The following is a 72,089-nucleotide window of genomic DNA, read 5'->3' as shown; positions in this document are numbered from 1 at the left end:
AATGTCCCACAAGCAATATGGCTCACTTGGAAGTCACCTATACAATACAACCAGCACAATGTCCCCCATGCAATATGGCTGAATTGGAAGTCACCTATACAATACAACCAGCACAATGTCCCCCATGCAATATGGTTGACTTGGAAGTCACCTATACAACACAACCAGCACAATGTCCCCCATGCAATATGGCTCACTTGGAAGTCACCTATACAACACAACCAGCACAATGTCCCCCATGCAATATGGCTCACTTGGAAGTCACCTATACAACATGGCATCCAGCACAATGTCCCCCATGCAATATGGCTGACTTGGAAGTCACCTATACAACATGGCAACCAGCACAATGTCCCCCATGCAATATGGTTGACTTGGAAGTCACCTATACAACATGGCAACCAGCACAATGTCCCTAATGCAATATGGTTGACTTGGAAGTCACCTATACAAGAAACCAGCACAATGTCCCCCATGCAATGTGGCTGACTTGGAAGTCACCTATAGAACATGGCACCAGCACAATGTCCCCCATGCAATATGGCTGACTTGGAAGTCACCTATACAACATGGCAACCAGCACAATGTCCCCCAAGCAATATGGCTGACTTGGAAGTCACCTATACAACATGGCAACCAGCGCAATGTCTACCAAGCAATATGGCTGACTTGGAAGTCACCTATAGAACATGGCAACCAGCACAATGTCCCCCAAGCAATGTGGCTGACTTAAAAGTCACCTATACAAGACAACCAGCACAATTTCCCCCATGCAATATGGCTGACTTGGAAGTCACCTATAGGACATGGCAACCAGCACAATGTCCCCCATGCAATATGGCTGACTTGTAAGTCACCTATACAACATGGCAACCAGCACAATGTCCCCCATGCAATATGGCTGACTTGGAAGTCACCTATACAACATGGCAAAGAGCACAATGTCCCCCATGCAATATGGCTGACTTGGAAGTCACCTTTACAACATGGCCACCAGCACAATGTCCCCCATGCAATATGGCTGACTTGGAAGTCACCTATACAATACAACCAGCACAATGTCCCCCATGCAACACGGCTGACTTGGAAGTCACCTATACAAGACAACCAGCACAATGTCCCCCATGCAATATGGCTGACTTGGAAGTCACCTATACAACACAACCAGCACAATGTCCGCCAAGCAATATGGCTCACTTGGAAGTCACCTATACAACAAGGCAACCAGCACAATGTCCCCCATGCAATATGGCTGACTTGGAAGTCACCTATAGGACATGGCAACCAGCACAATGTCCCCCATGCAATATGTCTGACTTGGAAGTCACCTATAGAACATGGCCACCAGCACAATGTCCCACAAGCAATATGGCTCACTTGGAAGTCACCTATACAATACAACCAGCACAATGTCCCCCATGCAATATGGCTGAATTGGAAGTCACCTATACAATACAACCAGCACAATGTCCCCCATGTAATATGGTTGACTTGGAAGTCACCTATACAACACAACCAGCACAATGTCCCCCATGCAATATGGCTCACTTGGAAGTCACCTATACAACACAACCAGCACAATGTCCCCCATGCAATATGGCTCACTTGGAAGTCACCTATACAACATGGCATCCAGCACAATGTCCCCCATGCAATATGGCTGACTTGGAAGTCACCTATACAACATGGCAACCAGCACAATGTCCCCCATGCAATATGGTTGACTTGGAAGTCACCTATACAACATGGCAACCAGCACAATGTCCCTAATGCAATATGGTTGACTTGGAAGTCACCTATACAAGAAACCAGCACAATGTCCCCCATGCAATGTGGCTGACTTGGAAGTCACCTATAGAACATGGCCACCAGCACAATGTTCCCCATGCAATATGGCTGACTTGGAAGTCACCTATATAACATGGCAACCAGCACAATGTCACCCAAGCAATATGGCTCACTTGGAAGTCACCTATAGCACATGGCAACCAGCACAATGTCCCCCAAGCAATATGGCTGACTTGGAAGTCACCTATACAACATGGCAACCAGCACAATGTCCCCCATGCAATATGGCTGACTTGGAAGTCACCTATAGAACATGGCCACCAGCACAATGTCCCCCATGCAACACGGCTGACTTGGAAGTCACCTATACAAGACAACCAGCACAATGTCCCCCATGCAATATGGCTGACTTGGAAGTCACCTATACAACACAACCAGCACAATGTCCCCCAAGCAATATGGCTCACTTGGAAGTCACCTATACAACATGGCAAACAGCACAATGTCCCCCATGCAATATGGCTGACTTGGAAGTCACCTATACAACATGGCAACCAGCACAATGTCCCCCATGCAATATGGCTGACTTGGAAGTCACCTATACAAGACAACCAGCACAATGCCCCCCATGCAATATGGCTGACTTGGAAGTCACCTATAGGACATGGCAACCAGCACAATGTCCCCCAAGCAATATGGCTGACTTGGAAGTCACCTATACAAGACAACCAGCACAATGTCCCCCATGCAATATGGCTGACTTGGAAGTCACCTATAGGACATGGCCACCAGCACAATATCCCCCATGCAATATGGCTGACTTGGAAGTCACCTATACAATACAACCAGCACAATGTCCCCCATGCAATATGGCTGACTTGGAAGTCACCTATACAATACAACCAGCACAATGTCCCCCATGCAATATGGCTGATTTGGAAGTCACCTAAACAACACAACCAGCACAATGTCCCCCATGCAATATGGCTGACTTGGAAGTCACCTATACAAGACAACCAGCACAATGTCCCCCATGCAATATGGCTGACTTGGAAGTCACCTATAGAACATGGCACCAGCACAATGTCCCCCATGCAATATGGCTGACTTGGAAGTCACCTATACAACATGGCAACCAGCACAATGTCCCCCAAGCAATATGGCTGACTTGGAAGTCACCTATACAACATGGCAACCAGCGCAATGTCTACCAAGCAATATGGCTGACTTGGAAGTCACCTATAGAACATGGCAACCAGCACAATGTCCCCCATGCAATATGGCTGACTTGGAAGTCACCTATACAACATGGCAAAGAGCACAATGTCCCCCATGCAATATGGCTGACTTGGAAGTCACCTTTACAACATGGCCACCAGCACAATGTCCCCCATGCAATATGGCTGACTTGGAAGTCACCTATACAATACAACCAGCACAATGTCCCCCATGCAACACGGCTGACTTGGAAGTCACCTATACAAGACAACCAGCACAATGTCCCCCATGCAATATGGCTGACTTGGAAGTCACCTATACAACACAACCAGCACAATGTCCCCCAAGCAATATGGCTCACTTGGAAGTCACCTATACAACAAGGCAACCAGCACAATGTCCCCCATGCAATATGGCTGACTTGGAAGTCACCTATAGGACATGGCAACCAGCACAATGTCCCCCATGCAATATGTCTGGCTTGGAAGTCACCTATAGAACATGGCCACCAGCACAATGTCCCCCAAGCAATATGGCTCACTTGGAAGTCACCTATACAATACAACCAGCACAATGTCCCCCATGCAATATGGCTGAATTGGAAGTCACCTATACAATACAACCAGCACAATGTCCCCCATGCAATATGGTTGACTTGGAAGTCACCTATACAACACAACCAGCACAATGTCCCCCATGCAATATGGCTCACTTGGAAGTCACCTATACAACACAACCAGCACAATGTCCCCCATGCAATATGGCTGACTTGGAAGTCACCTATACAACATGGCAACCAGCACAATGTCCCCCATGCAATATGGTTGACTTGGAAGTCACCTATACAACATGGCAACCAGCACAATGTCCCTAATGCAATATGGTTGACTTGGAAGTCACCTATACAAGAAACCAGCACAATGTCCCCCATGCAATGTGGCTGACTTGGAAGTCACCTATAGAACATGGCCACCAGCACAATGTTCCCCATGCAATATGGCTGACTTGGAAGTCACCTATATAACATGGCAACCAGCACAATGTCACCCAAGCAATATGGCTCACTTGGAAGTCACCTATAGCACATGGCAACCAGCACAATGTCCCCCAAGCAATATGGCTGACTTGGAAGTCACCTATACAACATGGCAACCAGCACAATGTCCCCCATGCAATATGGCTGACTTGGAAGTCACCTATAGAACATGGCCACCAGCACAATGTCCCCCATGCAACACGGCTGACTTGGAAGTCACCTATACAAGACAACCAGCACAATGTCCCCCATGCAATATGGCTGACTTGGAAGTCACCTATACAACACAACCAGCACAATGTCCCCCAAGCAATATGGCTCACTTGGAAGTCACCTATACAACATGGCAAACAGCACAATGTCCCCCATGCAATATGGCTGACTTGGAAGTCACCTATACAACATGGCAACCAGCACAATGTCCCCCATGCAATATGGCTGACTTGGAAGTCACCTATACAAGACAACCAGCACAATGTCCCCCATGCAATATGGCTGACTTGGAAGTCACCTATAGGACATGGCAACCAGCACAATGTCCCCCAAGCAATATGGCTGACTTGGAAGTCACCTATACAAGACAACCAGCACAATGTCCCAAATGCAATATGGCTGACTTGGAAGTCACCTATAGAACATGGCCACCAGCACAATGTCCCCCATGCAATATGGCTGACTTGGAAGTCACCTATACAACATGGCAACCAGCACAATGTCCCCCATGCAATATGGCTGACTTGGAAGTCACCTATACAATACAACCAGCACAATGTCCCCCAAGCAATATGGCTGACTTGGAAGTCACCTATACAAGACAACCAGCACAATGTCCCCCATGCAATATGGCTGACTTGGAAGTCACCTATACAATACAACCAGCACAATGTTCCCCATGCAATATGGCTGATTTGGAAGTCACCTATACAACACAACCAGCACAATGTCCCCCATGCAATATGGCTGACTTGGAAGTCAACTATACAACATGGCAACCAGCACAATGTCCCCCATGCAATCTGGCTGACTTGGAAGTCACCTATGCAATACAACCAGCACAATGTCCCCCATGCAATATGGCTGACTTGGAAGTCACCTATACAACACAACCAGCACAATGTCCCCCATGCAATATGGCTGACTTGGAAGTCACCTATACAACACAACCAGCACAATTTCCCCCATGCAATATGGCTGACTTGGAAGTCACCTATAGAACATGGCAACCAGCACAATGTCCCCCAAGCAATATGGCTGACTTGGAAGTCACCTATACAACATGGCAACCAGCACAATGTCCCCCATGCAATATGGCTGACTTGGAAGTCACCTATAGAACATGGCCACCAGCACAATGTCCCCCATGCAACACGGCTGACTTGGAAGTCACCGATACAAGACAACCAGCACAATGTCCCCCATGCAATATGGCTGACTTGGAAGTCACCTATACAACACAACCAGCACAATGTCCCCCAAGCAATATGTCTCACTTGGAAGTCACCTATACAACATTGCAACCAGCACAATGTCCCCCATGCAATATGGCTGACTTGGAAGTCACCTATACAACATGGCAACCAGCACAATGTCCCCCATGCAATATGGCTGACTTGGAAGTCACCTATACAAGACAACCAGCACAATGTCCCCCATGCAATATGGCTGACTTGGAAGTCACCTATAGGACATGGCAACCAGCACAATGTCCCCCAAGCAATATGGCTGACTTGGAAGTCACCTATATAAGACAACCAGCACAATGTCCCAAATGCAATATGGCTGACTTGGAAGTCACCTATAGAAAATGGCCACCAGCACAATGTCCCCCATGCAATATGGCTGACTTGGAAGTCACCTATACAACATGGCAACCAGCACAATGTCCCCCATGCAATATGGCTGACTTGGAAGTCACCTATACAATACAACCAGCACAATGTCCCCCAAGCAATATGGCTGACTTGGAAGTCACCTATACAAGACAACCAGCACAATGTCCCCCATGCAATATGGCTGACTTGGAAGTCACCTATACAATACAACCAGCACAATGTTCCCCATGCAATATGGCTGATTTGGAAGTCACCTATACAACACAACCAGCACAATGTCCCCCATGCAATATGGCTCACTTGGAAGTCACCTATACAACACAACCAGCACAATGTCCCCCATGCAATATGGCTGACTTGGAAGTCACCTATACAACATGGCAACCAGCACAATGTCCCCCATGCAATATGGTTGACTTGGAAGTCACCTATACAACATGGCAACCAGCACAATGTCCCTAATGCAATATGGTTGACTTGGAAGTCACCTATACAAGAAACCAGCACAATGTCCCCCATGCAATGTGGCTGACTTGGAAGTCACCTATAGAACATGGCCACCAGCACAATGTTCCCCATGCAATATGGCTGACTTGGAAGTCACCTATATAACATGGCAACCAGCACAATGTCACCCAAGCAATATGGCTCACTTGGAAGTCACCTATAGCACATGGCAACCAGCACAATGTCCCCCAAGCAATATGGCTGACTTGGAAGTCACCTATACAACATGGCAACCAGCACAATGTCCCCCATGCAATATGGCTGACTTGGAAGTCACCTATAGAACATGGCCACCAGCACAATGTCCCCCATGCAACACGGCTGACTTGGAAGTCACCTATACAAGACAACCAGCACAATGTCCCCCATGCAATATGGCTGACTTGGAAGTCACCTATACAACACAACCAGCACAATGTCCCCCAAGCAATATGGCTCACTTGGAAGTCACCTATACAACATGGCAAACAGCACAATGTCCCCCATGCAATATGGCTGACTTGGAAGTCACCTATACAACATGGCAACCAGCACAATGTCCCCCATGCAATATGGCTGACTTGGAAGTCACCTATACAAGACAACCAGCACAATGTCCCCCATGCAATATGGCTGACTTGGAAGTCACCTATAGGACATGGCAACCAGCACAATGTCCCCCAAGCAATATGGCTGACTTGGAAGTCACCTATACAAGACAACCAGCACAATGTCCCAAATGCAATATGGCTGACTTGGAAGTCACCTATAGAACATGGCCACCAGCACAATGTCCCCCATGCAATATGGCTGACTTGGAAGTCACCTATACAACATGGCAACCAGCACAATGTCCCCCATGCAATATGGCTGACTTGGAAGTCACCTATACAATACAACCAGCACAATGTCCCCCAAGCAATATGGCTGACTTGGAAGTCACCTATACAAGACAACCAGCACAATGTCCCCCATGCAATATGGCTGACTTGGAAGTCACCTATACAATACAACCAGCACAATGTTCCCCATGCAATATGGCTGATTTGGAAGTCACCTATACAACACAACCAGCACAATGTCCCCCATGCAATATGGCTGACTTGGAAGTCAACTATACAACATGGCAACCAGCACAATGTCCCCCATGCAATCTGGCTGACTTGGAAGTCACCTATGCAATACAACCAGCACAATGTCCCCCATGCAATATGGCTGACTTGGAAGTCACCTATACAACACAACCAGCACAATGTCCCCCATGCAATATGGCTGACTTGGAAGTCACCTATACAACACAACCAGCACAATTTCCCCCATGCAATATGGCTGACTTGGAAGTCACCTATAGAACATGGCAACCAGCACAATGTCCCCCAAGCAATATGGCTGACTTGGAAGTCACCTATACAACATGGCAACCAGCACAATGTCCCCCATGCAATATGGCTGACTTGGAAGTCACCTATAGAACATGGCCACCAGCACAATGTCCCCCATGCAACACGGCTGACTTGGAAGTCACCGATACAAGACAACCAGCACAATGTCCCCCATGCAATATGGCTGACTTGGAAGTCACCTATACAACACAACCAGCACAATGTCCCCCAAGCAATATGTCTCACTTGGAAGTCACCTATACAACATTGCAACCAGCACAATGTCCCCCATGCAATATGGCTGACTTGGAAGTCACCTATACAACATGGCAACCAGCACAATGTCCCCCATGCAATATGGCTGACTTGGAAGTCACCTATACAAGACAACCAGCACAATGTCCCCCATGCAATATGGCTGACTTGGAAGTCACCTATAGGACATGGCAACCAGCACAATGTCCCCCAAGCAATATGGCTGACTTGGAAGTCACCTATATAAGACAACCAGCACAATGTCCCAAATGCAATATTGCTGACTTGGAAGTCACCTATAGAAAATGGCCACCAGCACAATGTCCCCCATGCAATATGGCTGACTTGGAAGTCACCTATACAACATGGCAACCAGCACAATGTCCCCCATGCAATATGGCTGACTTGGAAGTCACCTATACAATACAACCAGCACAATGTCCCCCAAGCAATATGGCTGACTTGGAAGTCACCTATACAAGACAACCAGCACAATGTCCCCCATGCAATATGGCTGACTTGGAAGTCACCTATACAATACAACCAGCACAATGTTCCCCATGCAATATGGCTGATTTGGAAGTCACCTATACAACACAACCAGCACAATGTCCCCCATGCAATATGGCTGACTTGGAAGTCACCTATACAACATGGCAACCAGCACAATGTCCCCCATGCAATATGGCTGACTTGGAAGTCACCTATGCAATACAACCAGCACAATGTCCCCCATGCAATATGGCTGACTTGGAAGTCACCTATACAACACAACCAGCACAATGTCCCCCATGCAATATGGCTGACTTGGAACTCATCTATACAACACAACCAGCACAATGTCCCCCATGCAATATGGCTGACTTGGAAGTCACCTATAGAACATGGCAACCAGCACAATGTCCCCCAAGCAATATGGCTGACTTGGAAGTCACCTATACAACATGGCCACCAGCACAATGTCCCCCAAGCAATATGGCTGACTTGGAAGTCACCTATACAACACAACCAGCACAATGTCCCCCATGCAATATGGCTGACTTGGAAGTCACCTATACAACATGGCAACCAGCACAATGTCCCCCATGCAATATGGCTGACTTGGAAGTCACCTATACAACATGGCAACCAGCACAATGTCCCCCATGCAATATGGCTGACTTGGAAGTCACCTATACAAAACAACCAGCACAATGTCCCCATGCAATATGGCTGACTTGGAAGTCACCTATAGAACATGGCCACCAGCACAATGTCCCCCATGCAATATGGCTGACTTGGAAGTCACCTATACAACATGGCAACCAGCACAATGTCCCCCAAGCAATATGGCTCACTTGGAAGTCACCTATACAACATGGCAACCAGCACAATGTCCCCCATGCAATATGGCTGACTTGGAAGTCACCTATAGTACATGGCCACCAGCACAATGTCCCCCATGCAACACGGCTGACTTGAAAGTCACCTATACAAGACAACCAGCACAATGTCCCCCATGCAATATGGCTGACTTGGAAGTCAACTATACAACACAACCAGCACAATGTCCCCCAAGCAATATGGCTCACTTGGAAGTCACCTATACAACATGGCAACCAGCACAATGTCCCCCATGCAATATGGCTGACTTGGAAGTCACCTATACAACATGGCAACCAGCACAATGTCCCCCATGCAATATGGCTGACTTGGAAGTCACCTATACAATACAACCAGCACAATGTCCCCCAGGCAATATGGCTGACTTGGAAGTCACCTATACAACATGGCAACCAGCACAATGTCCCCCAAGCAATATGGCTGACTTGGAAGTCACCTATACAACATGGCAACCAGCACAATGTCCCCCATGCAATATGGCTGACTTGGAAGTCACCTATAGAACATGGCCACCAGCACAATGTCTCCCATGCAATATGGCTGACTTGGAAGTCACCTATACAACATGGCAACCAGCACAATGTCCCCCATGCAATATGGCTGACTTGGAAGTCACCTATACAATACAACCAGCACAATGTCCCCCAAGCAATATGGCTGACTTGGAAGTCACCTATACAAGACAACCAGCACAATGTCCCCCATGCAATATGGCTGACTTGGAAGTCACCTATACAATACAACCAGCACAATGTTCCCCATGCAATATGGCTGATTTGGAAGTAACCTATACAACACAACCAGCACAATGTCCCCCATGCAATATGGCTGACTTGGAAGTCACCTATACAACATGGCAACCAGCACAATGTCCCCCATGCAATATGGCTGACTTGGAAGTCACCTATGCAATACAACCAGCACAATGTCCCCCATGCAATATGGCTGACTTGGAAGTCACCTATACAACACAACCAGCACAATGTCCCCCATGCAATATGGCTGACTTGGAAGTCACCTATACAACACAACCAGCACAATGTCCCCCATGCAATATGGCTGACTTGGAAGTCACCTATAGAACATGGCAACCAGCACAATGTCGCCCAAGCAATATGGCTGACTTGGAAGTCACCTATACAACATGGCCACCAGCACAATGTCCCCCAAGCAATATGGCTGACTTGGAAGTCACCTATACAACACAACCAGCACAATGTCCCCCATGCAATATGGCTGACTTGGAAGTCACCTATACAACATGGCAACCAGCACAATGTCCCCCATGCAATATGGCTGACTTGGAAGTCACCTATACAACATGGCAACCAGCACAATGTCCCCCATGCAATATGGCTGACTTGGAAGTCACCTATACAAGACAACCAGCACAATGTCCCCATGCAATATGGCTGACTTGGAAGTCACCTATAGAACATGGCCACCAGCACAATGTCCCCCATGCGATATGGCTGACTTGGAAGTCACCTATACAACATGGCAACCAGCACAATGTCCCCCAAGCAATATGGCTCACTTGGAAGTCACCTATACAACATGGCAACCAGCACAATGTCCCCCATGCAATATGGCTGACTTGGAAGTCACCTATACAACACAACCAGCACAATGTCCCCCATGCAATATGGCTGACTTGGAACTCACCTATACAACACAACCAGCACAATGTCCCCCATGCAATATGGCTGACTTGGAAGTCACCTATAGAACATGGCAACCAGCACAATGTCCCCCAAGCAATATGGCTGACTTGGAAGTCACCTATACAACATGGCCACCAGCACAATGTCCCCCAAGCAATATGGCTGACTTGGAAGTCACCTATACAACACAACCAGCACAATGTCCCCCATGCAATATGGCTGACTTGGAAGTCACCTATACAACATGGCAACCAGCACAATGTCCCCCATGCAATATGGCTGACTTGGAAGTCACCTATACAACATGGCAACCAGCACAATGTCCCCCATGCAATATGGCTGACTTGGAAGTCACCTATACAAGACAACCAGCACAATGTCCCCATGCAATATGGCTAACTTGGAAGTCACCTATAGAACATGGCCACCAGCACAATGTCCCCCATGCAATATGGCTGACTTGGAAGTCACCTATACAATACAACCAGCACAATGTTCCCCATGCAATATGGCTGATTTGGAAGTCACCTATACAACACAACCAGCACAATGTCCCCCATGCAATATGGCTGACTTGGAAGTCACCTATACAACATGGCAACCAGCACAATGTCCCCCATGCAATATGGCCGACTTGGAAGTCACCTATGCAATACAACCAGCACAATGTCCCCCATGCACTATGGCTGACTTGGAAGTCACCTATACAACACAACCAGCACAATGTCCCCCATGCAATATGGCTGACTTGGAAGTCACCTATACAACACAACCAGCACAATGTCCCCCATGCAATATGGCTGACTTGGAAGTCACCTATAGAACATGGCAACCAGCACAATGTCCCCCAAGCAATATGGCTGACTTGGAAGTCACCTATACAACATGGCCACCAGCACAATGTCCCCCAAGCAATATGGCTGACTTGGAAGTCACCTATAGAACATGGCAACCAGCACAATGTCGCCCAAGCAATATGGCTGACTTGGAAGTCACCTATACAACATGGCAACCAGCACAATGTCCCCCATGCAATATGGCTGACTTGGAAGTCACCTATAGTACATGGCCACCAGCACAATGTCCCCCATGCAATATGGCTGACTTGGAAGTCACCTATACAACATGGCAACCAGCACAATGTCCCCCAAGCAATATGGCTCACTTGGAAGTCACCTATACAACATGGCCACCAGCACAATGTCCCCCATGCAATATGGCTGACTTGGAAGTCACCTATAGTACATGGCCACCAGCACAATGTCCCCCATGCAACACGGCTGACTTGAAAGTCACCTATACAAGACAACCAGCACAATGTCCCCCATGCAATATGGCTGACTTGGAAGTCACCTATACAACACAACCAGCACAATGTCCCCCAAGCAATATGGCTCACTTGGAAGTCACCTATACAACATGGCAACCAGCACAATGTCCCCCATGCAATATGGCTGACTTGGAAGTCACCTATACAACATGGCAACCAGCACAATGTCCCCCATGCAATATGGCTGACTTGGAAGTCACCTATACAATACAACCAGCACAATGTCCCCCAGGCAATATGGCTGACTTGGAAGTCACCTATACAACATGGCAACCAGCACAATGTCCCCCAAGCAATATGGCTGACTTGGAAGTCACCTATACAACATGGCAACCAGCACAATGTCCCCCATGCAATATGGCTGACTTGGAAGTCACCTATACAACATGGCAACCAGCACAATGTCCCCCATGCAATATGGCTGACTTGGAAGTCACCTATACAATACAACCAGCACAATGTCCCCCAGGCAATATGGCTGACTTGGAAGTCACCTATACAACATGGCAACCAGCACAATGTCCCCCAAGCAATATGGCTGACTTGGAAGTCACCTATACAACATGGCAACCAGCACAATGTCCCCCATGCAATATGGCTGACTTGGAAGTCACCTATAGAACATGGCCACCAGCACAATGTCTCCCATGCAATATGGCTGACTTGGAAGTCACCTATACAATACAACCAGCACAATGTCCCCCAAGCAATATGGCTGACTTGGAAGTCACCTATACAAGACAACCAGCACAATGTCCCCCATGCAATATGGCTGACTTGGAAGTCACCTATACAATACAACCAGCACAATGTTCCCCATGCAATATGGCTGATTTGGAAGTAACCTATACAACACAACCAGCACAATGTCCCCCATGCAATATGGCTGACTTGGAAGTCACCTATACAACATGGCAACCAGCACAATGTCCCCCATGCAATATAGCTGACTTGGAAGTCACCTATGCAATACAACCAGCACAATGTCCCCCATGCAATATGGCTGACTTGGAAGTCACCTATACAACACAACCAGCACAATGTCCCCCATGCAATATGGCTGACTTGGAAGTCACCTATACAACACAACCAGCACAATGTCCCCCATGCAATATGGCTGACTTGGAAGTCACCTATAGAACATGGCAACCAGCACAATGTCGCCCAAGCAATATGGCTGACTTGGAAGTCACCTATACAACATGGCCACCAGCACAATGTCCCCCAAGCAATATGGCTGACTTGGAAGTCACCTATACAACACAACCAGCACAATGTCCCCCATGCAATATGGCTGACTTGGAAGTCACCTATACAACATGGCAACCAGCACAATGTCCCCCATGCAATATGGCTGACTTGGAAGTCACCTATACAACATGGCAACCAGCACAATGTCCCCCATGCAATATGGCTGACTTGGAAGTCACCTATACAAGACAACCAGCACAATGTCCCCATGCAATATGGCTGACTTGGAAGTCACCTATAGAACATGGCCACCAGCACAATGTCCCCCATGCAATATGGCTGACTTGGAAGTCACCTATACAACATGGCAACCAGCACAATGTCCCCCAAGCAATATGGCTCACTTGGAAGTCACCTATACAACATGGCAACCAGCACAATGTCCCCCATGCAATATGGCTGACTTGGAAGTCACCTATACAACACAACCAGCACAATGTCCCCCATGCAATATGGCTGACTTGGAACTCACCTATACAACACAACCAGCACAATGTCCCCCATGCAATATGGCTGACTTGGAAGTCACCTATAGAACATGGCAACCAGCACAATGTCCCCCAAGCAATATGGCTGACTTGGAAGTCACCTATACAACATGGCCACCAGCACAATGTCCCCCAAGCAATATGGCTGACTTGGAAGTCACCTATACAACACAACCAGCACAATGTCCCCCATGCAATATGGCTGACTTGGAAGTCACCTATACAACATGGCAACCAGCACAATGTCCCCCATGCAATATGGCTGACTTGGAAGTCACCTATACAACATGGCAACCAGCACAATGTCCCCCATGCAATATGGCTGACTTGGAAGTCACCTATACAAGACAACCAGCACAATGTCCCCATGCAATATGGCTAACTTGGAAGTCACCTATAGAACATGGCCACCAGCACAATGTCCCCCATGCAATATGGCTGACTTGGAAGTCACCTATACAATACAACCATCACAATGTTCCCCATGCAATATGGCTGATTTGGAAGTCACCTATACAACACAACCTGCACAATGTCCCCCATGCAATATGGCTGACTTGGAAGTCACCTATACAACATGGCAACCAGCACAATGTCCCCCATGCAATATGGCCGACTTGGAAGTCACCTATGCAATACAACCAGCACAATGTCCCACATGCAATATGGCTGACTTGGAAGTCACCTATACAACACAACCAGCACAATGTCCCCCATGCAATATGGCTGACTTGGAAGTCACCTATACAACACAACCAGCACAATGTCCCCCATGCAATATGGCTGACTTGGAAGTCACCTATAGAACATGGCAACCAGCACAATGTCCCCCAAGCAATATGGCTGACTTGGAAGTCACCTATACAACATGGCCACCAGCACAATGTCCCCCAAGCAATATGGCTGACTTGGAAGTCACCTATACAACACAACCAGCACAATGTCCCCCATGCAATATGGCTGACTTGGAAGTCACCTATACAACATGGCAACCAGCACAATGTCCCCCATGCAATATGGCTGACTTGGAAGTCACCTATAGTACATGGCCACCAGCACAATGTCCCCCATGCAACACGGCTGACTTGAAAGTCACCTATACAAGACAACCAGCACAATGTCCCCCATGCAATATGGCTGACTTGGAAGTCACCTATACAACACAACCAGCACAATGTCCCCCAAGCAATATGGCTCACTTGGAAGTCACCTATACAACATGGCAACCAGCACAATGTCCCCCATGCAATATGGCTGACTTGGAAGTCACCTATACAACATGGCAACCAGCACAATGTCCCCCATGCAATATGGCTGACTTGGAAGTCACCTATACAATACAACCAGCACAATGTCCCCCAGGCAATATGGCTGACTTGGAAGTCACCTATACAAATGGCAACCAGCACAATGTCCCCCAAGCAATATGGCTGACTTGGAAGTCACCTATACAACATGGCAACCAGCACAATGTCCCCCATGCAATATGGCTGACTTGGAAGTCACCTATAGAACATGGCCACCAGCACAATGTCTCCCATGCAATATGGCTGACTTGGAAGTCACCTATACAACATGGCAACCAGCACAATGTCCCCCATGCAATATGGCTGACTTGGAAGTCACCTATACAATACAACCAGCACAATGTCCCCCAAGCAATATGGCTGACTTGGAAGTCACCTATACAAGACAACCAGCACAATGTCCCCCATGCAATATGGCTGACTTGGAAGTCACCTATACAATACAACCAGCACAATGTTCCCCATGCAATATGGCTGATTTGGAAGTAACCTATACAACACAACCAGCACAATGTCCCCCATGCAATATGGCTGACTTGGAAGTCACCTATACAACATGGCAACCAGCACAATGTCCCCCATGCAATATGGCTGACTTGGAAGTCACCTATGCAATACAACCAGCACAATGTCCCCCATGCAATATGGCTGACTTGGAAGTCACCTATACAACACAACCAGCACAATGTCCCCCATGCAATATGGCTGACTTGGAAGTCACCTATACAACACAACCAGCACAATGTCCCCCATGCAATATGGCTGACTTGGAAGTCACCTATAGAACATGGCAACCAGCACAATGTCGCCCAAGCAATATGGCTGACTTGGAAGTCACCTATACAACATGGCCACCAGCACAATGTCCCCCAAGCAATATGGCTGACTTGGAAGTCACCTATACAACACAACCAGCACAATGTCCCCCATGCAATATGGCTGACTTGGAAGTCACCTATACAACATGGCAACCAGCACAATGTCCCCCATGCAATATGGCTGACTTGGAAGTCACCTATACAACATGGCAACCAGCACAATGTCCCCCATGCAATATGGCTGACTTGGAAGTCACCTATACAAGACAACCAGCACAATGTCCCCATGCAATATGGCTGACTTGGAAGTCACCTATAGAACATGGCCACCAGCACAATGTCCCCCATGCAATATGGCTGACTTGGAAGTCACCTATACAACATGGCAACCAGCACAATGTCCCCCAAGCAATATGGCTCACTTGGAAGTCACCTATACAACATGGCAACCAGCACAATGTCCCCCATGCAATATGGCTGACTTGGAAGTCACCTATACAACACAACCAGCACAATGTCCCCCATGCAATATGGCTGACTTGGAACTCACCTATACAACACAACCAGCACAATGTCCCCCATGCAATATGGCTGACTTGGAAGTCACCTATAGAACATGGCAACCAGCACAATGTCCCCCAAGCAATATGGCTGACTTGGAAGTCACCTATACAACATGGCCACCAGCACAATGTCCCCCAAGCAATATGGCTGACTTGGAAGTCACCTATACAACACAACCAGCACAATGTCCCCCATGCAATATGGCTGACTTGGAAGTCACCTATACAACATGGCAACCAGCACAATGTCCCCCATGCAATATGGCTGACTTGGAAGTCACCTATACAACATGGCAACCAGCACAATGTCCCCCATGCAATATGGCTGACTTGGAAGTCACCTATACAAGACAACCAGCACAATGTCCCCATGCAATATGGCTAACTTGGAAGTCACCTATAGAACATGGCCACCAGCACAATGTCCCCCATGCAATATGGCTGACTTGGAAGTCACCTATACAATACAACCAGCACAATGTTCCCCATGCAATATGGCTGATTTGGAAGTCACCTATACAACACAACCAGCACAATGTCCCCCATGCAATATGGCTGACTTGGAAGTCACCTATACAACATGGCAACCAGCACAATGTCCCCCATGCAATATGGCCGACTTGGAAGTCACCTATGCAATACAACCAGCACAATATCCCCCATGCAATATGGCTGACTTGGAAGTCACCTATACAACACAACCAGCACAATGTCCCCCATGCAATATGGCTGACTTGGAAGTCACCTATACAACACAACCAGCACAATGTCCCCCATGCAATATGGCTGACTTGGAAGTCACCTATAGAACATGGCAACCAGCACAATGTCCCCCAAGCAATATGGCTGACTTGGAAGTCACCTATACAACATGGGCACCAGCACAATGTCCCCCAAGCAATATGGCTGACTTGGAAGTCACCTATACAACACAACTAGCACAATGTCCCCCATGCAATATGGCTGACTTGGAAGTCACCTATACAACATGGCAACCAGCACAATGTCCCCCATGCAATATGGCTGACTTGGAAGTCACCTATACAACATGGCAACCAGCACAATGTCCCCCAAGCAATATGGCTGACTTGGAAGTCACCTATACAACACAACTAGCACAATGTCCCCCATGCAATATGGCTGACTTGGAAGTCACCTATACAACACAACCAGCACAATGTCCCCCAAGCAATATGGCTCACTTGGAAGTCACCTATACAACATGGCAACCAGCACAATGTCCCCCATGCAATATGGCTGACTTGGAAGTCACCTATACAACATGGCAACCAGCACAATGTCCCCCATGCAATATGGCTGACTTGGAAGTCACCTATACAATACAACCAGCACAATGTCCCCCAGGCAATATGGCTGACTTGGAAGTCACCTATACAACATGGCAACCAGCACAATGTCCCCCAAGCAATATGGCTGACTTGGAAGTCACCTATACAACATGGCAACCAGCACAATGTCCCCCATGCAATATGGCTGACTTGGAAGTCACCTATAGAACATGGCCACCAGCACAATGTCTCCCATGCAATATGGCTGACTTGGAAGTCACCTATACAACATGGCAACCAGCACAATGTCCCCCATGCAATATGGCTGACTTGGAAGTCACCTATACAATACAACCAGCACAATGTCCCCCAAGCAATATGGCTGACTTGGAAGTCACCTATACAAGACAACCAGCACAATGTCCCCCATGCAATATGGCTGACTTGGAAGTCACCTATACAATACAACCAGCACAATGTTCCCCATGCAATATGGCTGATTTGGAAGTAACCTATACAACACAACCAGCACAATGTCCCCCATGCAATATGGCTGACTTGGAAGTCACCTATACAACATGGCAACCAGCACAATGTCCCCCATGCAATATGGCTGACTTGGAAGTCACCTATGCAATACAACCAGCACAATGTCCCCCATGCAATATGGCTGACTTGGAAGTCACCTATACAACACAACCAGCACAATGTCCCCCATGCAATATGGCTGACTTGGAAGTCACCTATACAACACAACCAGCACAATGTCCCCCATGCAATATGGCTGACTTGGAAGTCACCTATAGAACATGGCAACCAGCACAATGTCGCCCAAGCAATATGGCTGACTTGGAAGTCACCTATACAACATGGCCACCAGCACAATGTCCCCGAAGCAATATGGCTGACTTGGAAGTCACCTATACAACACAACCAGCACAATGTCCCCCATGCAATATGGCTGACTTGGAAGTCACCTATACAACATGGCAACCAGCACAATGTCCCCCATGCAATATGGCTGACTTGGAAGTCACCTATACAACATGGCAACCAGCACAATGTCCCCCATGCAATATGGCTGACTTGGAAGTCACCTATACAAGACAACCAGCACAATGTCCCCATGCAATATGGCTGACTTGGAAGTCACCTATAGAACATGGCCACCAGCACAATGTCCCCCATGCAATATGGCTGACTTGGAAGTCACCTATACAACATGGCAACCAGCACAATGTCCCCCAAGCAATATGGCTCACTTGGAAGTCACCTATACAACATGGCAACCAGCACAATGTCCCCCATGCAATATGGCTGACTTGGAAGTCACCTATACAACACAACCAGCACAATGTCCCCCATGCAATATGGCTGACTTGGAACTCACCTATACAACACAACCAGCACAATGTCCCCCATGCAATATGGCTGACTTGGAAGTCACCTATAGAACATGGCAACCAGCACAATGTCCCCCAAGCAATATGGCTGACTTGGAAGTCACCTATACAACATGGCCACCAGCACAATGTCCCCCAAGCAATATGGCTGACTTGGAAGTCACCTATACAACACAACCAGCACAATGTCCCCCATGCAATATGGCTGACTTGGAAGTCACCTATACAACATGGCAACCAGCACAATGTCCCCCATGCAATATGGCTGACTTGGAAGTCACCTATACAACATGGCAACCAGCACAATGTCCCCCAAGCAATATGGCTCACTTGGAAGTCACCTATACAACATGGCAACCAGCACAATGTCCCCATGCAATATGGCTGACTTGGAAGTCACCTATACAACACAACCAGCACAATGTCCCCCATGCAATATGGCTGACTTGGAACTCACCTATACAACACAACCAGCACAATGTCCCCCATGCAATATGGCTGACTTGGAAGTCACCTATAGAACATGGCAACCAGCACAATGTCCCCCAAGCAATATGGCTGACTTGGAAGTCACCTATACAACATGGCCACCAGCACAATGTCCCCCAAGCAATATGGCTGACTTGGAAGTCACCTATACAACACAACCAGCACAATGTCCCCCATGCAATATGGCTGACTTGGAAGTCACCTATACAACATGGCAAACAGCACAATGTCCCCCATGCAATATGGCTGACTTGGAAGTCACCTATACAACATGGCAACCAGCACAATGTCCCCCATGCAATATGGCTGACTTGGAAGTCACCTATACAAGACAACCAGCACAATGTCCCCATGCAATATGGCTGACTTGGAAGTCACCTATAGAACATGGCCACCAGCACAATGTCCCCCATGCAATATGGCTGACTTGGAAGTCACCTATACAACATGGCAACCAGCACAATGTCCCCCAAGCAATATGGCTCACTTGGAAGTCACCTATACAACATGGCAACCAGCACAATGTCCCCCATGCAATATGGCTGACTTGGAAGTCACCTATAGTACATGGCCACCAGCACAATGTCCCCCATGCAACACGGCTGACTTGAAAGTCACCTATACAAGACAACCAGCACAATGTCCCCCATGCAATATGGCTGACTTGGAAGTCACCTATACAACACAACCAGCACAATGTCCCCCAAGCAATATGGCTCACTTGGAAGTCACCTATACAACATGGCAACCAGCACAATGTCCCCCATGCAATATGGCTGACTTGGAAGTCACCTATACAACATGGCAACCAGCACAATGTCCCCCATGCAATATGGCTGACTTGGAAGTCACCTATACAATACAACCAGCACAATGTCCCCCAGGCAATATGGCTGACTTGGAAGTCACCTATACAACATGGCAACCAGCACAATGTCCCCCAAGCAATATGGCTGACTTGGAAGTCACCTATACAACATGGCAACCAGCACAATGTCCCCCATGCAATATGGCTGACTTGGAAGTCACCTATACAATACAACCAGCACAATGTCCCCCAGGCAATATGGCTGACTTGGAAGTCACCTATACAACATGGCAACCAGCACAATGTCCCCCATGCAATATGGCTGACTTGGAAGTCACCTATACAATACAACCAGCACAATGTCCCCCAAGCAATATGGCTGACTTGGAAGTCACCTATACAAGACAACCAGCACAATGTCCCCCATGCAATATGGCTGACTTGGAAGTCACCTATACAATACAACCAGCACAATGTTCCCCATGCAATATGGCTGATTTGGAAGTAACCTATACAACACAACCAGCACAATGTCCCCCATGCAATATGGCTGACTTGGAAGTCACCTATACAACATGGCAACCAGCACAATGTCCCCCATGCAATATGGCTGACTTGGAAGTCACCTATGCAATACAACCAGCACAATGTCCCCCATGCAATATGGCTGACTTGGAAGTCACCTATACAACACAACCAGCACAATGTCCCCCATGCAATATGGCTGACTTGGAAGTCACCTATACAACACAACCAGCACAATGTCCCCCATGCAATATGGCTGACTTGGAAGTCACCTATAGAACATGGCAACCAGCACAATGTCGCCCAAGCAATATGGCTGACTTGGAAGTCACCTATACAACATGGCCACCAGCACAATGTCCCCCAAGCAATATGGCTGACTTGGAAGTCACCTATACAACACAACCAGCACAATGTCCCCCATGCAATATGGCTGACTTGGAAGTCACCTATACAACATGGCAACCAGCACAATGTCCCCCATGCAATATGGCTGACTTGGAAGTCACCTATACAACATGGCAACCAGCACAATGTCCCCCATGCAATATGGCTGACTTGGAAGTCACCTATACAAGACAACCAGCACAATGTCCCCATGCAATATGGCTGACTTGGAAGTCACCTATAGAACATGGCCACCAGCACAATGTCCCCCATGCAATATGGCTGACTTGGAAGTCACCTATACAACATGGCAACCAGCACAATGTCCCCCAAGCAATATGGCTCACTTGGAAGTCACCTATACAACATGGCAACCAGCACAATGTCCCCCATGCAATATGGCTGACTTGGAAGTCACCTATACAACACAACCAGCACAATGTCCCCCATGCAATATGGCTGACTTGGAACTCACCTATACAACACAACCAGCACAATGTCCCCCATGCAATATGGCTGACTTGGAAGTCACCTATAGAACATGGCAACCAGCACAATGTCCCCCAAGCAATATGGCTGACTTGGAAGTCACCTATACAACATGGCCACCAGCACAATGTCCCCCAAGCAATATGGCTGACTTGGAAGTCACCTATACAACACAACCAGCACAATGTCCCCCATGCAATATGGCTGACTTGGAAGTCACCTATACAACATGGCAACCAGCACAATGTCCCCCATGCAATATGGCTGACTTGGAAGTCACCTATACAACATGGCAACCAGCACAATGTCCCCCATGCAATATGGCTGACTTGGAAGTCACCTATACAAGACAACCAGCACAATGTCCCCATGCAATATGGCTAACTTGGAAGTCACCTATAGAACATGGCCACCAGCACAATGTCCCCCATGCAATATGGCTGACTTGGAAGTCACCTATACAATACAACCAGCACAATGTTCCCCATGCAATATGGCTGATTTGGAAGTCACCTATACAACACAACCAGCACAATGTCCCCCATGCAACATGGCTGACTTGGAAGTCACCTATACAACATGGCAACCAGCACAATGTCCCCCATGCAATATGGCCGACTTGGAAGTCACCTATGCAATACAACCAGCACAATATCCCCCATGCAATATGGCTGACTTGGAAGTCACCTATACAACACAACCAGCACAATGTCCCCCATGCAATATGGCTGACTTGGAAGTCACCTATACAACACAACCAGCACAATGTCCCCCATGCAATATGGCTGACTTGGAAGTCACCTATAGAACATGGCAACCAGCACAATGTCCCCCAAGCAATATGGCTGACTTGGAAGTCACCTATACAACATGGCCACCAGCACAATGTCCCCCAAGCAATATGGCTGACTTGGAAGTCACCTATACAACACAACTAGCACAATGTCCCCCATGCAATATGGCTGACTTGGAAGTCACCTATACAACATGGCAACCAGCACAATGTCCCCCATGCAATATGGCTGACTTGGAAGTCACCTATACAACATGGCAACCAGCACAATGTCCCCCAAGCAATATGGCTGACTTGGAAGTCACCTATACAACACAACTAGCACAATGTCCCCCATGCAATATGGCTGACTTGGAAGTCACCTATACAACACAACCAGCACAATGTCCCCCAAGCAATATGGCTCACTTGGAAGTCACCTATACAACATGGCAACCAGCACAATGTCCCCCATGCAATATGGCTGACTTGGAAGTCACCTATACAACATGGCAACCAGCACAATGTCCCCCATGCAATATGGCTGACTTGGAAGTCACCTATACAATACAACCAGCACAATGTCCCCCAGGCAATATGGCTGACTTGGAAGTCACCTATACAACATGGCAACCAGCACAATGTCCCCCAAGCAATATGGCTGACTTGGAAGTCACCTATACAACATGGCAACCAGCACAATGTCCCCCATGCAATATGGCTGACTTGGAAGTCACCTATAGAACATGGCCACCAGCACAATGTCTCCCATGCAATATGGCTGACTTGGAAGTCACCTATACAACATGGCAACCAGCACAATGTCCCCCATGCAATATGGCTGACTTGGAAGTCACCTATACAATACAACCAGCACAATGTCCCCCAAGCAATATGGCTGACTTGGAAGTCACCTATACAAGACAACCAGCACAATGTCCCCCATGCAATATGGCTGACTTGGAAGTCACCTATACAATACAACCAGCACAATGTTCCCCATGCAATATGGCTGATTTGGAAGTAACCTATACAACACAACCAGCACAATGTCCCCCATGCAATATGGCTGACTTGGAAGTCACCTATACAACATGGCAACCAGCACAATGTCCCCCATGCAATATGGCTGACTTGGAAGTCACCTATGCAATACAACCAGCACAATGTCCCCCATGCAATATGGCTGACTTGGAAGTCACCTATACAACACAACCAGCACAATGTCCCCCATGCAATATGGCTGACTTGGAAGTCACCTATACAACACAACCAGCACAATGTCCCCCATGCAATATGGCTGACTTGGAAGTCACCTATAGAACATGGCAACCAGCACAATGTCGCCCAAGCAATATGGCTGACTTGGAAGTCACCTATACAACATGGCCACCAGCACAATGTCCCCGAAGCAATATGGCTGACTTGGAAGTCACCTATACAACACAACCAGCACAATGTCCCCCATGCAATATGGCTGACTTGGAAGTCACCTATACAACATGGCAACCAGCACAATGTCCCCCATGCAATATGGCTGACTTGGAAGTCACCTATACAACATGGCAACCAGCACAATGTCCCCCATGCAATATGGCTGACTTGGAAGTCACCTATACAAGACAACCAGCACAATGTCCCCATGCAATATGGCTGACTTGGAAGTCACCTATAGAACATGGCCACCAGCACAATGTCCCCCATGCAATATGGCTGACTTGGAAGTCACCTATACAACATGGCAACCAGCACAATGTCCCCCAAGCAATATGGCTCACTTGGAAGTCACCTATACAACATGGCAACCAGCACAATGTCCCCCATGCAATATGGCTGACTTGGAAGTCACCTATACAACACAACCAGCACAATGTCCCCCATGCAATATGGCTGACTTGGAACTCACCTATACAACACAACCAGCACAATGTCCCCCATGCAATATGGCTGACTTGGAAGTCACCTATAGAACATGGCAACCAGCACAATGTCCCCCAAGCAATATGGCTGACTTGGAAGTCACCTATACAACATGGCCACCAGCACAATGTCCCCCAAGCAATATGGCTGACTTGGAAGTCACCTATACAACACAACCAGCACAATGTCCCCCATGCAATATGGCTGACTTGGAAGTCACCTATACAACATGGCAACCAGCACAATGTCCCCCATGCAATATGGCTGACTTGGAAGTCACCTATACAACATGGCAACCAGCACAATGTCCCCCAAGCAATATGGCTCACTTGGAAGTCACCTATACAACATGGCAACCAGCACAATGTCCCCATGCAATATGGCTGACTTGGAAGTCACCTATACAACACAACCAGCACAATGTCCCCCATGCAATATGGCTGACTTGGAACTCACCTATACAACACAACCAGCACAATGTCCCCCATGCAATATGGCTGACTTGGAAGTCACCTATAGAACATGGCAACCAGCACAATGTCCCCCAAGCAATATGGCTGACTTGGAAGTCACCTATACAACATGGCCACCAGCACAATGTCCCCCAAGCAATATGGCTGACTTGGAAGTCACCTATACAACACAACCAGCACAATGTCCCCCATGCAATATGGCTGACTTGGAAGTCACCTATACAACATGGCAAACAGCACAATGTCCCCCATGCAATATGGCTGACTTGGAAGTCACCTATACAACATGGCAACCAGCACAATGTCCCCCATGCAATATGGCTGACTTGGAAGTCACCTATACAAGACAACCAGCACAATGTCCCCATGCAATATGGCTGACTTGGAAGTCACCTATAGAACATGGCCACCAGCACAATGTCCCCCATGCAATATGGCTGACTTGGAAGTCACCTATACAACATGGCAACCAGCACAATGTCCCCCAAGCAATATGGCTCACTTGGAAGTCACCTATACAACATGGCAACCAGCACAATGTCCCCCATGCAATATGGCTGACTTGGAAGTCACCTATACAACATGGCAACCAGCACAATGTCCCCCATGCAATATGGCTGACTTGGAAGTCACCTATACAATACAACCAGCACAATGTCCCCCAGGCAATATGGCTGACTTGGAAGTCACCTATACAACATGGCAACCAGCACAATGTCCCCCAAGCAATATGGCTGACTTGGAAGTCACCTATACAACATGGCAACCAGCACAATGTCCCCCATGCAATATGGCTGACTTGGAAGTCACCTATACAATACAACCAGCACAATGTCCCCCAGGCAATATGGCTGACTTGGAAGTCACCTATACAACATGGCAACCAGCACAATGTCCCCCATGCAATATGGCTGACTTGGAAGTCACCTATACAATACAACCAGCACAATGTCCCCCAAGCAATATGGCTGACTTGGAAGTCACCTATACAAGACAACCAGCACAATGTCCCCCATGCAATATGGCTGACTTGGAAGTCACCTATACAATACAACCAGCACAATGTTCCCCATGCAATATGGCTGATTTGGAAGTAACCTATACAACACAACCAGCACAATGTCCCCCATGCAATATGGCTGACTTGGAAGTCACCTATACAACATGGCAACCAGCACAATGTCCCCCATGCAATATGGCTGACTTGGAAGTCACCTATGCAATACAACCAGCACAATGTCCCCCATGCAATATGGCTGACTTGGAAGTCACCTATACAACACAACCAGCACAATGTCCCCCATGCAATATGGCTGACTTGGAAGTCACCTATACAACACAACCAGCACAATGTCCCCCATGCAATATGGCTGACTTGGAAGTCACCTATAGAACATGGCAACCAGCACAATGTCGCCCAAGCAATATGGCTGACTTGGAAGTCACCTATACAACATGGCCACCAGCACAATGTCCCCCAAGCAATATGGCTGACTTGGAAGTCACCTATACAACACAACCAGCACAATGTCCCCCATGCAATATGGCTGACTTGGAAGTCACCTATACAACATGGCAACCAGCACAATGTCCCCCATGCAATATGGCTGACTTGGAAGTCACCTATACAACATGGCAACCAGCACAATGTCCCCCATGCAATATGGCTGACTTGGAAGTCACCTATACAAGACAACCAGCACAATGTCCCCATGCAATATGGCTGACTTGGAAGTCACCTATAGAACATGGCCACCAGCACAATGTCCCCCATGCAATATGGCTGACTTGGAAGTCACCTATACAACATGGCAACCAGCACAATGTCCCCCAAGCAATATGGCTCACTTGGAAGTCACCTATACAACATGGCAACCAGCACAATGTCCCCCATGCAATATGGCTGACTTGGAAGTCACCTATACAACACAACCAGCACAATGTCCCCCATGCAATATGGCTGACTTGGAACTCACCTATACAACACAACCAGCACAATGTCCCCCATGCAATATGGCTGACTTGGAAGTCACCTATAGAACATGGCAACCAGCACAATGTCCCCCAAGCAATATGGCTGACTTGGAAGTCACCTATACAACATGGCCACCAGCACAATGTCCCCCAAGCAATATGGCTGACTTGGAAGTCACCTATACAACACAACCAGCACAATGTCCCCCATGCAATATGGCTGACTTGGAAGTCACCTATACAACATGGCAACCAGCACAATGTCCCCCATGCAATATGGCTGACTTGGAAGTCACCTATACAACATGGCAACCAGCACAATGTCCCCCATGCAATATGGCTGACTTGGAAGTCACCTATACAAGACAACCAGCACAATGTCCCCATGCAATATGGCTAACTTGGAAGTCACCTATAGAACATGGCCACCAGCACAATGTCCCCCATGCAATATGGCTGACTTGGAAGTCACCTATACAATACAACCAGCACAATGTTCCCCATGCAATATGGCTGATTTGGAAGTCACCTATACAACACAACCAGCACAATGTCCCCCATGCAACATGGCTGACTTGGAAGTCACCTATACAACATGGCAACCAGCACAATGTCCCCCATGCAATATGGCCGACTTGGAAGTCACCTATGCAATACAACCAGCACAATATCCCCCATGCAATATGGCTGACTTGGAAGTCACCTATACAACACAACCAGCACAATGTCCCCCATGCAATATGGCTGACTTGGAAGTCACCTATACAACACAACCAGCACAATGTCCCCCATGCAATATGGCTGACTTGGAAGTCACCTATAGAACATGGCAACCAGCACAATGTCCCCCAAGCAATATGGCTGACTTGGAAGTCACCTATACAACATGGCCACCAGCACAATGTCCCCCAAGCAATATGGCTGACTTGGAAGTCACCTATACAACACAACTAGCACAATGTCCCCCATGCAATATGGCTGACTTGGAAGTCACCTATACAACATGGCAACCAGCACAATGTCCCCCATGCAATATGGCTGACTTGGAAGTCACCTATACAACATGGCAACCAGCACAATGTCCCCCAAGCAATATGGCTGACTTGGAAGTCACCTATACAACACAACTAGCACAATGTCCCCCATGCAATATGGCTGACTTGGAAGTCACCTATACAACACAACCAGCACAATGTCCCCCAAGCAATATGGCTCACTTGGAAGTCACCTATACAACATGGCAACCAGCACAATGTCCCCCATGCAATATGGCTGACTTGGAAGTCACCTATACAACATGGCAACCAGCACAATGTCCCCCATGCAATATGGCTGACTTGGAAGTCACCTATACAATACAACCAGCACAATGTCCCCCAGGCAATATGGCTGACTTGGAAGTCACCTATACAACATGGCAACCAGCACAATGTCCCCCAAGCAATATGGCTGACTTGGAAGTCACCTATACAACATGGCAACCAGCACAATGTCCCCCATGCAATATGGCTGACTTGGAAGTCACCTATAGAACATGGCCACCAGCACAATGTCTCCCATGCAATATGGCTGACTTGGAAGTCACCTATACAACATGGCAACCAGCACAATGTCCCCCATGCAATATGGCTGACTTGGAAGTCACCTATACAATACAACCAGCACAATGTCCCCCAAGCAATATGGCTGACTTGGAAGTCACCTATACAAGACAACCAGCACAATGTCCCCCATGCAATATGGCTGACTTGGAAGTCACCTATACAATACAACCAGCACAATGTTCCCCATGCAATATGGCTGATTTGGAAGTAACCTATACAACACAACCAGCACAATGTCCCCCATGCAATATGGCTGACTTGGAAGTCACCTATACAACATGGCAACCAGCACAATGTCCCCCATGCAATATGGCTGACTTGGAAGTCACCTATGCAATACAACCAGCACAATGTCCCCCATGCAATATGGCTGACTTGGAAGTCACCTATACAACACAACCAGCACAATGTCCCCCATGCAATATGGCTGACTTGGAAGTCACCTATACAACACAACCAGCACAATGTCCCCCATGCAATATGGCTGACTTGGAAGTCACCTATAGAACATGGCAACCAGCACAATGTCGCCCAAGCAATATGGCTGACTTGGAAGTCACCTATACAACATGGCCACCAGCACAATGTCCCCGAAGCAATATGGCTGACTTGGAAGTCACCTATACAACACAACCAGCACAATGTCCCCCATGCAATATGGCTGACTTGGAAGTCACCTATACAACATGGCAACCAGCACAATGTCCCCCATGCAATATGGCTGACTTGGAAGTCACCTATACAACATGGCAACCAGCACAATGTCCCCCATGCAATATGGCTGACTTGGAAGTCACCTATACAAGACAACCAGCACAATGTCCCCATGCAATATGGCTGACTTGGAAGTCACCTATAGAACATGGCCACCAGCACAATGTCCCCCATGCAATATGGCTGACTTGGAAGTCACCTATACAACATGGCAACCAGCACAATGTCCCCCAAGCAATATGGCTCACTTGGAAGTCACCTATACAACATGGCAACCAGCACAATGTCCCCCATGCAATATGGCTGACTTGGAAGTCACCTATACAACACAACCAGCACAATGTCCCCCATGCAATATGGCTGACTTGGAACTCACCTATACAACACAACCAGCACAATGTCCCCCATGCAATATGGCTGACTTGGAAGTCACCTATAGAACATGGCAACCAGCACAATGTCCCCCAAGCAATATGGCTGACTTGGAAGTCACCTATACAACATGGCCACCAGCACAATGTCCCCCAAGCAATATGGCTGACTTGGAAGTCACCTATACAACACAACCAGCACAATGTCCCCCATGCAATATGGCTGACTTGGAAGTCACCTATACAACATGGCAACCAGCACAATGTCCCCCATGCAATATGGCTGACTTGGAAGTCACCTATACAACATGGCAACCAGCACAATGTCCCCCAAGCAATATGGCTCACTTGGAAGTCACCTATACAACATGGCAACCAGCACAATGTCCCCATGCAATATGGCTGACTTGGAAGTCACCTATACAACACAACCAGCACAATGTCCCCCATGCAATATGGCTGACTTGGAACTCACCTATACAACACAACCAGCACAATGTCCCCCATGCAATATGGCTGACTTGGAAGTCACCTATAGAACATGGCAACCAGCACAATGTCCCCCAAGCAATATGGCTGACTTGGAAGTCACCTATACAACATGGCCACCAGCACAATGTCCCCCAAGCAATATGGCTGACTTGGAAGTCACCTATACAACACAACCAGCACAATGTCCCCCATGCAATATGGCTGACTTGGAAGTCACCTATACAACATGGCAAACAGCACAATGTCCCCCATGCAATATGGCTGACTTGGAAGTCACCTATACAACATGGCAACCAGCACAATGTCCCCCATGCAATATGGCTGACTTGGAAGTCACCTATACAAGACAACCAGCACAATGTCCCCATGCAATATGGCTGACTTGGAAGTCACCTATAGAACATGGCCACCAGCACAATGTCCCCCATGCAATATGGCTGACTTGGAAGTCACCTATACAACATGGCAACCAGCACAATGTCCCCCAAGCAATATGGCTCACTTGGAAGTCACCTATACAACATGGCAACCAGCACAATGTCCCCCATGCAATATGGCTGACTTGGAAGTCACCTATAGTACATGGCCACCAGCACAATGTCCCCCATGCAACACGGCTGACTTGAAAGTCACCTATACAAGACAACCAGCACAATGTCCCCCATGCAATATGGCTGACTTGGAAGTCACCTATACAACACAACCAGCACAATGTCCCCCAAGCAATATGGCTCACTTGGAAGTCACCTATACAACATGGCAACCAGCACAATGTCCCCCATGCAATATGGCTGACTTGGAAGTCACCTATACAACATGGCAACCAGCACAATGTCCCCCATGCAATATGGCTGACTTGGAAGTCACCTATACAATACAACCAGCACAATGTCCCCCAAGCAATATGGCTGACTTGGAAGTCACCTATACAACATGGCAACCAGCACAATGTCCCCCATGCAATATGGCTGACTTGGAAGTCACCTATAGAACATGGCCACCAGCACAATGTCCCCCATGCAATATGGCTGACTTGGAAGTCACCTATACAACATGGCAACCAGCACAATGTCCCCCATGCAATATGGCTGACTTGGAAGTCACCTATACAATACAACCAGCACAATGTCCCCCAAGCAATATGGCTGACTTGGAAGTCACCTATACAAGACAACCAGCACAATGTCCCCCATGCAATAAGGCTGACTTGGAAGTCACCTATACAATACAACCAGCACAATGTTCCCCATGCAATATGGCTGATTTGGAAGTCACCTATACAACACAACCAGCACAATGTCCCCCATGCAATATGGCTGACTTGGAAGTCACCTATACAACATGGCAACCAGCACAATGTCCCCCATGCAATATGGCTGACTTGGAAGTCACCTATGCAATACAACCAGCACAATGTCCCCCATGCAATATGGCTGACTTGGAAGTCACCTATACAACACAACCAGCACAATGTCCCCCATGCAATATGGCTGACTTAGAAGTCACCTATACAACACAACCAGCACAATGTCCCCCAAGCAATATGGCTGACTTGGAAGTCACCTATACAACATGGCCACCAGCACAATGTCCCTCAAGCAATATGGCTGACTTGGAAGTCACCTATACAACACAACCAGCACAATGTCCCCCATGCAATATGGCTGACTTGGAAGTCACCTATAGAACATGGCAACCAGCACAATGTCCCCCAAGCAATATGGCTGACTTGGAAGTCACCTATACAACATGGCCACCAGCACAATGTCCCCCAAGCAATATGGCTGACTTGGAAGACACCTATACAACACAACCAGCACAATGTCCCCCATGCAATATGGCTGACTTGGAAGTCACCTATACAACATGGCAACCAGCACAATGTCCCCCATGCAATATGGCTGACTTGGAAGTCACCTATACAAGACAACCAGCACAAAGTCCCCATGCAATATGGCTGACTTGGAAGTCACCTATAGAACATGGCCACCAGCACAGTGTCCCCCATGCAATATGGCTGACTTGGAAGTCACCTATACAACATGGCAACCAGCACAATGTCCCCCAAGCAATATGGCTCACTTGGAAGTCACCTATACAACATGGCAACCAGCACAATGTCCCCCATGCAATATGGCTGACTTGGAAGTCACCTATACAACACAACCAGCACAATGTCCCCCATGCAATATGGCTGACTTGGAACTCACCTATACAACACAACCAGCACAATGTCCCCCATGCAATATGGCTGACTTGGAAGTCACCTATAGAACATGGCAACCAGCACAATGTCCCCCAAGCAATATGGCTGACTTGGAAGTCACCTATACAACATGGCCACCAGCACAATGTCCCCCAAGCAATATGGCTGACTTGGAAGTCACCTATACAACACAACCAGCACAATGTCCCCCATGCAATATGGCTGACTTGGAAGTCACCTATACAACATGGCAACCAGCACAATGTCCCCCAAGCAATATGGCTCACTTGGAAGTCACCTATACAACATGGCAACCAGCACAATGTCCCCCATGCAATATGGCTGACTTGGAAGTCACCTATACAAGACAACCAGCACAATGTCCCCATGCAATATGGCTGACTTGGAAGTCACCTATAGAACATGGCCACCAGCACAATGTCCCCCATGCAATATGGCTGACTTGGAAGTCACCTATACAACATGGCAAACCAGCACAATGTCCCCCAAGCAATATGGCTCACTTGGAAGTCACCTATACAACATGGCAACCAGCACAATGTCCCCCATGCAATATGGCTGACTTGGAAGTCACCTATACAACACAACCAGCACAATGTCCCCCATGCAATATGGCTGACTTGGAACTCACCTATACAACACAACCAGCACAATGTCCCCCATGCAATATGGCTGACTTGGAAGTCACCTATAGAACATGGCAACCAGCACAATGTCCCCCAAGCAATATGGCTGACTTGGAAGTCACCTATACAACATGGCCACCAGCACAATGTCCCCCAAGCAATATGGCTGACTTGGAAGTCACCTATACAAGACAACCAGCACAATGTCCCCATGCAATATGGCTGACTTGGAAGTCACCTATACAACATGGCAACCAGCACAATGTCCCCCAAGCAATATGGCTCACTTGGAAGTCACCTATACAACATGGCAACCAGCACAATGTCCCCCATGCAATATGGCTGACTTGGAAGTCACCTATAGTACATGGCCACCAGCACAATGTCCCCCATGCAACACGGCTGACTTGAAAGTCACCTATACAAGACAACCAGCACAATGTCCCCCATGCAATATGGCTGACTTGGAAGTCACCTATACAACACAACCAGCACAATGTCCCCCAAGCAATATGGCTCACTTGGAAGTCACCTATACAACATGGCAACCAGCACAATGTCCCCCATGCAATATGGCTGACTTGGAAGTCACCTATACAACATGGCAACCAGCACAATGTCCCCCATGCAATATGGCTAACTTGGAAGTCACCTATACAATACAACCAGCACAATGTCCCCCAGGCAATATGGCTGACTTGGAAGTCACCTATACAACATGGCAACCAGCACAATGTCCCCCAAGCAATATGGCTGACTTGGAAGTCACCTATGCAACATGGCAACCAGCACAATGTCCCCCATGCAATATGGCTGACTTGGAAGTCACCTATAGAACATGGCCACCAGCACAATGTCCCCCATGCAATATGGCTGACTTGGAAGTCACCTATACAACATGGCAACCAGCACAATGTCCCCCATGCAATATGGCTGACTTGGAAGTCACCTATACAACATGGCAACCAGCACAATGTCCCCCATGCAATATGGCTGACTTGGAAGTCACCTATGCAATACAACCAGCACAATGTCCCCCATGCAATATGGCTGACTTGGAAGTCACCTATACAACACAACCAGCACAATGTCCCCCATGCAATATGGCTGACTTGGAAGTCACCTATACAACACAACCAGCACAATGTCCCCCATGCAATATGGCTGACTTGGAAGTCACCTATAGAACATGGCAACCAGCACAATGTCCCCCAAGCAATATGGCTGACTTGGAAGTCACCTATACAACATGGCCACCAGCACAATGTCCCCCAAGCAATATGGCTGACTTGGAAGTCACCTATACAAGACAACCAGCACAATGTCCCCATGCAATATGGCTGACTTGGAAGTCACCTATACAACATGGCAACCAGCACAATGTCCCCCAAGCAATATGGCTCACTTGGAAGTCACCTATACAACATGGCAACCAGCACAATGTCCCCCATGCAATATGGCTGACTTGGAAGTCACCTATAGTACATGGCCACCAGCACAATGTCCCCCAAGCAATATGGCTCACTTGGAAGTCACCTATACAACATGGCAACCAGCACAATGTCCCCCATGCAACACGGCTGACTTGAAAGTCACCTATACAAGACAACCAGCACAATGTCCCCATGCAATATGGCTGACTTGGAAGTCACCTATACAACATGGCAACCAGCACAATGTCCCCCATGCAATATGGCTGACTTGGAAGTCACCTATACAAGACAACCAGCACAATGTCCCCATGCAATATGGCTGACTTGGAAGTCACCTATAGAACATGGCCACCAGCACAATGTCCCCCATGCAATATGGCTGACTTGGAAGTCACCTATAGAACATGGCAACCAGCACAATGTCCCCCAAGCAATATGGCTCACTTGGAAGTCACCTATACAACATGGCAACCAGCACAATGTCCCCCATGCAATATGGCTGACTTGGAAGTCACCTATACAACACAACCAGCACAATGTCCCCCATGCAATATGGCTGACTTGGAAGTCACCTATACAACATGGCAACCAGCACAATGTCCCCCATGCAATATGGCTGACTTGGAAGTCACCTATACAAGACAACCAGCACAATGTCCCCATGCAATATGGCTGACTTGGAAGTCACCTATAGAACATGGCCACCAGCACAATGTCCCCCATGCAATATGGCTGACTTGGAAGTCACCTATACAACATGGCAACCAGCACTATGTCCCCCAAGCAATATGGCTCACTTGGAAGTCACCTATACAACATCGCAACCAGCACAATGTCCCCCATGCAATATGGCTGACTTGGAAGTCACCTATAGTACATGGCCACCAGCACAATGTCCCCCATGCAACACGGCTGACTTGAAAGTCACCTATACAAGACAACCAGCACAATGTCCCCCATGCAATATGGCTGACTTGGAAGTCACCTATACAACACAACCAGCACAATGTCCCCCAAGCAATATGGCTCACTTGGAAGTCACCTATACAACATGGCAACCAGCACAATGTCCCCCATGCAATATGGCTGACTTGGAAGTCACCTATACAACATGGCAACCAGCACAATGTCCCCCATGCAATATGGCTGACTTGGAAGTCACCTATACAATACAACCAGCACAATGTCCCCCAGGCAATATGGCTGACTTGGAAGTCACCTATACAACATGGCAACCAGCACAATGTCCCCCAAGCAATATGGCTGACTTGGAAGTCACCTATACAACATGGCAACCAGCACAATGTCCCCCATGCAATATGGCTGACTTGGAAGTCACCTATAGAACATGGCCACCAGCACAATGTCCCCCATGCAATATGGCTGACTTGGAAGTCACCTATACAACATGGCAACCAGCACAATGTCCCCCATGCAATATGGCTGACTTGGAAGTCACCTATACAATACAACCAGCACAATGTCCCCCAAGCAATATGGCTGACTTGGAAGTCACCTATACAAGACAACCAGCACAATGTCCCCCATGCAATATGGCTGACTTGGAAGTCACCTATACAATACAACCAGCACAATGTTCCCCATGCAATATGGCTGATTTGGAAGTCACCTATACAACACAACCAGCACAATGTCCCCCATGCAATATGGCTGACTTGGAAGTCACCTATACAACATGGCAACCAGCACAATGTCCCCCATGCAATATGGCTGACTTGGAAGTCACCTATGCAATACAACCAGCACAATGTCCCCCATGCAATATGGCTGACTTGGAAGTCACCTATACAACACAACCAGCACAATGTCCCCCATGCAATATGGCTGACTTGGAAGTCACCTATACAACACAACCAGCACAATGTCCCCCATGCAATATGGCTGACTTGGAAGTCACCTATAGAACATGGCAACCAGCACAATGTCCCCCAAGCAATATGGCTGACTTGGAAGTCACCTATACAACATGGCCACCAGCACAATGTCCCTCAAGCAATATGGCTGACTTGGAAGTCACCTATACAACACAACCAGCACAATGTCCCCCATGCAATATGGCTGACTTGGAAGTCACCTATAGAACATGGCAACCAGCACAATGTCCCCCAAGCAATATGGCTGACTTGGAAGTCACCTATACGACATGGCCACCAGCACAATGTCCCCCAAGCAATATGGCTGACTTGGAAGACACCTATACAACACAACCAGCACAATGTCCCCCATGCAATATGGCTGACTTGGAAGTCACCTATACAACATGGCAACCAGCACAATGTCCCCCATGCAATATGGCTGACTTGGAAGTCACCTATACAAGACAACCAGCACAATGTCCCCATGCAATATGGCTGACTTGGAAGTCACCTATAGAACATGGCCACCAGCACAATGTCCCCCATGCAATATGGCTGACTTGGAAGTCACCTATACAACATGGCAACCAGCACAATGTCCCCCAAGCAATATGGCTCACTTAGAAGTCACCTATACAACATGGCAACCAGCACAATGTCCCCCATGCAATATGGCTGACTTGGAAGTCACCTATACAACACAACCAGCACAATGTCCCCCATGCAATATGGCTGACTTGGAACTCACCTATACAACACAACCAGCACAATGTCCCCCATGCAATATGGCTGACTTGGAAGTCACCTATAGAACATGGCAACCAGCACAATGTCCCCCATGCAATATGGCTGACTTGGAAGTCACCTATACAACACAACCAGCACAATGTCCCCCATGCAATATGGCTGACTTGGAAGTCACCTATACAACATGGCAACCAGCACAATGTCCCCCATGCAATATGGCTGACTTGGAAGTCACCTATACAAGACAACCAGCACAATGTCCCCATGCAATATGGCTGACTTGGAAGTCACCTATAGAACATGGCCACCAGCACAATGTCCCCCATGCAATATGGCTGACTTGGAAGTCACCTATACAACATGGCAACCAGCACTATGTCCCCCAAGCAATATGGCTCACTTGGAAGTCACCTATACAACATCGCAACCAGCACAATGTCCCCCATGCAATATGGCTGACTTGGAAGTCACCTATAGTACATGGCCACCAGCACAATGTCCCCCATGCAACACGGCTGACTTGAAAGTCACCTATACAAGACAACCAGCACAATGTCCCCCATGCAATATGGCTGACTTGGAAGTCACCTATACAACACAACCAGCACAATGTCCCCCAAGCAATATGGCTCACTTGGAAGTCACCTATACAACATGGCAACCAGCACAATGTCCCCCATGCAATATGGCTGACTTGGAAGTCACCTATACAACATGGCAACCAGCACAATGTCCCCCATGCAATATGGCTGACTTGGAAGTCACCTATACAATACAACCAGCACAATGTCCCCCAGGCAATATGGCTGACTTGGAAGTCACCTATACAACATGGCAACCAGCACAATGTCCCCCAAGCAATATGGCTGACTTGGAAGTCACCTATACAACATGGCAACCAGCACAATGTCCCCCATGCAATATGGCTGACTTGGAAGTCACCTATAGAACATGGCCACCAGCACAATGTCCCCCATGCAATATGGCTGACTTGGAAGTCACCTATACAACATGGCAACCAGCACAATGTCCCCCATGTAATATGGCTGACTTGGAAGTCACCTATACAATACAACCAGCACAATGTCCCCCAAGCAATATGGCTGACTTGGAAGTCACCTATACAAGACAACCAGCACAATGTCCCCCATGCAATATGGCTGACTTGGAAGTCACCGATACAATACAACCAGCACAATGTTCCCCATGCAATATGGCTGATTTGGAAGTCACCTATACAACACAACCAGCACAATGTCCCCCATGCAATATGGCTGACTTGGAAGTCACCTATACAACATGGCAACCAGCACAATGTCCCCCATGCAATATGGCTGACTTGGAAGTCACCTATGCAATACAACCAGCACAATGTCCCCCATGCAATATGGCTGACTTGGAAGTCACCTATACAACACAACCAGCACAATGTCCCCCATGCAATATGGCTGACTTGGAAGTCACCTATACAACACAACCAGCACAATGTCCCCCATGCAATATGGCTGACTTGGAAGTCACCTATAGAACATGGCAACCAGCACAATGTCCCCCAAGCAATATGGCTGACTTGGAAGTCACCTATACAACATGGCCACCAGCACAATGTCCCTCAAGCAATATGGCTGACTTGGAAGTCACCTATACAACACAACCAGCACAATGTCCCCCATGCAATATGGCTGACTTGGAAGTCACCTATAGAACATGGCAACCAGCACAATGTCCCCCAAGCAATATGGCTGACTTGGAAGTCACCTATACGACATGGCCACCAGCACAATGTCCCCCAAGCAATATGGCTGACTTGGAAGACACCTATACAACACAACCAGCACAATGTCCCCCATGCAATATGGCTGACTTGGAAGTCACCTATACAACATGGCAACCAGCACAATGTCCCCCATGCAATATGGCTGACTTGGAAGTCACCTATACAAGACAACCAGCACAATGTCCCCATGCAATATGGCTGACTTGGAAGTCACCTATAGAACATGGCCACCAGCACAATGTCCCCCATGCAATATGGCTGACTTGGAAGTCACCTATACAACATGGCAACCAGCACAATGTCCCCCAAGCAATATGGCTCACTTAGAAGTCACCTATACAACATGGCAACCAGCACAATGTCCCCCATGCAATATGGCTGACTTGGAAGTCACCTATACAACACAACCAGCACAATGTCCCCCATGCAATATGGCTGACTTGGAACTCACCTATACAACACAACCAGCACAATGTCCCCCATGCAATATGGCTGACTTGGAAGTCACCTATAGAACATGGCAACCAGCACAATGTCCCCCAAGCAATATGGCTGACTTGGAAGTCACCTATACAACATGGCCACCAGCACAATGTCCCCCAAGCAATATGGCTGACTTGGAAGTCACCTATACAACACAACCAGCACAATGTCCCCCATGCAATATGGCTGACTTGGAAGTCACCTATACAACATGGCAACCAGCACAATGTCCCCCATGCAATATGGCTGACTTGGAAGTCACCTATACAACATGGCAACCAGCACAATGTCCCCCATGCAATATGGCTGACTTGGAAGTCACCTATACAAGACAACCAGCACAATGTCCCCATGCAATATGGCTGACTTGGAAGTCACCTATAGAACATGGCCACCAGCACAATGTACCCCATGCAATATGGCTGACTTGGAAGTCACCTATACAACATGGCAACCAGCACAATGTCCCCCAAGCAATATGGCTCACTTGGAAGTCACCTATACAACATGGCAACCAGCACAATGTCCCCCATGCAATATGGCTGACTTGGAAGTCACCTATACAAGACAACCAGCACAATGTCCCCATGCAATATGGCTGACTTGGAAGTCACCTATAGAACATGGCCACCAGCACAATGTCCCCCATGCAATATGGCTGACTTGGAAGTCACCTATACAACATGGCAAACCAGCACAATGTCCCCCAAGCAATATGGCTCACTTGGAAGTCACCTATACAACATGGCAACCAGCACAATGTCCCCCATGCAATATGGCTGACTTGGAAGTCACCTATACAACACAACCAGCACAATGTCCCCCATGCAATATGGCTGACTTGGAACTCACCTATACAACACAACCAGCACAATGTCCCCCATGCAATATGGCTGACTTGGAAGTCACCTATAGAACATGGCAACCAGCACAATGTCCCCCAAGCAATATGGCTGACTTGGAAGTCACCTATACAACATGGCCACCAGCACAATGTCCCCCAAGCAATATGGCTGACTTGGAAGTCACCTATACAAGACAACCAGCACAATGTCCCCATGCAATATGGCTGACTTGGAAGTCACCTATACAACATGGCAACCAGCACAATGTCCCCCAAGCAATATGGCTCACTTGGAAGTCACCTATACAACATGGCAACCAGCACAATGTCCCCCATGCAATATGGCTGACTTGGAAGTCACCTATAGTACATGGCCACCAGCACAATGTCCCCCATGCAACACGGCTGACTTGAAAGTCACCTATACAAGACAACCAGCACAATGTCCCCCATGCAATATGGCTGACTTGGAAGTCACCTATACAACACAACCAGCACAATGTCCCCCAAGCAATATGGCTCACTTGGAAGTCACCTATACAATACAACCAGCACAATGTCCCCCATGCAATATGGCTGACTTGGAAGTCACCTATACAACACAACCAGCACAATGTCCCCCATGCAATATGGCTGACTTGGAAGTCACCTATACAACACAACCAGCACAATGTCCCCCATGCAATATGGCTCACTTGGAAGTCACCTATACAACATGGCATCCAGCACAATGTCCCCCATGCAATATGGCTGACTTGGAAGTCACCTATACAACATGGCAACCAGCACAATGTCCCCCATGCAATATGGTTGAGTTGGAAGTCACCTATACAACAGGGCAACCAGCACAATGTCCCTAATGCAATATGGTTGACTTGGAAGTCACCTATACAAGAAACCAGCACAATGTCCCCCATGCAATGTGGCTGACTTGGAAGTCACCCATAGAACATGGCCACCAGCACAATGTCCACCATGCAATATGGCTGACTTGGAAGTCACCTATACAACATGGCAACCAGCACAATGTCCCCCAAGCAATATGGCTCACTTGGAAGTCACCTATAGAACATGGCAACCAGCAGAATGTCCCCCAAGCAATATGGCTGACTTGGAAGTCACCTATACAACATGGCAAACCAGCACAATTTCCCCCATGCAATATGGCTGACTTGGAAGTCACCTATAGAACATGGCCACCAGCACAATGTCCCCCATGCAACACGGCTGACTTGGAAGTCACCTATACAAGACAACCAGCACAATGTCCCCCATGCAATATGGCTGACTTGGAAGTCACCTATACAACACAACCAGCACAATGTCCCCCAAGCAATATGGCTCACTTGGAAGTCACCTATACAACATGGCAACCAGCACAATGTCCCCCATGCAATATGGCTGACTTGGAAGTCACCTATACAACATGGCAACCAGCACAATGGCCCCCATGCAATATGGGTGACTTGGAAGTCACCAATACAAGACAACCAGCACAATGTCCCCCATGCAATATGGCTGACTTAGAAGTCACCTATAGGACATGGCAACCAGCACAATGTCCCCCAAGCAATATGGCTGACTTGGAAGTCACCTATACAAGACAACCAGCACAATGTCCCAAATGCAATATGGCTGACTTGGAAGTCACCTATAGAACATGGCCACCAGCACAATGTCCCCCATGCAATATGGCTGACTTGGAAGTCACCTATACAACATGGCAACCAGCACAATGTCCCCCATGCAATATGGCTGACTTGGAAGTCACCTATACAATACAACCAGCACAATGTCCCCCAAGCAATATGGCTGACTTGGAAGTCACCTATACAAGACAACCAGCACAATGTCCCCCATGCAATATGGCTGACTTGGAAGTCACCTATACAATACAACCAGCACAATGTCCCCCATGCAATATGGCTGATTTGGAAGTCACCTATACAACACAACCAGCACAATGTCCCCCATGCAATATGGCTGACTTGGAAGTCACCTATACAAGACAACCAACACAATGTCCCAAATGCAATATGGCTGACTCGGAAGTCACCTATAGAACATGGCCACCAGGACAATGTCCCCCATGCAATATTGCTGACTTGGAAGTCACCTATACAACATGGCAACCAGCACAATGTCCCCCATGCAATATGGCTGACTTGGAAGTCACCTATGCAATACAACCAGCACAATGTCCCCAATGCAATATGGCTGACTTGGAAATCACCTATACAACACAACCAGCACAATGTCCCCCATGCAATATGGCTGACTTGGAAGTCACCTATACAACACAACCAGCACAATGTCCCCCATGCAATATGGCTGACTTGGAAGTCACCTATAGAACATGGCAACCAGCACAATGTCCCCCAAGCAATATGGCTGACTTGGAAGTCACCTATACAACATGGCCACCAGCACAATGTCCCCCAAGCAATATGGCTGACTTGGAAGTCACCTATACAACACAACCAGCACAATGTCCCCCATGCAATATGGCTGACTTGGAAGTCACCTATACAACATGGCAACCAGCACAATGTCCCCCATGCAATATGGCTGACTTGGAAGTCACCTATACAACATGGCAACCAGCACAATGTCCCCCATGCAATATGGCTGACTTGGAAGTCACCTATACAAGACAACCAGCACAATGTCCCCATGCAATATGGCTGACTTGGAAGTCACCTATAGAACATGGCCACCAGCACAATGTCCCCCATGCAATATGGCTGACTTGGAAGTCACCTATACAACATGGCAACCAGCACAATGTCCCCCAAGCAATATGGCTCACTTGGAAGTCACCTATACAACATGGCAACCAGCACAATGTCCCCCATGCAATATGGCTGACTTGGAAGTCACCTATAGTACATGGCCACCAGTACAATGTCCCCCATGCAACACGGCTGACTTGAAAGTCACCTATACAAGACAACCAGCACAATGTCCCCCATGCAATATGGCTGACTTGGAAGTCACCTATACAACACAACCAGCACAATGTCACCCAAGCAATATGGCTCACTTGGAAGTCACCTATACAACATGGCAACCAGCACAATGTCCCCCATGCAATATGGCTGACTTGTAAGTCACCTATACAACATGGCAACCAGCACAATGTCCCCCATGCAATATGGCTGACTTGGAAGTCACCTATACAACATGGCAACCAGCACAATGTCCCCCATGCAATATGGCTGACTTGGAAGTCACCTTTACAACATGGCCACCAGCACAATGTCCCCCATGCAATATGGCTGACTTGGAAGTCACCTATACAATACAACCAGCACAATGTCCCCCATGCAACACGGCTGACTTGGAAGTCACCTATACAAGACAACCAGCACAATGTCCCCCATGCAATATGGCTGACTTGGAAGTCACCTATACAACACAACCAGCACAATGTCCCCCAAGCAAAATGGCTCACTTGGAAGTCACCTATACAACATGGCAACCAGCACAATGTCCCCCATGCAATATGGCTGACTTTCAAGTCAGCCGTGTTGCATGGGGGACATTGTACTGGTGGCCATGTACTATAGGTGACTTCCAAGTCAGCCATATTGCATGGGGGACATTGTGCTGGTTGCCATGTTGTATAGGTGACTTCCAAGTGAGCCATATTGCTTGGGGGACATTGTGCTGGTTGCCATGTTGTATAGGTGACTTCCAAGTCAGCCATATTGCATGGGAGACATTGTGCTGGTGGCCATGTTCTATAGGTGACTTCCAAGTCAGCCATATTGCATGGGGACATTGTGCTGGTTGTCTTGTATAGGTGACTTCCAAGTCAGCCATATTGCATGGGGGACATTGTGCTGGTTGCCATGTTGTATAGGTGACTTCCAAGTCAGCCATATTGCATGGGGGACATTGTGCTGGTTGCCATGTTGTATAGGTGACTTCCAAGTCAGCCATATTGCATGGGGGACATTGTGCTGGTTGTGTTGTATAGGTGACTTCCAAGTCAGCCATATTGCTTGGGGGACATTGTGCTGGTGGCCATGTTGTATAGGTGACTTCCAAGTCAGCCATATTGCTTGGGGGACATTGTGCTGGTTGCCATGTTCTATAGGTGACTTCCAAGTCAGCCATATTGCATGGGGGACATTGTGCTGGTTGTGTTGTATAGGTGACTTCCAAGTCAGCCATATTGCATGGGGGACATTGTGCTGGTTGTGTTGTATAGGTGACTTCCAAGTCAGCCATATTGCATGGGGGACATTGTGCTGGTTGTATTGCATAGGTGACTTCCAAGTCAGCCATATTGCATGGGGGACATTGTGCTGGTTGCCATGTTGTATAGGTGACTTCCAAGTCAGCCATATTGCATGGGGGACATTGTGCTGGTTGTCTTGTATAGGTGACTTCCAAGTCAGCCATATTGCTTGGGGGACATTGTGCTGGTTGCCATGTCCTATAGGTGACTTCTAAGTCAGCCATATTGCATGGGGGACATTGTGCTGGTTGTCTTGTATAGGTGACTTCCAAGTCAGCCATATTGCATGGGGGCCATTGTGCTGGTTGCCATGTTGTATAGGTGACTTCCAAGTCAGCCATATTGCATGGGGGACATTGTGCTGGTTGCCATGTTGTATAGGTGACTTCCAAGTGAGCCATATTGCTTGGGGGACATTGTGCTGGTTGTGTTGTATAGGTGACTTCCAAGTCAGCCATATTGCATGGGGGACATTGTGCTGGTTGTCTTGTATAGGTGACTTCCAAGTCAGCCGTGTTGCATGGGGGACATTGTGCTGGTGGCCATGTTCTATAGGTGACTTCCAAGTCAGCCATATTGCATGGGGGACATTGTGCTGGTTTGCCATGTTGTATAGGTGACTTCCAAGTCAGCCATATTGCTTGGGGGACATTGTGCTGGTTGCCATGTTCTATAGGTGACTTCCAAGTGAGCCATATTGCTTGGGGGACATTGTGCTGGTTGCCATGTTGTATAGGTGACTTCCAAGTCAGCCATATTGCATGGTGGACATTGTGCTGGTGGCCATGTTCTATGGGTGACTTCCAAGTCAGCCACATTGCATGGGGGACATTGTGCTGGTTTCTTGTATAGGTGACTTCCAAGTCAACCATATTGCATTATGGACATTGTGCTGGTTGCCCTGTTGTATAGGTGACTTCCAAGTCAACCATATTGCATGGGGGACATTGTGCTGGTTGCCATGTTGTATATGTGACTTCCAAGTCAGCCATATTGCATGGGGGACATTGTGCTGGATGCCATGTTGTTTAGGTGACTTCCAAGTGAGCCATATTGCATGGGGGACATTGTGCTGGTTGTGTTGTATAGTTGACTTCCAAGTCAGCCATATTGCATGGGGGACATTGTGCTGGTTGTGTTGTATAGGTGACTTCCAAGTCAGCCATATTGCATGGGGGACATTGTGCTGGTTGTATTGTATAGGTGACTTCCAAGTCAGCCATATTGCATGGGGGACATTGTGCTGGTTGTATTGTATAGGTGACTTCCAAGTGAGCCATATTGCTTGGGGGACATTGTGCTGGTGGCCATGTTCTATAGGTGACTTCCAAGTCAGCCATATTGCATGGGGGACATTGTGCTGGTTGCCATGTCCTATAGGTGACTTCCAAGTCAGCCATATTGCATGGGGGACATTGCGCTGGTTGCCATGTTGTATAGGTGACTTCCAAGTGAGCCATATTGCTTGGGGGACATTGTGCTGGTTGTGTTGTATAGTTGACTTCCAAGTCAGCCATATTGCATGGGGGACATTGTGCTGGTTGTCTTGTATAGGTGACTTCCAAGTCAGCCGTGTTGCATGGGGGACATTGTGCTGGTGGCCATGTTCTATAGGTGACTTCCAAGTCAGCCATATTGCATGGGGGACATTGTGCTGGTTTGCCATGTTGTATAGGTGACTTCCAAGTCAGCCATATTGCTTGGGGGACATTGTGCTGGTTGCCATGTTCTATAGGTGACTTCCAAGTGAGCCATATTGCTTGGGGGACATTGTGCTGGTTGCCATGTTGTATAGGTGACTTCCAAGTCAGCCATATTGCATGGTGGACATTGTGCTGGTGGCCATGTTCTATGGGTGACTTCCAAGTCAGCCACATTGCATGGGGGACATTGTGCTGGTTTCTTGTATAGGTGACTTCCAAGTCAACCATATTGCATTAGGGACATTGTGCTGGTTGCCCTGTTGTATAGGTGACTTCCAAGTCAACCATATTGCATGGGGGACATTGTGCTGGTTGCCATGTTGTATAGGTGACTTCCAAGTCAGCCATATTGCATGGGGGACATTGTGCTGGATGCCATGTTGTATAGGTGACTTCCAAGTGAGCCATATTGCATGGGGGACATTGTGCTGGTTGTGTTGTATAGTTGACTTCCAAGTCAGCCATATTGCATGGGGGACATTGTGCTGGTTGTGTTGTATAGGTGACTTCCAAGTCAGCCATATTGCATGGGGGACATTGTGCTGGTTGTATTGTATAGGTGACTTCCAAGTCAGCCATATTGCATGGGGGACATTGTGCTGGTTGTATTGTGCTGGTTGTGTTGTATAGTTGACTTCCAAGTCAGCCATATTGCATGGGGGACATTGTGCTGGTTGTGTTGTATAGGTGACTTCCAAGTCAGCCATATTGCTTGGGGGACATTGTGCTGGTTGTATTGTATAGGTGACTTCCAAGTCAGCCATATTGCATGGGGGACATTGTGCTGGTTGTATTGTATAGGTGACTTCCAAGTCAGCCATATTGCATGGGGGACATTGTGCTGGTGGCCATGTCCTATAGGTGACTTCCAAGTCAGCCATATTGCATGGGGGACATTGTGCTGGTTGTCTTGTATAGGTGACTTCCAAGTCAGCCATATTGCTTGGGGGACATTGTGCTGGTTGTATTGTATAGGTGACTTCCAAGTCAGCCATATTGCATGGGGGACATTGTGCTGGTTGCCATGTTGTATTGGTGACTTCCAAGTCAGCCATATTGCATGGGGGACATTGTGCTGGTGGCCATGTTCTATAGGTGACTTCCAAGTCAGCCATATTGCATTTGGGACATTGTGCTGGTTGTCTTGTATAGGTGACTTCCAAGTCAGCCATATTGCTTGGGGGACATTGTGCTGGTTGCCATGTCCTATAGGTGACTTCCAAGTCAGCCATATTGCATGGGGGACATTGTGCTGGTTGTCTTGTATAGGTGACTTCCAAGTCAGCCATATTGCATGGGGGACATTGTGCTGGTTGCCATGTTGTATAGGTGACTTCCAAGTCAGCCATATTGCATGGGGGACATTGTGCTGGTTGTCTTGTATAGGTGACTGCCAAGTCAGCCATATTGCATGGGGGACATTGTGCTGGTGGCCATGTTCTATAGGTGACTTCCAAGTCAGCCACATTGCATCGGGGACATTGTGCTGGTTTCTTGTATAGGTGACTTCCAAGTCAGCCATATTGCATGGGGGACATTGTGCTGGTTGCCATGTTCTATAGGTGACTTCCAAGTCAGCCACATTGCATGGGGGACATTGTGCTGGTTTCTTGTATAGGTGACTTCCAAGTCAGCCATATTGCATGGGGGACATTGTGCTGGTTGCCATGTTGTATAGGTGACTTCCAAGCCAGCCATATTGCATGGGGGACATTGTGCTGGTTGCCATGTTGTATAGGTGACTTCCAAGTCAGCCATATTGCATGGGGGACATTGTGCTGGTTGCCATGTTGTATAGGTGACTTACAAGTGAGCCATATTGCATGGGGGACATTGTGCTGGTTGTGTTGTATAGGTGACTTCCAAGTCAGCCATATTGCATGGGGGACATTGTGCTGGTTGTATTGTATAGGTGACTTCCAAGTCAGCCATATTGCATGGGGGACATTGTGCTGGTTGTATTGTATTGGTGACTTCCAAGTCAGCCATATTGCATGGGGGACATTGTGCTGGTTGCCATGTTGTATAGGTGACTTCCAAGCCAGCCATATTGCATGGGGGACATTGTGCTGGTTGCCATGTTGTATAGGTGACTTCCAAGTCAGCCATATTGCATGGGGGACATTGTGCTGGTTGCCATGTTGTATAGGTGACTTACAAGTGAGCCATATTGCATGGGGGACATTGTGCTGGTTGTGTTGTATAGGTGACTTCCAAGTCAGCCATATTGCATGGGGGACATTGTGCTGGTTGTATTGTATAGGTGACTTCCAAGTCAGCCATATTGCATGGGGGACATTGTGCTGGTTGTATTGTATAGGTGACTTCCAAGTGAGCCATATTGCTTGGGGGACATTGTGCTCTTGGCCATGTTCTATAGGTGACTTCCAAGTCAGCCATATTGCATGGGGGACATTGTGCTGGTTGCCATGTCCTATAGGTGACTTCCAAGTCAGCCATATTGCATGGGGGACATTGTGCTGTTTGCCAGGTCCTATAGGTGACTTCCAAGTCAGCCATATTGCATGGGGGACATTGTGCTGGTTGCCATGTTGTATAGGTGACTTACAAGTGAGCCATATTGCTTGGGGGACATGGTGCTGGTTGTGTTGTATAGGTGACTTCCAAGTCAGCCATATTGCATGGGGGACATTGTGCTGGTTGTCTTGTATAGGTGACTTCCAAGTCAGCCGTGTTGCATGGGGGACATTGTGCTGGTGGCCATGTTGTATAGGTGACTTCCAAGTCAGCCATATTGCATGGGGGACATTGTGCTGGTTGCCATGTTGTATAGGTGACTTCCAAGTCAGCCATATTGCATGGGGGACATTGTGCTGGTTGTATTGTATAGGTGACTTCCAAGTCAGCCATATTGCATGGGGGACATTGTGCTGGTTGTGTTGTATAGGTGACTTCCAAGTCAGCCATATTGCTTGGGGGACATTGTGCTGGTTGTATTGTATAGGTGACTTCCAAGTCAGCCATATTGCATGGGGGACATTGTGCTGGTTGTATTGTATAGGTGACTTCCAAGTCAGCCATATTGCATGGGGGACATTGTGCTGGTGGCCATGTCCTATAGGTGACTTCCAAGTCAGCCATATTGCATGGGGGACATTGTGCTGGTTGTCTTGTATAGGTGACTTCCATGTCAGCCATATTGCTTGGGGGACATTGTGCTGGTTGTATTGTATAGGTGACTTCCAAGTCAGCCATATTGCATGGGGGACATTGTGCTGGTTGCCATGTTGTATTGGTGACTTCCAAGTCAGCCATATTGCATGGGGGACATTGTGCTGGTGGCCATGTTCTATAGGTGACTTCCAAGTCAGCCATATTGCATTTGGGACATTGTGCTGGTTGTCTTGTATAGGTGACTTCCAAGTCAGCCATATTGCTTGGGGGACATTGTGCTGGTTGCCATGTCCTATAGGTGACTTCCAAGTCAGCCATATTGCATGGGGGACATTGTGCTGGTTGTCTTGTATAGGTGACTTCCAAGTCAGCCATATTGCATGGGGGACATTGTGCTGGTTGCCATGTTGTATAGGTGACTTCCAAGTCAGCCATATTGCATGGGGGACATTGTGCTGGTTGTCTTGTATAGGTGACTGCCAAGTCAGCCATATTGCATGGGGGACATTGTGCTGGTGGCCATGTTCTATAGGTGACTTCCAAGTCAGCCACATTGCATGGGGGACATTGTGCTGGTTTCTTGTATAGGTGACTTCCAAGTCAGCCACATTGCATGGGGGACATTGTGCTGGTTTCTTGTATAGGTGACTTCCAAGTCAGCCATATTGCATGGGGGACATTGTGCTGGTTGCCATGTTGTATAGGTGACTTCCAAGCCAGCCATATTGCATGGGGGACATTGTGCTGGTTGCCATGTTGTATAGGTGACTTCCAAGTCAGCCATATTGCATGGGGGACATTGTGCTGGTTGCCATGTTGTATAGGTGACTTACAAGTGAGCCATATTGCATGGGGGACATTGTGCTGGTTGTGTTGTATAGGTGACTTCCAAGTCAGCCATATTGCATGGGGGACATTGTGCTGGTTGTATTGTATAGGTGACTTCCAAGTCAGCCATATTGCATGGGGGACATTGTGCTGGTTGTATTGTATAGGTGACTTCCAAGTCAGCCATATTGCATGGGGGACATTGTGCTGGTTGCCATGTTGTATAGGTGACTTCCAAGCCAGCCATATTGCATGGGGGACATTGTGCTGGTTGCCATGTTGTATAGGTGACTTCCAAGTCAGCCATATTGCATGGGGGACATTGTGCTGGTTGCCATGTTGTATAGGTGACTTACAAGTGAGCCATATTGCATGGGGGACATTGTGCTGGTTGTGTTGTATAGGTGACTTCCAAGTCAGCCATATTGCATGGGGGACATTGTGCTGGTTGTATTGTATAGGTGACTTCCAAGTCAGCCATATTGCATGGGGGACATTGTGCTGGTTGTATTGTATAGGTGACTTCCAAGTGAGCCATATTGCTTGGGGGACATTGTGCTCTTGGCCATGTTCTATAGGTGACTTCCAAGTCAGCCATATTGCATGGGGGACATTGTGCTGGTTGCCATGTCCTATAGGTGACTTCCAAGTCAGCCATATTGCATGGGGGACATTGTGCTGTTTGCCAGGTCCTATAGGTGACTTCCAAGTCAGCCATATTGCATGGGGGACATTTTGCTGGTTGCCATGTTGTATAGGTGACTTCCAAGTGAGCCATATTGCTTGGGGGACATGGTGCTGGTTGTGTTGTATAGGTGACTTCCAAGTCAGCCATATTGCATGGGGGACATTGTGCTGGTTGTCTTGTATAGGTGACTTCCAAGTCAGCCGTGTTGCATGGGGGACATTGTGCTGGTGGCCATGTTGTATAGGTGACTTCCAAGTCAGCCATATTGCATGGGGGACATTGTGCTGGTTGCCATGTTGTATAGGTGACTTCCAAGTCAGCCATATTGCATGGGGGACATTGTGCTGGTTGTATTGTATAGGTGACTTCCAAGTCAGCCATATTGCATGGGGGACATTGTGCTGGTTGTGTTGTATAGGTGACTTCCAAGTCAGCCATATTGCTTGGGGGACATTGTGCTGGTTGTATTGTATAGGTGACTTCCAAGTCAGCCATATTGCATGGGGGACATTGTGCTGGTTGTATTGTATAGGTGACTTCCAAGTCAGCCATATTGCATGGGGGACATTGTGCTGGTGGCCATGTCCTATAGGTGACTTCCAAGTCAGCCATATTGCATGGGGGACATTGTGCTGGTTGTCTTGTATAGGTGACTTCCATGTCAGCCATATTGCTTGGGGGACATTGTGCTGGTTGTATTGTATAGGTGACTTCCAAGTCAGCCATATTGCATGGGGGACATTGTGCTGGTTGCCATGTTGTATTGGTGACTTCCAAGTCAGCCATATTGCATGGGGGACATTGTGCTGGTGGCCATGTTCTATAGGTGACTTCCAAGTCAGCCATATTGCATTTGGGACATTGTGCTGGTTGTCTTGTATAGGTGACTTCCAAGTCAGCCATATTGCTTGGGGGACATTGTGCTGGTTGCCATGTCCTATAGGTGACTTCCAAGTCAGCCATATTGCATGGGGGACATTGTGCTGGTTGTCTTGTATAGGTGACTTCCAAGTCAGCCATATTGCATGGGGGACATTGTGCTGGTTGCCATGTTGTATAGGTGACTTCCAAGTCAGCCATATTGCATGGGGGACATTGTGCTGGTTGTCTTGTATAGGTGACTGCCAAGTCAGCCATATTGCATGGGGGACATTGTGCTGGTGGCCATGTTCTATAGGTCACTTCCAAGTCAGCCACATTGCATGGGGGACATTGTGCTGGTTTCTTGTATAGGTGACTTCCAAGTCAGCCATATTGCATGGGGGACATTGTGCTGGTTGCCATGTTCTATAGGTGACTTCCAAGTCAGCCACATTGCATGGGGGACATTGTGCTGGTTTCTTGTATAGGTGACTTCCAAGTCAGCCATATTGCATGGGGGACATTGTGCTGGTTGCCATGTTGTATAGGTGACTTCCAAGCCAGCCATATTGCATGGGGGACATTGTGCTGGTTGCCATGTTGCATAGGTGACTTCCAAGTCAGCCATATTGCATGGGGGACATTGTGCTGGTTGCCATGTTGTAGAGGTGACTTACAAGTGAGCCATATTCCATGGGGGACATTGTGCTGGTTGTGTTGTATAGGTGACTTCCAAGTCAGCCATATTGCATGGGGGACATTGTGCTGGTTGTATTGTATAGGTGACTTCCAAGTCAGCCATATTGCATGGGGGACATTGTGCTGGTTGTATTGTATAGGTGACTTCCAAGTCAGCCATATTGCATGGGGGACATTGTGCTGGTTGCCATGTTGTATAGGTGACTTCCAAGCCAGCCATATTGCATGGGGGACATTGTGCTGGTTGCCATGTTGTATAGGTGACTTCCAAGTCAGCCATATTGCATGGGGGACATTGTGCTGGTGGCCATGTCCTATAGGTGACTTCCAAGTCAGCCATATTGCATGGGGGACATTGTGCTGGTTGTCTTGTATAGGTGACTTCCAAGTCAGCCATATTGCTTGGGGGACATTGTGCTGGTTGTATTGTATAGGTGACTTCCAAGTCAGCCATATTGCATGGGGGACATTGTGCTGGTTGCCATGTTGTATTGGTGACTTCCAAGTCAGCCATATTGCATGGGGGACATTGTGCTGGTGGCCATGTTCTATAGGTGACTTCCAAGTCAGCCATATTGCATTTGGGACATTGTGCTGGTTGTCTTGTATAGGTGACTTCCAAGTCAGCCATATTGCTTGGGGGACATTGTGCTGGTTGCCATGTCCTATAGGTGACTTCCAAGTCAGCCATATTGCATGGGGGACATTGTGCTGGTTGTCTTGTATAGGTGACTTCCAAGTCAGCCATATTGCATGGGGGACATTGTGCTGGTTGCCATGTTGTATAGGTGACTTCCAAGTCAGCCATATTGCATGGGGGACATTGTGCTGGTTGTCTTGTATAGGTGACTGCCAAGTCAGCCATATTGCATGGGGGACATTGTGCTGGTGGCCATGTTCTATAGGTGACTTCCAAGTCAGCCACATTGCATCGGGGACATTGTGCTGGTTTCTTGTATAGGTGACTTCCAAGTCAGCCATATTGCATGGGGGACATTGTGCTGGTTGCCATGTTCTATAGGTGACTTCCAAGTCAGCCACATTGCATGGGGGACATTGTGCTGGTTTCTTGTATAGGTGACTTCCAAGTCAGCCATATTGCATGGGGGACATTGTGCTGGTTGCCATGTTGTATAGGTGACTTCCAAGCCAGCCATATTGCATGGGGGACATTGTGCTGGTTGCCATGTTGTATAGGTGACTTCCAAGTCAGCCATATTGCATGGGGGACATTGTGCTGGTTGCCATGTTGTATAGGTGACTTACAAGTGAGCCATATTGCATGGGGGACATTGTGCTGGTTGTGTTGTATAGGTGACTTCCAAGTCAGCCATATTGCATGGGGGACATTGTGCTGGTTGTATTGTATAGGTGACTTCCAAGTCAGCCATATTGCATGGGGGACATTGTGCTGGTTGTATTGTATTGGTGACTTCCAAGTCAGCCATATTGCATGGGGGACATTGTGCTGGTTGTATTGTATTGGTGACTTCCAAGTCAGCCATATTGCATGGGGGACATTGTGCTGGTTGCCATGTTGTATAGGTGACTTCCAAGTCAGCCATATTGCATGGGGGACATTGTGCTGGTTGCCATGTTGTATAGGTGACTTACAAGTGAGCCATATTGCATGGGGGACATTGTGCTGGTTGTGTTGTATAGGTGACTTCCAAGTCAGCCATATTGCATGGGGGACATTGTGCTGGTTGTATTGTATAGGTGACTTCCAAGTCAGCCATATTGCATGGGGGACATTGTGCTGGTTGTATTGTATAGGTGACTTCCAAGTGAGCCATATTGCTTGGGGGACATTGTGCTCTTGGCCATGTTCTATAGGTGACTTCCAAGTCAGCCATATTGCATGGGGGACATTGTGCTGGTTGCCATGTCCTATAGGTGACTTCCAAGTCAGCCATATTGCATGGGGGACATTGTGCTGTTTGCCAGGTCCTATAGGTGACTTCCAAGTCAGCCATATTGCATGGGGGACATTGTGCTGGTTGCCATGTTGTATAGGTGACTTCCAAGTGAGCCATATTGCTTGGGGGACATGGTGCTGGTTGTGTTGTATAGGTGACTTCCAAGTCAGCCATATTGCATGGGGGACATTGTGCTGGTTGTCTTGTATAGGTGACTTCCAAGTCAACCGTGTTGCATGGGGGACATTGTGCTGGTGGCCATGTTGTATAGGTGACTTCCAAGTCAGCCATATTGCATGGGGGACATTGTGCTGGTTGCCATGTTGTATAGGTGACTTCCAAGTCAGCCATATTGCATGGGGGACATTGTGCTGGTTGTATTGTATAGGTGACTTCCAAGTCAGCCATATTGCATGGGGGACATTGTGCTGGTTGTGTTGTATAGGTGACTTCCAAGTCAGCCATATTGCTTGGGGGACATTGTGCTGGTTGTATTGTATAGGTGACTTCCAAGTCAGCCATATTGCATGGGGGACATTGTGCTGGTTGTATTGTATAGGTGACTTCCAAGTCAGCCATATTGCATGGGGGACATTGTGCTGGTGGCCATGTCCTATAGGTGACTTCCAAGTCAGCCATATTGCATGGGGGACATTGTGCTGGTTGTCTTGTATAGGTGACTTCCATGTCAGCCATATTGCTTGGGGGACATTGTGCTGGTTGTATTGTATAGGTGACTTCCAAGTCAGCCATATTGCATGGGGGACATTGTGCTGGTTGCCATGTTGTATTGGTGACTTCCAAGTCAGCCATATTGCATGGGGGACATTGTGCTGGTGGCCATGTTCTATAGGTGACTTCCAAGTCAGCCATATTGCATTTGGGACATTGTGCTGGTTGTCTTGTATAGGTGACTTCCAAGTCAGCCATATTGCTTGGGGGACATTGTGCTGGTTGCCATGTCCTATAGGTGACTTCCAAGTCAGCCATATTGCATGGGGGACATTGTGCTGGTTGTCTTGTATAGGTGACTTCCAAGTCAGCCATATTGCATGGGGGACATTGTGCTGGTTGCCATGTTGTATAGGTGACTTCCAAGTCAGCCATATTGCATGGGGGACATTGTGCTGGTTGTCTTGTATAGGTGACTGCCAAGTCAGCCATATTGCATGGGGGACATTGTGCTGGTGGCCATGTTCTATAGGTGACTTCCAAGTCAGCCACATTGCATGGGGGACATTGTGCTGGTTTCTTGTATAGGTGACTTCCAAGTCAGCCACATTGCATGGGGGACATTGTGCTGGTTTCTTGTATAGGTGACTTCCAAGTCAGCCATATTGCATGGGGGACATTGTGCTGGTTGCCATGTTGTATAGGTGACTTCCAAGCCAGCCATATTGCATGGGGGACATTGTGCTGGTTGCCATGTTGTATAGGTGACTTCCAAGTCAGCCATATTGCATGGGGGACATTGTGCTGGTTGCCATGTTGTATAGGTGACTTACAAGTGAGCCATATTGCATGGGGGACATTGTGCTGGTTGTGTTGTATAGGTGACTTCCAAGTCAGCCATATTGCATGGGGGACATTGTGCTGGTTGTATTGTATAGGTGACTTCCAAGTCAGCCATATTGCATGGGGGACATTGTGCTGGTTGTATTGTATAGGTGACTTCCAAGTCAGCCATATTGCATGGGGGACATTGTGCTGGTTGCCATGTTGTATAGGTGACTTCCAAGCCAGCCATATTGCATGGGGGACATTGTGCTGGTTGCCATGTTGTATAGGTGACTTCCAAGTCAGCCATATTGCATGGGGGACATTGTGCTGGTTGCCATGTTGTATAGGTGACTTACAAGTGAGCCATATTGCATGGGGGACATTGTGCTGGTTGTGTTGTATAGGTGACTTCCAAGTCAGCCATATTGCATGGGGGACATTGTGCTGGTTGTATTGTATAGGTGACTTCCAAGTCAGCCATATTGCATGGGGGACATTGTGCTGGTTGTATTGTATAGGTGACTTCCAAGTGAGCCATATTGCTTGGGGGACATTGTGCTCTTGGCCATGTTCTATAGGTGACTTCCAAGTCAGCCATATTGCATGGGGGACATTGTGCTGGTTGCCATGTCCTATAGGTGACTTCCAAGTCAGCCATATTGCATGGGGGACATTGTGCTGTTTGCCAGGTCCTATAGGTGACTTCCAAGTCAGCCATATTGCATGGGGGACATTTTGCTGGTTGCCATGTTGTATAGGTGACTTCCAAGTGAGCCATATTGCTTGGGGGACATGGTGCTGGTTGTGTTGTATAGGTGACTTCCAAGTCAGCCATATTGCATGGGGGACATTGTGCTGGTTGTCTTGTATAGGTGACTTCCAAGTCAGCCGTGTTGCATGGGGGACATTGTGCTGGTGGCCATGTTGTATAGGTGACTTCCAAGTCAGCCATATTGCATGGGGGACATTGTGCTGGTTGCCATGTTGTATAGGTGACTTCCAAGTCAGCCATATTGCATGGGGGACATTGTGCTGGTTGTATTGTATAGGTGACTTCCAAGTCAGCCATATTGCATGGGGGACATTGTGCTGGTTGTGTTGTATAGGTGACTTCCAAGTCAGCCATATTGCTTGGGGGACATTGTGCTGGTTGTATTGTATAGGTGACTTCCAAGTCAGCCATATTGCATGGGGGACATTGTGCTGGTTGTATTGTATAGGTGACTTCCAAGTCAGCCATATTGCATGGGGGACATTGTGCTGGTGGCCATGTCCTATAGGTGACTTCCAAGTCAGCCATATTGCATGGGGGACATTGTGCTGGTTGTCTTGTATAGGTGACTTCCATGTCAGCCATATTGCTTGGGGGACATTGTGCTGGTTGTATTGTATAGGTGACTTCCAAGTCAGCCATATTGCATGGGGGACATTGTGCTGGTTGCCATGTTGTATTGGTGACTTCCAAGTCAGCCATATTGCATGGGGGACATTGTGCTGGTGGCCATGTTCTATAGGTGACTTCCAAGTCAGCCATATTGCATTTGGGACATTGTGCTGGTTGTCTTGTATAGGTGACTTCCAAGTCAGCCATATTGCTTGGGGGACATTGTGCTGGTTGCCATGTCCTATAGGTGACTTCCAAGTCAGCCATATTGCATGGGGGACATTGTGCTGGTTGTCTTGTATAGGTGACTTCCAAGTCAGCCATATTGCATGGGGGACATTGTGCTGGTTGCCATGTTGTATAGGTGACTTCCAAGTCAGCCATATTGCATGGGGGACATTGTGCTGGTTGTCTTGTATAGGTGACTGCCAAGTCAGCCATATTGCATGGGGGACATTGTGCTGGTGGCCATGTTCTATAGGTCACTTCCAAGTCAGCCACATTGCATGGGGGACATTGTGCTGGTTTCTTGTATAGGTGACTTCCAAGTCAGCCATATTGCATGGGGGACATTGTGCTGGTTGCCATGTTCTATAGGTGACTTCCAAGTCAGCCACATTGCATGGGGGACATTGTGCTGGTTTCTTGTATAGGTGACTTCCAAGTCAGCCATATTGCATGGGGGACATTGTGCTGGTTGCCATGTTGTATAGGTGACTTCCAAGCCAGCCATATTGCATGGGGGACATTGTGCTGGTTGCCATGTTGCATAGGTGACTTCCAAGTCAGCCATATTGCATGGGGGACATTGTGCTGGTTGCCATGTTGTATAGGTGACTTACAAGTGAGCCATATTGCATGGGGGACATTGTGCTGGTTGTGTTGTATAGGTGACTTCCAAGTCAGCCATATTGCATGGGGGACATTGTGCTGGTTGTATTGTATAGGTGACTTCCAAGTCAGCCATATTGCATGGGGGACATTGTGCTGGTTGTATTGTATAGGTGACTTCCAAGTCAGCCATATTGCATGGGGGACATTGTGCTGGTTGCCATGTTGTATAGGTGACTTCCAAGCCAGCCATATTGCATGGGGGACATTGTGCTGGTTGCCATGTTGTATAGGTGACTTCCAAGTCAGCCATATTGCATGGGGGACATTGTGCTGGTTGCCATGTTGTATAGGTGACTTACAAGTGAGCCATATTGCATGGGGGACATTGTGCTGGTTGTATTGTATAGGTGACTTCCAAGTGAGCCATATTGCTTGGGGGACATTGTGCTCTTGGCCATGTTCTATAGGTGACTTCCAAGTCAGCCATATTGCATGGGGGACATTGTGCTGGTTGCCATGTCCTATAGGTGACTTCCAAGTCAGCCATATTGCTTGGGGGACATTGTGCTGGTTGCCATGTCCTATAGGTGACTTCCAAGTCAGCCATATTGCATGGGGGACATTGTGCTGGTTGTCTTGTATAGGTGACTTCCAAGTCAGCCATATTGCATGGGGGACATTGTGCTGGTTGCCATGTTGTATAGGTGACTTCCAAGTCAGCCATATTGCATGGGGGACATTGTGCTGGTTGTCTTGTATAGGTGACTGCCAAGTCAGCCATATTGCATGGGGGACATTGTGCTGGTGGCCATGTTCTATAGGTGACTTCCAAGTCAGCCACATTGCATGGGGGACATTGTGCTGGTTTCTTGTATAGGTGACTTCCAAGTCAGCCATATTGCATGGGGGACATTGTGCTGGTTGCCATGTTCTATAGGTGACTTCCAAGTCAGCCACATTGCATGGGGGACATTGTGCTGGTTTCTTGTATAGGTGACTTCCAAGTCAGCCATATTGCATAGGGGACATTGTGCTGGTTGCCATGTTGTATAGGTGACTTCCAAGCCAGCCATATTGCATGGGGGACATTGTGCTGTTTGCCATGTTGCATAGGTGACTTCCAAGTCAGCCATATTGCATGGGGGACATTGTGCTGGTTGCCATGTTGTATAGGTGACTTACAAGTGAGCCATATTGCATGGGGGACATTGTGCTGGTTGTGTTGTATAGGTGACTTCCAAGTCAGCCATATTGCATGGGGGACATTGTGCTGGTTGTATTGTATAGGTGACTTCCAAGTCAGCCATATTGCATGGGGGACATTGTGCTGGTTGTATTGTATAGGTGACTTCCAAGTCAGCCATATTGCATGGGGGACATTGTGCTGGTTGCCATGTTGTATAGGTGACTTCCAAGCCAGCCATATTGCATGGGGGACATTGTGCTGGTTGCCATGTTGTATAGGTGACTTCCAAGTCAGCCATATTGCATGGGGGACATTGTGCTGGTTGCCATGTTGTATAGGTGACTTACAAGTGAGCCATATTGCATGGGGGACATTGTGCTGGTTGTGTTGTATAGGTGACTTCCAAGTCAGCCATATTGCATGGGGGACATTGTGCTGGTTGTATTGTATAGGTGACTTCCAAGTCAGCCATATTGCATGGGGGACATTGTGCTGGTTGTATTGTATAGGTGACTTCCAAGTGAGCCATATTGCTTGGGGGACATTGTGCTCTTGGCCATGTTCTATAGGTGACTTCCAAGTCAGCCATATTGCATGGGGGACATTGTGCTGGTTGCCATGTCCTATAGGTGACTTCCAAGTCAGCCATATTGCATGGGGGACATTGTGCTGTTTGCCAGGTCCTATAGGTGACTTCCAAGTCAGCCATATTGCATGGGGGACATTGTGCTGGTTGCCATGTTGTATAGGTGACTTCCAAGTGAGCCATATTGCTTGGGGGACATGGTGCTGGTTGTGTTGTATAGGTGACTTCCAAGTCAGCCATATTGCATGGGGGACATTGTGCTGGTTGTCTTGTATAGGTGACTTCCAAGTCAGCTGTGTTGCATGGGGGACATTGTGCTGGTGGCCATGTTGTATAGGTGACTTCCAAGTCAGCCATATTGCATGGGGGACATTGTGCTGGTTGCCATGTTGTATAGGTGACTTCCAAGTCAGCCATATTGCATGGGGGACATTGTGCTGGTTGCCATGTTGTATAGGTGACTTACAAGTCAGCCATATTGCATGGGGGACATTGTGCTGGTTGCCATGTCCCATAGGTGACTTCCAAGTCAGCCATATTGCATGGGGGACATTGTGCTGGTTGTATTGTATAGGTGACTTCCAAGTCAGCCATATTGCATGGGGGACATTGTGCTGGTTGTGTTGTATAGGTGACTTCCAAGTCAGCCATATTGCTTGGGGGACATTGTGCTGGTTGTATTGTATAGGTGACTTCCAAGTCAGCCATATTGCATGGGGGACATTGTGCTGGTTGTATTGTATAGGTGACTTCCAAGTCAGCCATATTGCATGGGGGACATTGTGCTGGTGGCCATGTCCTATAGGTGACTTCCAAGTCAGCCATATTGCATGGGGGACATTGTGCTGGTTGTCTTGTATAGGTGACTTCCATGTCAGCCATATTGCTTGGGGGACATTGTGCTGGTTGTATTGTATAGGTGACTTCCAAGTCAGCCATATTGCATGGGGGACATTGTGCTGGTTGCCATGTTGTATTGGTGACTTCCAAGTCAGCCATATTGCATGGGGGACATTGTGCTGGTGGCCATGTTCTATAGGTGACTTCCAAGTCAGCCATATTGCATTTGGGACATTGTGCTGGTTGTCTTGTATAGGTGACTTCCAAGTCAGCCATATTGCTTGGGGGACATTGTGCTGGTTGCCATGTCCTATAGGTGACTTCCAAGTCAGCCATATTGCATGGGGGACATTGTGCTGGTTGTCTTGTATAGGTGACTTCCAAGTCAGCCATATTGCATGGGGGACATTGTGCTGGTTGCCATGTTGTATAGGTGACTTCCAAGTCAGCCATATTGCATGGGGGACATTGTGCTGGTTGTCTTGTATAGGTGACTGCCAAGTCAGCCATATTGCATGGGGGACATTGTGCTGGTGGCCATGTTCTATAGGTCACTTCCAAGTCAGCCACATTGCATGGGGGACATTGTGCTGGTTTCTTGTATAGGTGACTTCCAAGTCAGCCATATTGCATGGGGGACATTGTGCTGGTTGCCATGTTCTATAGGTGACTTCCAAGTCAGCCACATTGCATGGGGGACATTGTGCTGGTTTCTTGTATAGGTGACTTCCAAGTCAGCCATATTGCATGGGGGACATTGTGCTGGTTGCCATGTTGTATAGGTGACTTCCAAGCCAGCCATATTGCATGGGGGACATTGTGCTGGTTGCCATGTTGCATAGGTGACTTCCAAGTCAGCCATATTGCATGGGGGACATTGTGCTGGTTGCCATGTTGTATAGGTGACTTACAAGTGAGCCATATTGCATGGGGGACATTGTGCTGGTTGTGTTGTATAGGTGAATTCCAAGTCAGCCATATTGCATGGGGGACATTGTGCTGGTTGTATTGTATAGGTGACTTCCAAGTCAGCCATATTGCATGGGGGACATTGTGCTGGTTGTATTGTATAGGTGACTTCCAAGTCAGCCATATTGCATGGGGGACATTGTGCTGGTTGCCATGTTGTATAGGTGACTTCCAAGCCAGCCATATTGCATGGGGGACATTGTGCTGGTTGCCATGTTGTATAGGTGACTTCCAAGTCAGCCATATTGCATGGGGGACATTGTGCTGGTGGCCATGTCCTATAGGTGACTTCCAAGTCAGCCATATTGCATGGGGGACATTGTGCTGGTTGTCTTGTATAGGTGACTTCCAAGTCAGCCATATTGCTTGGGGGACATTGTGCTGGTTGTATTGTATAGGTGACTTCCAAGTCAGCCATATTGCATGGGGGACATTGTGCTGGTTGCCATGTTGTATTGGTGACTTCCAAGTCAGCCATATTGCATGGGGGACATTGTGCTGGTGGCCATGTTCTATAGGTGACTTCCAAGTCAGCCATATTGCATTTGGGACATTGTGCTGGTTGTCTTGTATAGGTGACTTCCAAGTCAGCCATATTGCTTGGGGGACATTGTGCTGGTTGCCATGTCCTATAGGTGACTTCCAAGTCAGCCATATTGCATGGGGGACATTGTGCTGGTTGTCTTGTATAGGTGACTTCCAAGTCAGCCATATTGCATGGGGGACATTGTGCTGGTTGCCATGTTGTATAGGTGACTTCCAAGTCAGCCATATTGCATGGGGGACATTGTGCTGGTTGTCTTGTATAGGTGACTGCCAAGTCAGCCATATTGCATGGGGGACATTGTGCTGGTGGCCATGTTCTATAGGTGACTTCCAAGTCAGCCACATTGCATCGGGGACATTGTGCTGGTTTCTTGTATAGGTGACTTCCAAGTCAGCCATATTGCATGGGGGACATTGTGCTGGTTGCCATGTTCTATAGGTGACTTCCAAGTCAGCCACATTGCATGGGGGACATTGTGCTGGTTTCTTGTATAGGTGACTTCCAAGTCAGCCATATTGCATGGGGGACATTGTGCTGGTTGCCATGTTGTATAGGTGACTTCCAAGCCAGCCATATTGCATGGGGGACATTGTGCTGGTTGCCATGTTGTATAGGTGACTTCCAAGTCAGCCATATTGCATGGGGGACATTGTGCTGGTTGCCATGTTGTATAGGTGACTTACAAGTGAGCCATATTGCATGGGGGACATTGTGCTGGTTGTGTTGTATAGGTGACTTCCAAGTCAGCCATATTGCATGGGGGACATTGTGCTGGTTGTATTGTATAGGTGACTTCCAAGTCAGCCATATTGCATGGGGGACATTGTGCTGGTTGTATTGTATTGGTGACTTCCAAGTCAGCCATATTGCATGGGGGACATTGTGCTGGTTGCCATGTTGTATAGGTGACTTCCAAGCCAGCCATATTGCATGGGGGACATTGTGCTGGTTGCCATGTTGTATAGGTGACTTCCAAGTCAGCCATATTGCATGGGGGACATTGTGCTGGTTGCCATGTTGTATAGGTGACTTACAAGTGAGCCATATTGCATGGGGGACATTGTGCTGGTTGTGTTGTATAGGTGACTTCCAAGTCAGCCATATTGCATGGGGGACATTGTGCTGGTTGTATTGTATAGGTGACTTCCAAGTCAGCCATATTGCATGGGGGACATTGTGCTGGTTGTATTGTATAGGTGACTTCCAAGTGAGCCATATTGCTTGGGGGACATTGTGCTCTTGGCCATGTTCTATAGGTGACTTCCAAGTCAGCCATATTGCATGGGGGACATTGTGCTGGTTGCCATGTCCTATAGGTGACTTCCAAGTCAGCCATATTGCATGGGGGACATTGTGCTGTTTGCCAGGTCCTATAGGTGACTTCCAAGTCAGCCATATTGCATGGGGGACATTGTGCTGGTTGCCATGTTGTATAGGTGACTTCCAAGTGAGCCATATTGCTTGGGGGACATGGTGCTGGTTGTGTTGTATAGGTGACTTCCAAGTCAGCCATATTGCATGGGGGACATTGTGCTGGTTGTCTTGTATAGGTGACTTCCAAGTCAGCCGTGTTGCATGGGGGACATTGTGCTGGTGGCCATGTTGTATAGGTGACTTCCAAGTCAGCCATATTGCATGGGGGACATTGTGCTGGTTGCCATGTTGTATAGGTGACTTCCAAGTCAGCCATATTGCATGGGGGACATTGTGCTGGTTGTATTGTATAGGTGACTTCCAAGTCAGCCATATTGCATGGGGGACATTGTGCTGGTTGTGTTGTATAGGTGACTTCCAAGTCAGCCATATTGCTTGGGGGACATTGTGCTGGTTGTATTGTATAGGTGACTTCCAAGTCAGCCATATTGCATGGGGGACATTGTGCTGGTTGTATTGTATAGGTGACTTCCAAGTCAGCCATATTGCATGGGGGACATTGTGCTGGTGGCCATGTCCTATAGGTGACTTCCAAGTCAGCCATATTGCATGGGGGACATTGTGCTGGTTGTCTTGTATAGGTGACTTCCATGTCAGCCATATTGCTTGGGGGACATTGTGCTGGTTGTATTGTATAGGTGACTTCCAAGTCAGCCATATTGCATGGGGGACATTGTGCTGGTTGCCATGTTGTATTGGTGACTTCCAAGTCAGCCATATTGCATGGGGGACATTGTGCTGGTGGCCATGTTCTATAGGTGACTTCCAAGTCAGCCATATTGCATTTGGGACATTGTGCTGGTTGTCTTGTATAGGTGACTTCCAAGTCAGCCATATTGCTTGGGGGACATTGTGCTGGTTGCCATGTCCTATAGGTGACTTCCAAGTCAGCCATATTGCATGGGGGACATTGTGCTGGTTGTCTTGTATAGGTGACTTCCAAGTCAGCCATATTGCATGGGGGACATTGTGCTGGTTGCCATGTTGTATAGGTGACTTCCAAGTCAGCCATATTGCATGGGGGACATTGTGCTGGTTGTCTTGTATAGGTGACTGCCAAGTCAGCCATATTGCATGGGGGACATTGTGCTGGTGGCCATGTTCTATAGGTGACTTCCAAGTCAGCCACATTGCATGGGGGACATTGTGCTGGTTTCTTGTATAGGTGACTTCCAAGTCAGCCACATTGCATGGGGGACATTGTGCTGGTTTCTTGTATAGGTGACTTCCAAGTCAGCCATATTGCATGGGGGACATTGTGCTGGTTGCCATGTTGTATAGGTGACTTCCAAGCCAGCCATATTGCATGGGGGACATTGTGCTGGTTGCCATGTTGTATAGGTGACTTCCAAGTCAGCCATATTGCATGGGGGACATTGTGCTGGTTGCCATGTTGTATAGGTGACTTACAAGTGAGCCATATTGCATGGGGGACATTGTGCTGGTTGTGTTGTATAGGTGACTTCCAAGTCAGCCATATTGCATGGGGGACATTGTGCTGGTTGTATTGTATAGGTGACTTCCAAGTCAGCCATATTGCATGGGGGACATTGTGCTGGTTGTATTGTATAGGTGACTTCCAAGTCAGCCATATTGCATGGGGGACATTGTGCTGGTTGCCATGTTGTATAGGTGACTTCCAAGCCAGCCATATTGCATGGGGGACATTGTGCTGGTTGCCATGTTGTATAGGTGACTTCCAAGTCAGCCATATTGCATGGGGGACATTGTGCTGGTTGCCATGTTGTATAGGTGACTTACAAGTGAGCCATATTGCATGGGGGACATTGTGCTGGTTGTGTTGTATAGGTGACTTATAAGTCAGCCATATTGCATGGGGGACATTGTGCTGGTTGTATTGTATAGGTGACTTCCAAGTCAGCCATATTGCATGGGGGACATTGTGCTGGTTGTATTGTATAGGTGACTTCCAAGTGAGCCATATTGCTTGGGGGACATTGTGCTCTTGGCCATGTTCTATAGGTGACTTCCAAGTCAGCCATATTGCATGGGGGACATTGTGCTGGTTGCCATGTCCTATAGGTGACTTCCAAGTCAGCCATATTGCATGGGGGACATTGTGCTGTTTGCCAGGTCCTATAGGTGACTTCCAAGTCAGCCATATTGCATGGGGGACATTTTGCTGGTTGCCATGTTGTATAGGTGACTTCCAAGTGAGCCATATTGCTTGGGGGACATGGTGCTGGTTGTGTTGTATAGGTGACTTCCAAGTCAGCCATATTGCATGGGGGACATTGTGCTGGTTGTCTTGTATAGGTGACTTCCAAGTCAGCCGTGTTGCATGGGGGACATTGTGCTGGTGGCCATGTTGTATAGGTGACTTCCAAGTCAGCCATATTGCATGGGGGACATTGTGCTGGTTGTCATGTTGTATAGGTGACTTCCAAGTCAGCCATATTGCATGGGGGACATTGTGCTGGTTGTATTGTATAGGTGACTTCCAAGTCAGCCATATTGCATGGGGGACATTGTGCTGGTTGTGTTGTATAGGTGACTTCCAAGTCAGCCATATTGCTTGGGGGACATTGTGCTGGTTGTATTGTATAGGTGACTTCCAAGTCAGCCATATTGCATGGGGGACATTGTGCTGGTTGTATTGTATAGGTGACTTCCAAGTCAGCCATATTGCATGGGGGACATTGTGCTGGTGGCCATGTCCTATAGGTGACTTCCAAGTCAGCCATATTGCATGGGGGACATTGTGCTGGTTGTCTTGTATAGGTGACTTCCATGTCAGCCATATTGCTTGGGGGACATTGTGCTGGTTGTATTGTATAGGTGACTTCCAAGTCAGCCATATTGCATGGGGGACATTGTGCTGGTTGCCATGTTGTATTGGTGACTTCCAAGTCAGCCATATTGCATGGGGGACATTGTGCTGGTGGCCATGTTCTATAGGTGACTTCCAAGTCAGCCATATTGCATTTGGGACATTGTGCTGGTTGTCTTGTATAGGTGACTTCCAAGTCAGCCATATTGCTTGGGGGACATTGTGCTGGTTGCCATGTCCTATAGGTGACTTCCAAGTCAGCCATATTGCATGGGGGACATTGTGCTGGTTGTCTTGTATAGGTGACTTCCAAGTCAGCCATATTGCATGGGGGACATTGTGCTGGTTGCCATGTTGTATAGGTGACTTCCAAGTCAGCCATATTGCATGGGGGACATTGTGCTGGTTGTCTTGTATAGGTGACTGCCAAGTCAGCCATATTGCATGGGGGACATTGTGCTGGTGGCCATGTTCTATAGGTCACTTCCAAGTCAGCCACATTGCATGGGGGACATTGTGCTGGTTTCTTGTATAGGTGACTTCCAAGTCAGCCATATTGCATGGGGGACATTGTGCTGGTTGCCATGTTCTATAGGTGACTTCCAAGTCAGCCACATTGCATGGGGGACATTGTGCTGGTTTCTTGTATAGGTGACTTCCAAGTCAGCCATATTGCATGGGGGACATTGTGCTGGTTGCCATGTTGTATAGGTGACTTCCAAGCCAGCCATATTGCATGGGGGACATTGTGCTGGTTGCCATGTTGCATAGGTGACTTCCAAGTCAGCCATATTGCATGGGGGACATTGTGCTGGTTGCCATGTTGTATAGGTGACTTACAAGTGAGCCATATTGCATGGGGGACATTGTGCTGGTTGTGTTGTATAGGTGACTTCCAAGTCAGACATATTGCATGGGGGACATTGTGCTGGTTGTATTGTATAGGTGACTTCCAAGTCAGCCATATTGCATGGGGGACATTGTGCTGGTTGTATTGTATAGGTGACTTCCAAGTCAGCCATATTGCATGGGGGACATTGTGCTGGTTGCCATGTTGTATAGGTGACTTCCAAGCCAGCCATATTGCATGGGGGACATTGTGCTGGTTGCCATGTTGTATAGGTGACTTCCAAGTCAGCCATATTGCATGGGGGACATTGTGCTGGTTGCCATGTTGTATAGGTGACTTACAAGTGAGCCATATTGCATGGGGGACATTGTGCTGGTTGTATTGTATAGGTGACTTCCAAGTGAGCCATATTGCTTGGGGGACATTGTGCTCTTGGCCATGTTCTATAGGTGACTTCCAAGTCAGCCATATTGCATGGGGGACATTGTGCTGGTTGCCATGTCCTATAGGTGACTTCCAAGTCAGCCATATTGCTTGGGGGACATTGTGCTGGTTGCCATGTCCTATAGGTGACTTCCAAGTCAGCCATATTGCATGGGGGACATTGTGCTGGTTGTCTTGTATAGGTGACTTCCAAGTCAGCCATTTTGCATGGGGGACATTGTGCTGGTTGCCATGTTGTATAGGTGACTTCCAAGTCAGCCATATTGCATGGGGGACATTGTGCTGGTTGTCTTGTATAGGTGACTGCCAAGTCAGCCATATTGCATGGGGGACATTGTGCTGGTGGCCATGTTCTATAGGTGACTTCCAAGTCAGCCACATTGCATGGGGGACATTGTGCTGGTTTCTTGTATAGGTGACTTCCAAGTCAGCCATATTGCATGGGGGACATTGTGCTGGTTGCCATGTTCTATAGGTGACTTCCAAGTCAGCCACATTGCATGGGGGACATTGTGCTGGTTTCTTGTATAGGTGACTTCCAAGTCAGCCATATTGCATAGGGGGCATTGTGCTGGTTGCCATGTTGTATAGGTGACTTCCAAGCCAGCCATATTGCATGGGGGACATTGTGCTGTTTGCCATGTTGCATAGGTGACTTCCAAGTCAGCCATATTGCATGGGGGACATTGTGCTGGTTGCCATGTTGTATAGGTGACTTACAAGTGAGCCATATTGCATGGGGGACATTGTGCTGGTTGTGTTGTATAGGTGACTTCCAAGTCAGCCATATTGCATGGGGGACATTGTGCTGGTTGTATTGTATAGGTGACTTCCAAGTCAGCCATATTGCATGGGGGACATTGTGCTGGTTGTATTGTATAGGTGACTTCCAAGTCAGCCATATTGCATGGGGGACATTGTGCTGGTTGCCATGTTGTATAGGTGACTTCCAAGCCAGCCATATTGCATGGGGGACATTGTGCTGGTTGCCATGTTGTATAGGTGACTTCCAAGTCAGCCATATTGCATGGGGGACATTGTGCTGGTTGCCATGTTGTATAGGTGACTTACAAGTGAGCCATATTGCATGGGGGACATTGTGCTGGTTGTGTTGTATAGGTGACTTCCAAGTCAGCCATATTGCATGGGGGACATTGTGCTGGTTGTATTGTATAGGTGACTTCCAAGTCAGCCATATTGCATGGGGGACATTGTGCTGGTTGTATTGTATAGGTGACTTCCAAGTGAGCCATATTGCTTGGGGGACATTGTGCTCTTGGCCATGTTCTATAGGTGACTTCCAAGTCAGCCATATTGCATGGGGGACATTGTGCTGTTTGCCATGTTGCATAGGTGACTTCCAAGTCAGCCATATTGCATGGGGGACATTGTGCTGGTTGCCATGTTGTATAGGTGACTTACAAGTGAGCCATATTGCATGGGGGACATTGTGCTGGTTGTGTTGTATAGGTGACTTCCAAGTCAGCCATATTGCATGGGGGACATTGTGCTGGTTGTATTGTATAGGTGACTTCCAAGTCAGCCATATTGCATGGGGGACATTGTGCTGGTTGTATTGTATAGGTGACTTCCAAGTCAGCCATATTGCATGGGGGACATTGTGCTGGTTGCCATGTTGTATAGGTGACTTCCAAGCCAGCCATATTGCATGGGGGACATTGTGCTGGTTGCCATGTTGTATAGGTGACTTCCAAGTCAGCCATATTGCATGGGGGACATTGTGCTGGTTGCCATGTTGTATAGGTGACTTACAAGTGAGCCATATTGCATGGGGGACATTGTGCTGGTTGTGTTGTATAGGTGACTTCCAAGTCAGCCATATTGCATGGGGGACATTGTGCTGGTTGTATTGTATAGGTGACTTCCAAGTCAGCCATATTGCATGGGGGACATTGTGCTGGTTGTATTGTATAGGTGACTTCCAAGTGAGCCATATTGCTTGGGGGACATTGTGCTCTTGGCCATGTTCTATAGGTGACTTCCAAGTCAGCCATATTGCATGGGGGACATTGTGCTGGTTGCCATGTCCTATAGGTGACTTCCAAGTCAGCCATATTGCATGGGGGACATTGTGCTGTTTGCCAGGTCCTATAGGTGACTTCCAAGTCAGCCATATTGCATGGGGGACATTGTGCTGGTTGCCATGTTGTATAGGTGACTTCCAAGTGAGCCATATTGCTTGGGGGACATGGTGCTGGTTGTGTTGTATAGGTGACTTCCAAGTCAGCCATATTGCATGGGGGACATTGTGCTGGTTGTCTTGTATAGGTGACTTCCAAGTCAGCTGTGTTGCATGGGGGACATTGTGCTGGTGGCCATGTTGTATAGGTGACTTCCAAGTCAGCCATATTGCATGGGGGACATTGTGCTGGTTGCCATGTTGTATAGGTGACTTCCAAGTCAGCCATATTGCATGGGGGACATTGTGCTGGTTGCCATGTTGTATAGGTGACTTACAAGTCAGCCATATTGCATGGGGGACATTGTGCTGGTTGCCATGTCCCATAGGTGACTTCCAAGTCAGCCACATTGCATGGGGGAAATTGTGCTGGTTGTCTTGTATAGGTGACTTTTAAGTCAGCCATGTTGCTTGGGGGACATTGTGCTGGTTGCCATGTTGTATAGGTGACTTCCAAGTCAGCCATATTGCTTGGGGGACATTGTGCTGGTTGTATTGTATAGGTGACTTCCAAGTGAGCCATATTGCTTGGGGGACATTGTGCTCTTGGCCATGTTCTATAGGTGACTTCCAAGTCAGCCATATTGCATGGGGGACATTGTGCTGGTTGCCATGTCCTATAGGTGACTTCCAAGTCAGCCATATTGCTTGGGGGACATTGTGCTGGTTGCCATGTCCTATAGGTGACTTCCAAGTCAGCCATATTGCATGGGGGACATTGTGCTGGTTGTCTTGTATAGGTGACTTCCAAGTCAGCCATATTGCATGGGGGACATTGTGCTGGTTGCCATGTTGTATAGGTGACTTCCAAGTCAGCCATATTGCATGGGGGACATTGTGCTGGTTGTCTTGTATAGGTGACTGCCAAGTCAGCCATATTGCATGGGGGACATTGTGCTGGTGGCCATGTTCTATAGGTGACTTCCAAGTCAGCCACATTGCATGGGGGACATTGTGCTGGTTTCTTGTATAGGTGACTTCCAAGTCAGCCATATTGCATGGGGGACATTGTGCTGGTTGCCATGTTCTATAGGTGACTTCCAAGTCAGCCACATTGCATGGGGGACATTGTGCTGGTTTCTTGTATAGGTGACTTCCAAGTCAGCCATATTGCATAGGGGACATTGTGCTGGTTGCCATGTTGTATAGGTGACTTCCAAGCCAGCCATATTGCATGGGGGACATTGTGCTGTTTGCCATGTTGCATAGGTGACTTCCAAGTCAGCCATATTGCATGGGGGACATTGTGCTGGTTGTGTTGTATAGGTGACTTCCAAGTCAGCCATATTGCATGGGGGACATTGTGCTGGTTGTATTGTATAGGTGACTTCCAAGTCAGCCATATTGCATGGGGGACATTGTGCTGGTTGTATTGTATAGGTGACTTCCAAGTCAGCCATATTGCATGGGGGACATTGTGCTGGTTGCCATGTTGTATAGGTGACTTCCAAGCCAGCCATATTGCATGGGGGACATTGTGCTGGTTGCCATGTTGTATAGGTGACTTCCAAGTCAGCCATATTGCATGGGGGACATTGTGCTGGTTGCCATGTTGTATAGGTGACTTACAAGTGAGCCATATTGCATGGGGGACATTGTGCTGGTTGTGTTGTATAGGTGACTTCCAAGTCAGCCATATTGCATGGGGGACATTGTGCTGGTTGTATTGTATAGGTGACTTCCAAGTCAGCCATATTGCATGGGGGACATTGTGCTGGTTGTATTGTATAGGTGACTTCCAAGTGAGCCATATTGCTTGGGGGACATTGTGCTCTTGGCCATGTTCTATAGGTGACTTCCAAGTCAGCCATATTGCATGGGGGACATTGTGCTGGTTGCCATGTCCTATAGGTGACTTCCAAGTCAGCCATATTGCATGGGGGACATTGTGCTGTTTGCCAGGTCCTATAGGTGACTTCC

This window comes from Petromyzon marinus, unplaced genomic scaffold (genome assembly GCF_048934315.1).
Source record: "Petromyzon marinus isolate PM22_M1 ecotype Great Lakes invasive population unplaced genomic scaffold, UKy_Petmar_22M1.pri1.0 PM_G_Scaffold_1, whole genome shotgun sequence".
Lineage (NCBI taxonomy): Eukaryota > Metazoa > Chordata > Hyperoartia > Petromyzontiformes > Petromyzontidae > Petromyzon > Petromyzon marinus.
The sequence above is the reverse complement of the archived record's forward strand: the minus strand, read 5'-3'. Positions refer to the sequence as shown.